Genomic DNA, 72,089 nt, shown 5'->3' with positions numbered 1-72,089 from the left:
GTCTGTTCATGCATCAAAGATGGTGGGTAGAAATGGAAAAATGAATGCCTCTGTGAATAAATGGATGAATGAATAAATGTTCTTTCTTCTCTTTGTAAATGGAGGTTTTGAAGCAGAAAGTGATGTAAGAGTAGATGAGGATCTCTGAAGCTGCTAATCTTCCGTCCAAGTTTTCTCCAGAAATGTTTATGCATCGATCTGCAGGCTCTGTTAATACTGAGGGTCTTTATTCAGCTGCGTGTGTAAATGAAAAAGCATCTGCAAATGTTTAAACACTGAACTCTGGCAAAACAAGTGTCACAGTCATAATTAACCCCCACAGCCATCAGGGACTGACGAGTCCTCGCCAGAGATGGATGACTTCTCCTCAGTATCCTCCTCAGAGTATTAAACATCACTTGTTTTCTTTGCAGGAACCTTTTTCACTAAGTTGTGAAAATTCAAGTTAAATCTGCGCTGCAGAAGGAATTATTCACATTCTTACAGCATCATTTAAAAACTCCCACTACCAGGTTTAAACTCTGAAGATGTTGCTAAACAGAAAATATTCTATTGCATATATTTGTGTTTAAAGCTGCGGAGGTGATTCCTTCAGAGATCCATTTAGATCTACAGGGATTCTGTCAGATCACAGTACAATCATCCAATGGACCCCATGTACTTGAACTCATCTACCATCAGTACCTACACCTTACAGCTTCACTGTTCCAGCCAAACATATAACCTCCACCTCTGTTCCATTTGCTCCCTACAATCTCAGTGTCATCTCTACATCATACTCCACAGGAGCTCCTCCTAGGGCTCATCTGCCAACTTGTCCATCACCACTGCAAACATGATGTGGTTCAGTTCTGATGCCTGAGGTAATGGGGTTGAGGTCAGGATCAGGGGTCAACTGAACTGAAGACCCTGAGACTGGTGGAGCCTGAGAAGCAACTAGATACTTTTTACTGTCATAGTGTAACCTGCTGTGCAGAGCTATGGAGACTGTTCTGGACTTGGAGTTGTTGGATTTTGATTCAAACATGTAATTGTTCATTAAGATCTCAGGACGTAAGCTCAACCTGTGCGAACTCTTCATGTTTACATGACAATGGTACAGTCCAGGGGAAATTGTCTTTATTTCCTGTCTTGTTCCTGAGTCTGACTTCCTGTTAGGCCCAACTCCTCTGAGTTTATTGTCTGAAGCTTTGCTGCACGTCTGGTGAAATGTGTGGCAACAGGGTTGTTTCTTACAACCGGGAGCAGCTGATTAATATCTCAAAAGCTCAAATAATACTTCAGCTACAACCCCAAATCCCTGATGAGTTGAAAAGGAGACGCCGTGGATGCAGAGCAGGAGCTAAGAGAAGAGAGAGAAGGATGAAGTTCAAACCATCTCTTCCGTCGATTTTGATGGGCAATGTGAGATCGTTGGGAAACAAGTTGGATGAACTCCAAGCCCTACAAAGGACCCAGCCAAAGTACCGGGCATGCAGTATCATGTGTTTTACTGAGACATGGCTGCAGGATCATATCCCCGACTCCAGCGTCTCTCTGCCGGGCTTTTTAACCATACGAGCAGACAGAGATTTAAAGAGGAGCGGCAAATGTAAAGGAGGTGGACTGGCAGTACTTGTGAACAACAGATGGTGTAATCCAGGACATGTTACTGTGAAGTGTCATCTCTGCAGTCCCGATATTGAACTGTTGGCAGTACGTTTTCGTCCATATTATTTACCCAGAGAGTTCACCAGTGTTATTTTGGCAACAGTTTACGTTCCACCTTCCGCTGTTGCTGACACTGCATGTGATGCCATCAGCTCAGTTGTTGCTGAGCTACAGACACAAAACCCCAATTCTTTTGTGGCAATTTCTGGTGATTTTAACCATGCTTCACTCTCTGCTACACTTCCAACGTTTCAACAATTTGTCCGCTGCTCTACCAGAGAAAACAAAACATTGGATTTGTTTTATGCAAATGTCAAGGACTCATACATCTCTACAGCAAGACCTCCTCTAGGCAAATCAGATCACAATCTTGTTTTTCTCTGCTCGAAATATAAGCCCCTTGTTCAGAGGCAACCTGTAATAAAGAGAACTGTGAGAAAATGGTCACAAGAAGCTGAAGAAGCTCTGCAAGGTTGCTTTGAGGCTACAGACTGGGACGCACTGTGCCAGCCACATGGAGAGGACATCAATGCCGTGACTGAGTGTGTAACCGACTATATAAACTTCTGTGTGGATAACATCATCCCCACCAGAACCGTGAGATGCTTCCCCAATAACTAACCTTGGATCACCAGTGACCTGAAGGACCTGCTTAACAAGAAAAAAAGATCCTTCAGAGAGGGAGACAGAGAATTATTGAGGAATATACAGAAGCAACTTAAAGTCAAGATAAGAGACAGCAAGGAGGTGTACAAGAAGAAGCTGGAGAGCAAGCTCCAGCAAAACAATATCAGAGATGTGTGGACAGGAATGAAGAAGATCACAGGCTTCAAGCAGAAGGATGATCAGACTGATCAGAGCCAATGAACTGAACACATTCTTTAATAGGTTCAGTTCAGAAACAAGCTTCGCATCCTCCTCTCCTGCTCACAGCCAAACAGACATTCCATCTTTCTTTGACCCACAGGACCCACAGCTGTCCAGTAACACCTCAAATGTTTTGTCTTCCACCTCAGCCCTAGACCCTTCTGCTTCTACATGTTTGCCTTCAACCATATCAGAAGATGTTGATGCTTCCTTTGCTTTCCCCTTCCACCTGTGTGTCTCAAGAAGTCAGGTGAAGAGACAACTGGAGAGACTGAATAGGAATAAGGCTGCAGGTCCAGATCATGTCAGCCCTAAAGAACCTCTGGAGATCATTGTGGAAAGACGGATTCTTCATAAAATGATAAACATTATGGAGAACCCTGATCATCCTCTTCATGAGACTGTCCTACAACAACAGAGTGTCTTCAGTCAGAGGCTTCTTTAGATCTGCTGTAAGACGGAGCGCTACAGGAGATCCTTCCTGCCCACAGCCATCAGCATCTACAACGGCTCTTTGAGGAAACCTTCATAATATGAGCTATAACAACATTTAATTTCCCTTTGGGATTAATAAAGTATTTTTGAATTGAATTGAATTGAATGAATGTGAGCACCTCTGCGGGATTGGTTTGTTTGTGACCAAACAAAAAAACCACCCTGATCATCCACACAAGCCTTGCTTTGTGAAATAGTCAGTCTGTGTTTGGTACCCCCAGAGCACCCTTCCCACCCACTGAACATTCTTCTTTCATAAAGACCAGTTGACGTAAAGGAAAAGGCATTTGCAGGGTTGCTGTGTGTACACATGGTTTCCACATCCGGCCCCAGGTTGGGCAGGTTGTATCATGAAGACACTCTAGGAGCTCCTGTTTACTTCCCATGGGAAAGAATGGATCATTTAGCTCCTTCCCTAACTTTGGAAAGTCCCCATGGAAGTGTGATGATGGAGCACACGACACACTTACAGCTTCTGTGCAAATTATCCTTTCCTATGTCCATTAAGTTAAATAGATTTTAGTCATTAAAATGCTGTTCTTAGGCTCTGGTACCGATGTGTTTAATGTAAACACTATTTGCATTAATGCTGCGAGACAGCAGCGACTTGTTATTCAGCCTCTGCTCCGGCCTGACAAGCTCCAGAGATTTGTTCTTCCCCAAAAAGACTTTCTGCTGTCAAACACACTCACAACAGGTGACTGAATGGTTTAATATTAGATGTTAATCATACTAATTTATTCAAAGTGGACTGAACAACAAAAATCAAACCAGTTGTAAGAAGCTGTTTTCCCTCTGCTGTCACTGGTTATTCTTATCTAAAAATACCACCAGTCTTCTGTGCCTGCAGCAGAGCATTTCAGAGCAGACTTTATTATTGTCTGTCTTCATTGTATCTGGGTCACAAGTTATTAGTTTCTACATGAAACCTCTTCTTTAAACTGCACCAGGCTACTCAGGCAGATGAGTCCAAGTCTGCTGTCCCAGACTCATTATTCTCCCTCTAATCTTCACATGATTCAAAATGCATTCAAGATTTTAAAACCAGCTTCTCAAACAGTGAAAGGGACCGAGACGACAATCAAAACACCAAATCAATTCAATCCACTTTTTTTTGCCTAGGGCACAAATTTGACAAGGAATCGAAATGGGAAAGACAAGAGAACATGCCCTTCAAGTAAAGACGCTGTGTTTTCCACGAGTCAGGTAAAGGCTATAAGGACACATCTCCAATCAGAGCGATAATTAAAAGGTTTAAAACAGCTGGAGCCTTGACTAACAAGGACCCAAGATTATGTTCTCATTGTTGGAGAAATACATCATGGGGCCACCAGGTCTCCACAACAAATATTAGACTCTACATGTCAAATGTTTGTTTGGAGTCAACAACATGGAAAAAGTATTTTCTGTCCTACGTCAAATAGAAATATATGAACTTTAACTTTAACTGTGTACTTTGTTCAGATGAGCCAAACACTCAAGGCAGGTCTGCCCTGAAACTAAGAATGAATATGAGGAAAACCATCTCATGTCCACTGTTAAGATATTTTTGTAGCACAAGTAGCCTTTATTTTTCAGACAGTTTATATGCCTGTGGGTAGAGAGAGAAAGAGGGAAAGACATGTGGCAAATGTTGCCTGGGCCGCGATGCAAACCCAGGACCGCTGCGTCGAGAGCTATAGCCTCTCCGTATGGGTCGCGGGCTTAGCCCCCTACACCACCTGCACCGCCACCATGTCCACTCCTGAGTATGGTGGAGAATATATGATGCTATGGGCCTGCTTCTGTCCCTTTGTCGTCCATGATACTGTCTCTGGTTCGCCATTGTTTCTCTCTTCCTGACCCTTGCATACTGAAAACAGACTGGGAACATCCCAGTGAGGCTGTGAAGATGATGTGTCTCACTATGTCTTGATTCAGTGAGGGTTATGTGGAAAGATAACTTTCACTGTCCTTACAACTGACCCTCCTTCGAAGTCCACTACAGTTCAGGAAACCCTTCTCAGGCTTTCAGAGCATATGGTCCTCCCCACCCATAAATACAATCAGACTGCAGCCAAAACTAACAGTAACTAACTCTATGTGGTCTCTTTCAGACTCTAACCTTGAAAACTGGCTCAGAGTTTATCTGTTCTTTCTTTCTAGATAAAACGACTAAAGGAGCTACATCCATTAACATTTACTTTTCTTTCCCATAGAAAGTACTCCTGGATCAGTGCTTCTTTGTTCTCTTTGTGTCTCTGCTCTGTTCTCTCAAACCCCCAGTCGGTCGTGGCAGATGGCCGCTCACACTGAGCCTGGTTCTGGTTCTGCTGGAGGTTTCTTCCTGTTAAAAGGGAGTTTTTCCTCTCCACTGTCGCTACATGCATGCTCAGTATGAGGGATTGCTGCAAAGTCAACACCAGTGACTGTCCACTGTCTCTACATGCTCATCCAGGAGGAGTGAATGCTGCAAGTCACTGACTGGATGCAATCTGCTGGGTTTCCTTAGACAGAAAAACTTTTTATCCAATTTGAATAAATAACTGAATCTGACTGAACTGTTCAATGGTTACGATTAATTGGAATGTATGAACCTGACTGTTGTGAAGAACCTTGAGACGACATGTGTTGTGAATTGGAGCTATATAAATAAACTGAATTGATTTGAATTGAATTGAATTGAATTGAAAAACAAACCTGCCTTCTTCATCAGGAATAAAGGACAATTGCAGACCTGTTGAAATAAAGTGATTTTTGGTCACTTCTTCACTCTGAGGAGGAACATCTGGATTTCCTCTACAACTCAGTTTCAGATAACCTGAAGGAGAAGAGCATGCATGGATGGATGGATGGATGGATGGATACCAAAATGTTCTATACTTTAAAAAAACAACCTTCTAAACACAAATGAGGTAAATTTATCTCTTCAGCCCTTTGAGAGGCAATTTTTATCAGAATTGATCCAGTTGGTTTTATTTAGACATTAAACTGCAGTGACCTTAGTTACTGACTGTATTTTCATAGTGATAAATTAAATTGCCACTACCAACACTTTAACTACAAAACAGCATTTTTCTTCTCTAATTACCATCAAAAGAGAAACTCAGAGTCCTTCTAAGCACAGCTTCAAAAGGCTAATAAAATTAGAGCAGAAAGGTTAACCTGCAGGAATGTGGGAAGGGATGGTAACCCTCTTGGGGACCACCACACCCTGTCCAGAATCCCACCTCATTAACTGCAGCACTTAACGATACCCAGCGAGTTAAGATCAATTGTGGCCCATGTCAGTGTTGTTTTCCCACAGAACTGTCCCTCTCTAGGGGAACAATGTGAGCCCTGAAGGAACAAAGCAGAACTCCTCTGTTTTCACATTCCTTCAGCCTGAGGGGAGATTTCAGATAGGACCCTTCTCTCTAGAATCAGAGGATCAATGACATGACTCCACATGTTGCTCAGCAGTACACTGAATACTTTAGTGGCTCAGTTATGTGGCCTAAGGAACGAGACAGGGAGACAGACAGAAACCTGCTGCAACAGTTTGATTGTGTGTACGCACTCATATATCCATTGAAAATATAACTACATAAACAAAGACTTAAAGAAAGCATTGTAAACAAGGTTGTAAACAAAAGACACACGAAGAAGAGAGGAGCTCTGCAACAGTGTCTGTAATTAGATTAGGGATCTAGGAACCTCCTGCATCTACAAATGGTTATTGATCATGCAACAGGTGCTGAAGAAAGTCTGAGTGCTCGTTGTGAAGGAATTCTCCTGCTTGCCTCAATGTGTTCATGCTGGACCAACGCCGTCTATCTTCATGCTTGTGTTTGCTTGTCTGCACCCAGATGTCCCCGCAGGACAAAACAGGACTATGTTATTCAATCCAACCGCAGAACAACATATGATAACAGCACACACCATCATTCATTTAACCAGAGCTCCATCTCTGACTTTACAGACCTCAGTTAGCAGGTTAAAGGTTAAAGGTCATGACAGGACCATTACAAAAAGAATGAACAAATATGGCTGTTTGGAAAGGTTGAAGGAGAAAGACTCTTCTCTCTAAAAGCAAGATGGCAGCAGGACAGGTTAACAAAGCTGCATCTGAATGAAGGACAAGACTTCTGAGACAATGTCCTCTGGACAAAGTAGAAATGTTTGACCATGATACAAAGCTCCATGTTTAAAGGGAACTAAAGACAACTAAAACACCTCACACTACCTGTCAAACACAGAATCATGGGCTCCATGCAATCATTGAGAAAAATAATCAAGTTTTTGCAATGGCCCAGTCAAAGTGCAGGACTGATCCTGAATTTACTGCGGTGGATGTTCAGACAGCTTTGCTGAAACCTAAATGAATAGGAACTACTTTAGAAAGAAAAGTGGACCAACCGTCTTCCATAATGATGAGAGAGAGATAGACTGATAAAATCAGGCAGAAAACCACTGCTGGGGAGGTTCTACAGGCTGCTAAGGAGGTTCTACAGGCTGCTAAGGAGGTTCTACAGGCTGCTAAGGAGGTTCTACAGGCTGCTAAGGAGGTTCTACAGGCTGCTGAAGGAGGTTCTACAGGCTGCTAAGGAGGTTCTACAGGCTGCTGAAGGAGGTTCTACAGGCTGCTGAAGGAGGTTCTACAGGCTGCTAAGGAGGTTCTACAGGCTGCTAAGAAGGTTCTACAGGCTGCTGAAGGAGGTTCTACAGGCTGCTAAGGAGGTTCTACAGGCTGCTGAAGGAGGTTCTACAGGTGGCTGAAGGAGGTTCTACAGGCTGCTAAGGAGGTTCTACAGGCTGCTAAGGAGGTTCTACAGGCTGCTAAGGAGGTTCTACAGGCTGCTGAAGGAGGTTCTACAGGCTGCTAAGGAGGTTCTACAGGCTGCTGAAGGAGGTTCTACAGGCTGCTGAAGGAGGTTCTACAGGCTGCTAAGGAGGTTCTACAGGCTGCTAAGAAGGTTCTACAGGCTGCTGAAGGAGGTTCTACAGGCTGCTAAGGAGGTTCTACAGGCTGCTGAAGGAGGTTCTACAGGCTGCTGAAGGAGGTTCTACAGGCTGCTAAGGAGGTTCTACAGGCTGCTAAGGAGGTTCTACAGGTGGCTGAAGGAGGTTCTACAGGCTGCTAAGGAGGTTCTACAGGCTGCTAAGAAGGTTCTACAGGCTGCTAAGGAGGTTCTACAGGCTGCTAAGGAGGTTCTACAGGCTGCTAAGGAGGTTCTACAGGCTGCTGAAGGAGGTTCTACAGGCTGCAAAGGAGGTTCTACAGGCTGCTGAAGGAGGTTCTACAGGCTGCTAAGGAGGTTCTACAGGCTGCTAAGAAGGTTCTACAGGCTGCTGAAGGAGGTTCTACAGGCTGCTAAGGAGGTTCTACAGGCTGCTAAGGAGGTTCTACAGGCTGCTGAAGGAGGTTCTACAGGCTGCAAAGGAGGTTCTACAGGCTGCTGAAGGAGGTTCTACAGGCTGCTAAGGAGGTTCTACAGGCTGCTAAGAAGGTTCTACAGGCTGCTAAGGAGGTTCTACAGGCTGCTAAGGAGGTTCTACAGGCTGCTGAAGGAGGTTCTACAGGCTGCAAAGGAGGTTCTACAGGCTGCTGAAGGAGGTTCTACAGGCTGCTAAGGAGGTTCTACAGGTGGCTGAAGGAGGTTCTACAGGCTGCTAAGAAGGTTCTACAGGCTGCTAAGGAGGTTCTACAGGCTGCTAAGGAGGTTCTACAGGCTGCTAAGGAGGTTCTACAGGCTGCTGAAGGAGGTTCTACAGGCTGCAAAGGAGGTTCTACAGGCTGCTGAAGGAGGTTCTACAGGCTGCTAAGGAGGTTCTACAGGCTGCTAAGAAGGTTCTACAGGCTGCTGAAGGAGGTTCTACAGGCTGCTAAGGAGGTTCTACAGGCTGCTAAGGAAGTTCTACAGGCTGCTAAGGAGGTTCTACAGGCTGCTAAGGAGGTTCTACAGGCTGCTAAGGAGGTTCTACAGGCTGCTGAAGGAGGTTCTACAGGCTGCTAAGGAGGTTCTACAGGCTGCTGAAGGAGGTTCTACAGGCTGCTAAGGAGGTTCTACAGGCTGCTGAAGGAGGTTCTACAGGCTGCTAAGGAGGTTCTACAGGCTGCTGAAGGAGGTTCTACAGGCTGCTGAAGGAGGTTCTACAGGCTGCTAAGGAGGTTCTACAGGCTGCTAAGAAGGTTCTACAGGCTGCTGAAGGAGGTTCTACAGGCTGCTAAGGAGGTTCTACAGGCGGCTGAAGGAGGTTCTACAGGCTGCTAAGGAGGTTCTACAGGCTGCTAAGGAGGTTCTACAGGCGGCTGAAGGAAGTTCTACAGGCTGCTAAGGAGGTTCTACAGGCTGCTAAGGAGGTTCTACAGGCGGCTGAAGGAGGTTCTACAGGCTGCTAAGGAGGTTCTACAGGCTGCTAAGGAGGTTCTACAAGCGGCTGAAGGAGGTTCTACAGGCTGCTAAGGAGGTTCTACAGGCTGCTAAGGAGGTTCTACAGGCGGCTGAAGGAGGTTCTACAGGCTGCTAAGGAGGTTCTACAGGCTGCTAAGGAGGTTCTACAGGCGGCTGAAGGAGGTTCTACAGGCTGCTAAGGAGGTTCTACAGGCTGCTAAGGAGGTTCTACAGGCGGCTGAAGGAGGTTCTACAGGCTGCTAAGGAGGTTCTACAGGCTGCTAAGGAGGTTCTACAGGTGGCAGAAGGAGGTTCTACAGGCTGCTAAGGAGGTTCTACAGGCTGCTGAAGGAGGTTCTACAGGCTGCTAAGGAGGTTCTACAGGCTGCTAAGGAGGTTCTACAGGCTGCTAAGGAGGTTCTACAGGCTGCTGAAGGATGTTCTACAGGCTGCTGAAGGAGGTTCTACAGGCTGCTGAAGGAGGTTCTCCAAGCTGCTGAAGGAGCTTCTACAAGCTGCTGAAGGATGTTCTATAGGCTGTTAAAGGAGGTTCTACAGGCTGCTGAAGAAGGTTCTCCAAGCTGCTGAAGGAGCTTCTACAGGCTGCTGAAGAAGGTTCTCCAAGCTGCTGAAGGAGCTTCTACAAGCTGCTGAAGGATGTTCTATAGGCTGTTAAAGGGGGTTCTACAGGCTGCTAAGGAGGTTCTACAGGCTGCTAAGGAGGTTCTACAGGCGGCTGAAGGAGGTTCTACAGGCTGCTAAGGAGGTTCTACAGGCTGCTAAGGAGGTTCTACAGGTGGCAGAAGGAGGTTCTACAGGCTGCTAAGGAGGTTCTACAGGCTGCTGAAGGAGGTTCTACAGGCTGCTAAGGAGGTTCTACAGGCTGCTAAGGAGGTTCTACAGGCTGCTAAGGAGGTTCTACAGGCGGCTGAAGGAGGTTCTACAGGCTGCTAAGGAGGTTCTACAGGCTGCTAAGGAGGTTCTACAGGTGGCAGAAGGAGGTTCTACAGGCTGCTAAGGAGGTTCTACAGGCTGCTGAAGGAGGTTCTACAGGTGGCTGAAGGAGGTTCTACAGGCTGCTAAGGAGGTTCTACAGGCTGCTAAGGAGGTTCTACAGGCTGCTAAGGAGGTTCTACAGGCTGCTGAAGGAGGTTCTACAGGCTGCTAAGGAGGTTCTACAGGCTGCTGAAGGAGGTTCTACAGGCTGCTGAAGGAGGTTCTACAGGCTGCTAAGGAGGTTCTACAGGCTGCTAAGAAGGTTCTACAGGCTGCTGAAGGAGGTTCTACAGGCTGCTAAGGAGGTTCTACAGGCTGCTGAAGGAGGTTCTACAGGTGGCTGAAGGAGGTTCTACAGGCTGCTAAGGAGGTTCTACAGGCTGCTAAGAAGGTTCTACAGGCTGCTGAAGAAGGTTCTCCAAGCTGCTGAAGGAGCTTCTACAGGCTGCTGAAGAAGGTTCTCCAAGCTGCTGAAGGAGCTTCTACAAGCTGCTGAAGGATGTTCTATAGGCTGTTAAAGGGGGTTCTACAGGCTGCTGAAGAAGGTTCTCCAAGCTGCTGAAGGAGCTTCTACAGGCTGCTGAAGAAGGTTCTATGTGCTGCTGAATGAGGTTCTACAAAATACAACCTGAATTCTAATGTTGTTAAAAATGCTAAAAATATCTTCCAATGTCCATCTGAAGTATTCGAGATTAAAATACAGTAGTAGTAAAATTATAACAGTTAATCTTTTCCAAATATGTTCCTTCAGATATTTTAATAATTTTTACACTCCTACCGTTCCATGGCGTTGGAGGAATAGTGACATCCACAGATTATTGTCATCAAACACTGCTGATCTCTGGGTCTTTGAATTCCTAATCAGACTGTAGGACCCCTGTTGGTTTTAGAAGACCACATCCAGATCCCTATCTTGTTTACAACATAATCCTCTAACTGGATGCTGTCCTACATGTGTGTCAGTTGGCCCGCTTCATGCCTCAGCAGCACATACACACCATCCAGTTCTTAGCAAAGACATGAAGCACAGCAGCAATCGGAGGAAGTAGTCAGACTAGTCTTTGTGTCCTTTCTGACTGGGAGATGTTTTCACTGATACCTTTAAGGAGCTGCTTGGTGAAAATGCATCAATGTGGCTTTCAGTTTGCAAACATCTTTAATTTCCTCTGTTTGTTCCATATAAACATCTTGTTGTTTTCTTTGGTTGGTCTGATCATGTTCTGAGATTGCTGAGTGGTTCCTTTTGTTATACTGAAAAGCTAAATCCCTGCCTAATATCTCCATTCTGGATTTACTGCTCCATCTATTTTTTGACCCTCGTCTGTGGTCCTGACATATAGACCAGGTCTGTCTGTAGGGTGGCCCAGCTCCACCACAGAGATAAGAAGAGGAGCTCCATCATTCAGGCAGTAGAGCTGTTCTAAACCATCAAAAGGAGTTCACAGAGGTGGTTCATCTGAGCAGGATGATCCTGGAAACCCAGGAAACTTGCTTGACGATGGATGGATGGATGGATGGATGGATGGATGGATGGATGGATGGATGGATGGATGGATGGATGGATGGATGGATGGATGGATGGATGGATAGATGGATGGATGGATGGATAGAGGATGGATGGATGGATGGATGGATGGATGGATGGATGGATGGATAGATGGATGGATGGATGGATGGATAGATGGATGGATGGATGGATGGATGGATGGATGGATGGATGGATGGATGGATAGATGGATGGATGGATGGATGGATGGATGGATGGATGGATGGATGGATGGATGGATGGATGGATGGATGGATGGATAGAGGATGGATGGATGGATGGATGGATGGATGGATGGATGGATAGATGGATGGATGGATGGATGGATGGATGGATGGATGGATGGATAGATGGATGGATGGATAGATGGATGGATGGATGGATGGATGGATGGATGGATGGATGGATGGATGGATGGATGGATGGATAGAGGATGGATGGATGGATGGATGGATAGATGGATGGATGGATGGATGGATGGATAGATGGATGGATGGATGGATGGATAGATGGATGGATGGATGGATAGATGGATGGATGGATGGATAGAGGATGGATGGATGGATGGATGGATGGATGGATGGATGGATGGATGGATGGATGGATGGATAGAGGATGGATGGATGGATGGATGGATAGATGGATGGATGGATGGATGGATGGATAGATGGATGGATGGATGGATGGATAGATGGATGGATGGATGGATAGAGGATGGATGGATGGATGGATGGATGGATTTTTCAGTCCTGTTTCTTTCAGAACAGAGAGCAGGAAGAGGTTCATTAATGATGAGAAATATTTATGCTTTCAGAACCTGTGATTAAAGGCTTTAGTGGGGCAGTCAGTAAAACTGTTTTATGCTCAGGAAACTGAACTAAGTGTTGAGATGATTTGGACTGAAGTTTTGTCTTCTCAGCATGTCAGTTGGCGTCTCCGCACCATTGGACCTGCAGGAGTAAGGATGACCTGAGTAACTTTGTCACATATCGTCAGTCAGTTGGGATGATGAAAAGATCATGAGGCCAGGTTTATAATGTCCTGCTATTTCTGCTGGTATTTTGGAATGCACACTGTTGCCCTGAGGCTCCTGTGAACATCTAAACATCAGAGTTATCTTCTGCCACAGCCTGAACACTCATCTTTGCCAGAAGTGCCCCCTGCCGCCTTTCCCCTCTGAATCTGAACTCATCGCTCATATCTTTTCCTTCTACTGGCTCTAAAATGCTCTTATCTCCAACTTAATTCCCCATATCTCACTTTAAAGAGCTACAGTGTTGCTTGATAATCCTCAGAGCTCTGTAATTTAGTCAGGACACTCTGCTCCTGGTCATAGTGGCAGCCTAATATTGAAAGCCATTTATTTGATCTTCTCTTCTAAAGGGATATGATGAGTGTATGGGTTTTATTTGGTCCTTTGGTGATTTTGCTGCAGCCGGACATGTTTGTTCAGATTACGGCAATCAGCATCTTCAAATACAGGGAATATTTCTGTTGAAACAACCAGCAGCTTCTCTGCAGGGTGGATTCAGGCAGCTACACAGAGACAGGAGGAGGTTAGGTTCGCTTAAATGCTTAAATATGGATATATATTCCTCATGCAGAGCAGTGATGCAATGTGAAGGATCTATGTTGCTGGCGTTTGTAAAGCTTCATGTGGATAACTCACATAAGAATTATGAACTGAGGGGTTACAGGTCACCACCTTCTACTAAGCCTTTCTGCTTTAGTGGCTGACCTGTACAAACTTTTCATATTTATTTCATTTACAGCTTTAATTAAGCCTTCTATCTTTGCAGTCTTTAGTCCTTTAAATTAAACGTTTTATTACTGGTATTATCTGGTTAGATTGAGTCCTTAAATGAAGCATCTGTTCTGTGGTCGTTGGGTTTGTGAGGTTTTTAGATACGTCTCAGTTTTCTTGGTTTGTTGCTTTTTCTCCTGTTTAATTTTGAAATGTGTATTCCAGGTAGTTCTGCTTCCTGCTATCACCTGACTCAGCTGCTTTGAGGTGCTCATTATCTCCTTACATCCTCAGCTGCAGTAAATCCCAGTCATTTTTTTCAATTTCCAGTTTTTGCCCAGAATATCACCCCACTCCACTCATGGACCTTGGTGAGTACCTTTGGCTCTTTTTGTCAGCTGTGCTTTACCTTTTCATGTACTCTTTGGTAGGTTCTCTCAACCACAGCTGAACAACCCACGAAGGGTTATCTTTATGGCCTCATCCTTACATCCCAATCAGAATTTCCCATAAATATTCATAAACTGTGCTGCAAAGAGGACTTTCACAGTTTGTGACAGAGCTTCTAACAACCAGCTGGGGATTATGAAAGACCTCACAGAGATTATAAATGAAGCAGCACCCAGGGTTTATCACCCACCTGAATGCATTTCTGTTTGGTGCTCCGACACATTCGCTGTGTGATGATGACGTCACAACTAACAGCAGGAAGATGAGACAATCTGCACATGTTGTTCCAAAGATGATCTGACATTTTCTTCATGTTGAGGCTCAGAGCTTCTACAGTTTTTGTCTGAATTAGCTGTGAACACAATGCTAACAATATTTTCCTTGGGCCATCAGCAGAAGAACTGCTGCTTAGCAGGTAGTGACTCCCGATAAGCCAAAATGGAGCTAAAAAACTGCCTGAGAAATCCTGAGAAAGCAGAGATGGATGAAGGTAGGATGACTGGTTGGAGACAAATGGAGATCTGTTGCCAGCTGACAGCAGGTTCCCTTTGTAAAGAGAAAACAAATCATTTCTTTAAAACAGCATCAGTTAATCATAAGGTGCAGAGCTGTGATAAAGTCCTCTCAGACCTGCTCTGGAAGTCGGACTTGCTGCAGCTACTAAAGCTGTAAATTTTGAGCTGTTAAAAGCTTTACCTTTTATTGCTCTACATAAAGATAATAACATTTAGCTAGTTTGTTATTAATTAGCATGTCGGGGTGCAACATTTTGGACTCTGTTGTGTTTTATTCTTTCAGTTATTTTGGTGTTAGTTTTGTTCTGTCTCCTACTGTTTGCAGTTCTCTCTCTCTCCCCTCGCTCATAGTTCCTTTAGTTGTTGTTTTCTTATTTATCATTTAGAATGGTTTTCTCTTTATTATGATTATTATTATTATAGTTCTCTAGTTTTAGTCTCTATTCTTCCAGTCCCTCCTGATGGGTTAGTTTTAGTTATTGTATACATTTTGGTTTGTATTTATTCTAGTCCTCACGTTCTCTGCTTCCTTTCCAGTTATTTCAGTCAGTGTTGGTTTAGGTTTGTTCACGTTTTTGGTCAGGGTTTCTTTATGGGTTCTTTTGTTCATTCTTAGGTTGCCAGTTTCTTAGTTCTTAGGTTGCTTCTTCTGTTCCTCCAGTTTCTCAGTTTCCTTTAGTTCATGGTTATTCCTGATTCTTATACTTCATTTGGTTATTTATCTTTGTTTTGCTTAGGTATTGTTTATTAGTCACTTCTCCCATCTTTAGTCTTTGTATTAGTTTCACCTGTTCCTTCAGCCTCCCTGCTTCCACGTCACACCTGTTCCTTGTTCTTTTGATTATCTGCCCTTTGTTACCCTCTGTATATTAGTTGGTCTAGTTGCATTGTTCTTTGCTGGTTCCTCCCGTTCACTACCCCTGATTAAGTTCTGTTGTGCTACGTTCCTGCAGAGAGAACTCATGTAAGTTTTGGACTCAACTCATGTTAGTACCTGCAGTGATTTTTGCTACGTTTCTGGAATCCTTTGAATAAAGATGAAGCTTTGCTATAACATGCTGCTGCCCAGCACTTCTCTGCACTTTGGTCCACTAAAGCCACAGAATGTGACATAGCAGTGGTTGTTGGTGCTGTCAAGTTTTACTTTTAGCAAAGTTGACTTTCTGTTAGATTCCTGATAAATAAAACTAGTTCACACTTTCAATGACGAATTAACAGAAATGGGTTGGGGACTCTGCTTGGATGTGAGTCAGGACCTGCAGTTCATCTATGCACCAATAAAACCTGCATGAGACCTTGCAAACATTAAACATGACCAACATTCCTAGCTGTGGTGCACACACACACACACGTTAACAAAGACAAAGCCAGTAAGGCTTTTCTATCTTTGTGCACTGAAAGGCAGAGCACACCAAGGGTCAACAGAGTCTGAAATCAATACAAATGAATGATTCAGCCTCAGAAAATATGAAGATGTATGTGATGGGGGGGCCGGGTGTCACGTTTAGCCTGGTGTGTTCCTCTGCCCCATTTCTTTCTGCCAGAGCTGAGATGAAATATTAAGGAGGAGAACGACACGTTAACCCACATACTGTACCCTCCACTGCCACTTCAATGCTCCGTTTTAACAGGCACAGCAGCAGGAAACACTAACACACACTTATGCCCAGGATGGTGGTCTGGAATGCTGTTGTCACACAGATTTTTATATTTTCAGTTCAGAGAAAACACTAAAGCAGGACAGAAGCAGAATGCAAAGAAGATTTTTCCAGCATTTCTGGATGAGAAAAACTGCAGTACACAACACACACACGGCTGCCTTTAATTCAGACACGATCAGATGGTCTGGTGCACGGCGCCCCAACGCATCTCTCATGGAAGCTATTTTACTTCATCGACCAGCCGTTCATCTTACGGGTAGATTGATGGAGTACAGTGTGAAGTTTTTCCATCACACGTTCATCAGATAATCTGACACGCTCTGAATACCTGCCTTTCAATAATCAATTTACCTGCTATCTGTTAAATGACTCTGTCACAGCCTTCCTCTGCAGCTCCCAGAGTTTCTTCTCAAACATCTGCTGCTCAATATTTACTTGGTTATTACACACCTAAAAGCATTTTTCTCCCGTGTGTTTTGTCCACTCCTTGGGGTAATTAGCATCTTTACAGTATAATAAGGTTGCATTAGCAACATGTCCTCAACAATGAGGGGAGTCCTCATTAGAGGGAGGTGGGAGAAGTGAGGCGTGGAGGTGGGCTCTGGTAGAGAGAGGAGTTGCCACTTTGCATTAGATACGGTTGCATGGACGAGGCTCGCCTGGTGCATTCCCTGCGTCCGTGCAGGGAGCGGCAGAGATTCGGGGTGGTTCTCCTTCAGTGCATGTGTGTTTGTCTGCATCTGTTACTTTAATGCAACACTGACCTCAGTCCCCGCTAGGCTTCTCTGCTACCTGCTTCAGTCAGAGCAACTTTATTTGCAACAAACTGTTTATAATATGAATGAATAATGCATCAGAAGACCAAAACTAATGACTTCATTGTTGTGAATGTAAACTGTGTCTGTCACTGCCATGTTATTCCTCTACAGTGGGAGTGGTGCTGCTATCAGGACGTTTTAAAACCCAGCTGCCTACCCTCCCACATCCACTTGCTTTAGAGTAATCGTTCATTGGTTCTTGGTTTCTTCTTCATCTATCATTAAACAGCCCCAGAATCACAGAAGATCTCAAACAATTTTCACCACTGATGTTTTGATCTGAGAAACTCCCAATTAACTCTGAGTTAAACAAATTCAGAGTTAAGAGGGACGCCTCCTCGTCTCACACAAACGATCTGACGACAGAACAAAGCCGAATCATTACAATGTTCCAGCAGACAACCAATGATTTAATACTGCTGCTGACATGGAGATGGGATCGGAAGCAGAACTGTTCTGATCACTTCAACTGTCTGCTAATGACTTGTCTGAGAGATTTATTAGAGTTTTCTTTCAGAACTAAAAAGATCTGGTCCAGAATCTGACATCCAAAGATATTCTCTGAGAAGTCTTAGTTTGGTGACATTTACCCAGGAAATGGGGAAAATGACTCGGAGCGGTTCATCTGAAATCTATTAAAGAATTCAGAACCTTTTCTAACCTTCCCTTTCAGGACACATCCATCAGCTACACACAGGTTTTTCCTGTTAAAATGCGAGGGTGCAGGAGCCTGCAGACGTATACAACAATGCATGCTCACATTTATGGTTCATTTCTAATCTTAGACGTGAGAGAGGAGGCTGAAAACACCTGGAGCAGCACACAGAGAACTCCTGCAGGTTCTAATCTTCTCACTGTGGAGCAACCGTGTTAGCTGTCCGACCGGCACCACTTCCCAACATGTAATCTAGTCATTTTCCCTGAAATGCTTGAACAGTCAGCAGGATCTTAAGATGTGTAACTGTTTCTCTGTAATTATCTGCTCTGGACTGGGTCAGATGGGTTCTATTAGAATTTGTACATTTCAGCTTGTTTCCATGAATATTACATAGAAAGCTTGCAGCATATTTTTCACATTTTTTTTCTTTTATTAGTGGCTGGGCAAACAGACGCCCAATCTGATCCTGATGAACGGATCATCATGATGTCTGGTTGCTTCAGCACCAGACATCACGATGATCCCGATGAACGGATCATCGTGATGCCTGGTTGCTTCAGCACCAGGCATCACGATGATCCCGATGAACGGATCATCGTGATGCCTGGTTGCTTCAGCACCAGGCATCACGATGATCCCGATGAACGGATCATCGTGATGCCTGGTTGCTTCAGCACCAGGCATCACGATGATCCCGATGAACGGATCATCGTGATGCCTGGTTGCTTCAGCACCAGGCATCACGATGATCCCGATGAACGGATCATCGTGATGCCTGGTTGCTTCAGCACCAGGCATCACGATGATCCCGATGAACGGATCATCGTGATGCCTGGTTGCTTCAGCACCAGGCATCACGATGATCCCGATGAACGGATCATCGTGATGCCTGGTTGCTTCAGCACCAGGCATCACGATGATCCCGATGAACGGATCATCGTGATGCCTGGTTGCTTCAGCACCAGGCATCACGATGATCCCGATGAACGGATCATCGTGATGCCTGGTTGCTTCAGCACCAGACATCACGATGATCCCGATGAACGGATCATCGTGATGCCTGGTTGCTTCAGCACCAGGCATCACGATGATCCCGATGAACGGATCATCGTGATGCCTGGTTGCTTCAGCACCAGGCATCACGATGATCCCGATGAACGGATCATCGTGATGCCTGGTTGCTTCAGCACCAGGCATCACGATGATCCCGATGAACGGATCATCGTGATGCCTGGTTGCTTCAGCACCAGGCATCACGATGATCCCGATGAACGGATCATCGTGATGCCTGGTTGCTTCAGCACCAGGCATCACGATGATCCCGATGAACGGATCATCGTGATGCCTGGTTGCTTCAGCACCAGGCATCACGATGATCCCGATGAACGGATCATCGTGATGTCTGGTTGCTTCAGCACCAGAGTCAGAGCTGATGTGAAGGAGATTTCGGTCCTTGAAGTGTTCCTGAGACAAATACTGCATCTCAGTTTTTTCCTCGTCATATGACATTTTAACATGTTTATAAATACTGATATGTGAAGAAACTCCAGCCTGCAAAGTCAATCTTCATTTACCAAAGAATGAATCAGAATCACAGAACAGCCCAAGCCCAGTCCTTCAGCTCTGCAGAGGCCTGGTAATGAGCCATTCATCTGATTCAGGTGTTCAGGAGACAGGATTCATCTAAAAGCTGCAGCACAGTAGTTCTACTGGACTGAACCCCCTGATCCATTAGCTTGTAGAAGTACCTTCACTGGTCGATTTGACTTGTCGATTTCCAGCCATTGTGTTGTAGATCTGCTGCTGTGTTTGTGATGATCATCTGCTTGAGGAGTCAGTTTGAGCCAAATGTCAGTTGTTAGACAAATTGACTCACATTTGACTTTTAAATAATTTGGTATTCAGAGTATTCTGAGTTCATGGTCCACTCAGTGACTGCAAGGTACAAACAAGCCCAAATAATCCGCCCTCCAATACCATGCTTGACAGATGGTATGAGGTGTTTGTGCTGATATGCAGTTTCTCCCTCCAAACATGCTGCTGTGGATCAAGGTCAAACATCTCTGTCTCCTCTGTCCACAGGACATTGGTCTAGAAGTCTTTATTCAGATGCAGCCTTGCAAACCTAAGTCAAGCAACCATCTTTCAGAGATAAAAGGCTTTCTCCTTCAATCATCCAAACAGCCATGCTTATTTTAAAACAGATGTGTTTTAGCTGTTTAGCTGACTTGGAGTCATTTTTAATTTGCTGTTCATCTCAGACTGTAAAGATTGTGGCGCTGTTCTCTGTAAAGTTGCTAAATGAAAAGTTTGTGGTTGCAGCGTTAAGTCACAGTTCAGTGTTCGGTTGTAAAAAACTGCTGCTGAAGCAGATCATAAAAACTGATTTTATGAATTAATTAGTAGAGGTTTTAAATCCAATTAAGTTTTATTTGGAGCACTGCTAAAACTTAGAGGCATGAAGTATAAAACTACTGCAGGTTCTCATGATGTAATCCATACAGTGAGGATGAGGCATTGGTATGCATTAAAAGGTTCTGGTAGGAAACCCATATTTCTAATAGGAATATGGAACCAGTGTGGATTCTGTACAAGAAGAATTCCCACAGAGGATCAATGTTGTGAGAAGGTGTGGTAAAGGAACTGCTCATTTTGGTTCTTGGACTAAAACAGGCCACTGTGAACCGGAACCGTCCTGAATGTCAAAGGAGAATCTGGGCACACTCGAACAGACGGAGGAGGGAGCGCCGGCCGGGCAGGCAGTTTGTGGGAGGAGTAATTCAGAAAAACACAGCTCTGCCCTCCATCATCTGCTCCTCCTCTTCCTCCTCCTCCGGGTGGAAACTGATCTCCAGGCTCAGGAGCGGACATTTGCGTGGAGCACCGCCGGGGATCGGGACTGTTGCTGCCGTGGAGGTTGCTGAGGTCCGGCATCGGCATTCCATCAGCTGATTTCACAAAACGTAATTTTCCTTCCTTTCCCCTTGATTCTGCCACAACCCGTTGGTTTCCCCTCCCTCCCTCTGGTTCCGGTGAAAGATTCTGCTGCTTTCTGATCCCGGTGCTGGTTCTGTGAGACCCTGTGGATTGATTGAGAAGCGCTACTGCTGCTAACTTTGGAGCAGCCTGTCAGGAGGAGGAGGAGGAGGAGGAGGAGGAGGGACCGAGGAGATCTGACACCGAGCACAGAGCTATATCTGTCCGCCGGACTGCTGCGGGCAGGGAGCCGCACACGGACGGCCACCGCAGGGAAGAGGAGGATTTATCCGAGAAAGGAATTTGACGGTCAGTGTCTTCCTCCCTTTTTCCCAGCTGTTATTTCTCCGTGCGGTGTTTGCGTGCAGTCACGGAGCCTGGAGAGCGGGCAGAGCGCCCGGTTGCTCCGCGGCTCCGTGGATGATTTCTCCGGGTGGATATTTTGGGGCTCTGGCTGTGAGATTATCCCGGCTGTCACGCGCTTCCACGCCGAACAGGTGCGTGATAAATGCGGGACGGACAGCGCTGGGCCTCTCGGGCTGTATTTCTGGAGTTATTTGGGGCTCCTGAAGGCAGCAGAGTTCCGTGACCTCATTGGTCCTCACAGCATTTCCCGTCGGTCACGAACCCCAGCATGAGCGTTAACGGGCCGCTAAGGGACCGGGTGTGCGCGCCGCCGCCCCCGATGCGCACCGGGAGGGGGGCGCCTCCTCGTCCGGATTCTTCTCACGTTGGCTTTGCCATGGAGACGTTTGACAGGAGCGGAGCGGAGCGGAGCGGGGACGGCTGCTGGGGCCGGGGAGGAGGTGTCCGGAAACATTTTTCTAACAATCAAATAATTTCCCTGCATGATAAAGAACTGGAACCTTCTTCTCATTCCCTGGCATTTGGAAGTCCAAACAGCGTATTGGTCGGGTAAATTGTCCTTGTTTTGCCCTGTTCTGACTCAGAAGGATCTGTATGTGTCCTTGGCCAGTTTATGAGCCTCTCAGGTGTCCGTCGTTTTAATAGAACCAGTTAGCTGCTGGGGTGTTTTTAGCTGCTGACCTTTGGGTTGGACCTCCTGACTGTCAGCTGAAACTCAGTCAGCTCTAACATTTTTTTTTTTTGGTCTCCTAAGTTTGAATAATTAAACAGGACTCTGTTATGAGGATGGAGGTTTCTAGGGGCCCCATAAGGGCCGTTTTTCTGTACATCACAGTGGGTTCTGTTCTGTTGACACTTTGGTGACGTAAATCACTAACCTGTGTGTGTGTGTGTGTGTTCTTCCAGTGATTCTGATCATCTGTGTTTCTGTTCTGATTTGTTCAGCTGCTCTGTTTGGGTTGGACGTGGAGTGTTGTTGTACCGGGACACCCGAACAGATCCAGGATTTCTCTTTGGGTGGATTAACTGTAACCAAAAACCCAACCACGGACACACGTTGCTGATTAACTACGGCCACAAATTATAGGATGTTCAGTGTTTGACACTGAGCACTAGTCTCTATATTAATGAACTAATTTCTCCTCTGACACCAATAGTATTAATAAAATAGCGATAATCTTAATAAATCTTGAGATTAAAATATTACAATAAGCATGATTTGAGAATGAAAAGTTAATTTCCTGTAATATTTTCTAATCTTGTTCCAGAAACCTTGTTGCTGCTGCATCCAGCTATTTTTTCAACTGAAAAACTTTTTGAACAAGTTCCCTATTCTTTGTCTGCATAGCGCCCCATCATGGTAGAGTTGGGTAGTGAAGCCATGATGTTTCCTCTCATTAATAATATTAATTAATTTAAAAGCTGACCGTGCATCACAGTCTGTTTGAAATTAGTTTGCAGAAATTATTCAGATACATTTAAACTCAGGACCTAAAAACTTTGACCCTGGTTCAGTTTGTACAGAACCAGAACTATGGACTTGTTGGTGCATTGAAAAAAACCTGAAAAATTTGGAGATCTGGGCATTTTTTTTCTTTATCTGTAAAGATTCATCAGATTCTGATACCAGAACCTGAGGGAAGTCCAGTTTTTGAAGTTTTCCAGTACCACCATTGCACGTCTGCACATGCAAGTTGGCATGTGCGAACATGAAGCTGCAGAAAGAGGGTAAGGATAATAAATCTGATTAGTTTTTCTGCAGTCTGAGGAAATAAACTGCTTGGTTCTACTGCAGCTCCTCATGTTCTCGGCCCGACTTTTCCTGCTCACTGCAGGGTTTCCTCACGTGCTCAGCTTTTACAGAAAGATCTCTGTGCAAACCTTTGAAGGTGAAGTGTGTGTGTGTGTGTGTGTGTGCGTGTATCAAACGGCCTCAGTGTTGAATAAAAAGCTGCACTTCAGCATGGATAGGAGAACCTGCAGGAGAACATCAGCTTCTTCATTTGGACTGTTTTTGCTTGCCCTAACTTTCCTCCATTAGCTGATACCAGACTTTTTCTTCGCTGAGCTGTTTTTCTCCTCCAACATCTCAGAACATCCCATCATATCCTTAAAACCAGAAAGTTCACAACTGCCAGCATGACTGTTAATATCAGTCTGTGAACCACAATTTAATTCTGGACCAAATCATTTTTTCTGTAAATCTGCTGGCGGTGTTGGTTCTAATCCTGTTTCCACCTGGAAAACAAACAGGATTTTCATTTAAAAGGCAGATTGGAGTCAGATCGTTTCCTCATCCCCACTTCTCCTCCTCTTTCTCTTCTGTCCAAGCTACTCCCCATTTCAGAAATCGGTGTGATCCAAAATTGGATTGAGTTGTGCTGGTACCAAAGCTTTGTGGATCCTCTGTGATAAGTCTGATCTCTGGTTCCCTGCTCCTCAGCCTACAGAAGAAGTGATGCCTTTAAAAGCAGGAAGAGAAAAGGAGCATGGTTTGGTTATCAGCCTGCTGAGTCATGAGAGGAGATCCAGATCCTCCCATCCGGACTCTGTTTCAGCCGAACTCCTGGAACAGGGGCCCCTGATTGGACAGCTGATAAAAACAAAATGGGCCCTGAATGTTTGAGACACCCGACAGGCTTTCAGTAAAACCTTTTTTTTCTGTTGGACTACTGCTCCCTCAGACATTGGCACTGTTTAGTTAAATAGGTGTTTATCTCAAGTCACTTCATCGTCATCATCAGGACTTTCAGCGATGTTATTGAATGTCATGTTTTCCTCATATCCTGCAAGCGGACCTAAAGCTGCCAGCAGAAACGTTATTTGAACCCGGAAATTCTGAATGATGTTCGGCTTGTCCTGATTGAAACCAAATGAAAATGTTTGATTAGGACAGAAAAACTACGATTTTCATCTATGATGCCTTTAATGAGCCATAAAAAGTCAGAATTGTCCAGTGTTTCACCTTGAGTCTGTCTTCTTTTCGGTATTTTTGTTCTCTCTCTTATGCTGTCCGGTCTCAGCCGGAGCAGATCCGATTGTGTGGGAGTGTCGTTGCCATGAGTTGTGAAGTGGGAAAAATGGGATGGCTGGGCAGTAATTAGTTCTGGGACATTAACTGCTTATCAGGGCTGCTTTTATTAGCCAGTCTGTTTTTGGCTGGTTGGCTTTTTGGACACAAAGCCAAACGGTTACCTGGTCAGCCATGAAGGAATTCCCTCTCCATGCCAGAGGCCTTTAATGGTGTGGGAAGACCTTGCTGGGACTGGGCAGCACCACATTCTGTCTAATCCCAACAAGATGGGAATTTCTCACCAGGATTTCATGTTGGTTTCTGACTTCAGAATAAAACCACCTTTTGTTGGCTGTTTAATCAGACATGAAGGATTTACTGAGAGCTCCATGAAAACAAATAACAGCACATTTGAGCTTTATTGGAAGCTTCTTGTCAACCCTGCTCTGCAGCAGGATGATTTATTCTGTTATCATGATTTCCAGCTGCTTTAGCTGATTAAAGACACTGAGAAACAGCAAAGAGTGAACTCTCTCCTAAACCAGTCTATTCATGGCGTCTGTTTGCTCTGGTGGTCTTGGAAACGGAGACACATGTGGAGGAGTGTTGCCCGGTCTGGTGTGAAGGAATTCAGCTTCACCATTAACCTCAAGCGCCGAGGGTGGGGGGGGGGTAACCCCGGAGACCTGCCTGCTATGCCAGGCTAGTTATGGTGGGTGTAGGGGGCTTGCTCAGGTGCAGCACATGAAGCTGAGGTATGACTGTTTGGTTGATGACTGATGAAAAACACACACTCATTTCTTCTTAATCTTTTCTCATAATTCTGGTTTGCTGTTCTCCCTGTAATCTTGGTAAATCTCTTCCAAAATGACACCCAGACAAGCAGCTCAGCTCAGAGTCGTATTATGTAATTAGATCTGAGGATGTCGTGCAGAATGATAGTTTCTATCAAGTATCTGCAGACTTATTTCAGGCCACTGAGCAAAGCAGACCTATGACCCAGATCTTCTGACCAGATCTTTGTTGTTGAGCAAGAGAACCTGCATTAGTCAGTTTGCAGCCATTTAAAAGTATCACTGTGTGCACATGTCTGTCCAGCCTCTGTGTGTGTTTTGTGTTGACTTGGGCAAACTGGGACCCATTGAAGCTTTGGTGGGAGACAAACAGCAGGCTGAGGAAATGAGAGCTGAGAGGAGCTGACATGTTAAATCTGACAGTCAAACAACAGCCGACCTTCTTCACACTAACCCCGGTGTGTGTATGTGTTTTGTGTTGACTTGGACAAATTGGACTCACACATGGGGCCATGAGTTGAAACAAACAGGAGGAAAGCCTCAGGTTGCACAAACGCTGCAGGTGTGAACGAGTCAGCAGCTTTTTAAAATAGCAGCATGGTCCAACAGATCCAGGAACAGTGATGTCCTCTGTTTGCTGCAACTGAAAGCAGGAAAAAACAAGAAGTCCCAGTGAAATAAGGAGAAGTTAATACTCCCAATGTTCTCATATCAACACTTAGAGCCTTGATGAGTGTTGTTACCACAGCAGAAGATCCAGAGTTATTTTCACTAACCTTAGCAGTGATAATCAGACAGATTAAAATTGAATTAGTTTATTCTGCAAGATTTTATTTATATGGTTTTATCTGCTCCTGCTCTAGATATCACAGAATTATCATCGCAATAAGAATATCATGAAGAATGTTTGGACTGCAGCAACAGTTGACACATTTTTAAGTATGATGCGTTCAGGGTGCCTGTATTATGTTTGGTGACACTTATTGTTTATTGCAGTATGAAAGGTTTTAAAGGTAAAGAGGACGTAAAGTCATTAAGAAACTACGACTAAGTTGCTATATACCAAAACAAAAAAATAATGAATGGGTTTTATTTTTCCAGCGGCTGGAGAAACGGCTTGTTATCTCTTTATCAGAATCGGCTTTATTGCCAAGTTGGTTCTTTATGAACCTGAAGCAGAAACTGTTTGATTACTGTCTATCAGTCATATCATTATCATGACATTTAATATTGCATATAATATGTTTTCCTAACAGTGGAGCCCTACCTACAAGCATACAAATGTATCTCACAAAAGTAAGTACATCCCTCATATTTCTGTTGATATGTTATATCTTTTCTTGGGACAGCAGTAGAAAAAGGACATTTTGATACAACGTAAAGTAGTCAGTGTCCAGCTTGTATAACAGTGTAAATCTGTTGTCCACTCTAAATTACTCAACACAGCCATTAATGTCTAAACAGCTAGAAGCAAAAGTGAGTTCACCCCTAAGTGTAAATGCCCACATTGTGCCTAAAGTGTCAATATTTTGTGTGGCCACCATGATTTTCCAGCACTGCCTGAGCTCTCCTGTGCATGAAGTTTACTAGAGCTTCACAGGTTGCCACTGGAATCCTCCTCCACTTCTCCATGATGGCATCAGAGTTGGTGGATGTTAGAGAGCTTGTGCTCCTGCACCCTATGTTTGAGGATGAGCCACTGATGCTCAGTAGGGTTTAGGTCTGGAGACATGCTTGGCCTGTTTCTTTAGCAAGGCAACGGTCATCTTGGAGGAGTGTTTGGGGTCGTTCTCATGGTGGAATCCTGCCCTGCAGCCCAGTCATCGTCTGTAAGCAGCATTGCTATATTAATTGTACCATCAGCTAATCTAAAGTCTGACTGGAACTAAATACTGGAGAATATTATCTGCGAGAAATTACTTCAGCTGGTCGTTAATAAAGAATTAAAATACCTTCGGCAACTTTGACAGTCTGGAGGATTAGATGGTAATTATATAAATCTGTAGGATCTCCACCTTTTAGAAGTGATTGAACTAAAGCTGGTTTCCATGAACTTAGAACGAGTCTTTTTGTTTAGGTTAAACTATGAAACTTTATTTCTTCATTAACCCTTCATCACAGCATGAGAGCTGCTCCATAAAATCCTAATGCTAACCCCCTCAACTACCTTCAGAAACACAGCTTAGAGGAAATAAACATTGGTTATTAATATCGGTCCAGTTTTACTTATTGTACGTCAATATGACGTTAAAGCTGACATATCGTGCATTACTAATTTCATATAAACCTAAATGGATTTAAATGTTTGGATTTTGTTATGTAAAAAGTAAAAGTAACACATTTTAATCTCTGTTGACCACACCCACGTTTATTAGCCAATCTGACGGGCTAATGTCACATTATTGCTTTTCATGGACATTTTTCACAATGTCTTCAGCTCTTTGTTGCTTTTTCTGCATGTTTGTGCTTTAAGGTTTTATCTGCCATTATGAGAAAATTGGCATCAGATGTGTTGAGTGATGCTCTTGATGCTGAATGCAGATTTTTTGTCAATCTTGCGATAGAGCAACAACTACAGTTTGCACCTATTCCAACTGCTGGACCCCTGGATTGTGCTCTAGGTTGATGAATTTCCAGAATCTCACTAATAACCCGGCATTAAAATGCATTTGATAATTTTCTCTCTTGGTCATAATTATTTCCAAATCACTTTTGTTGTTCCAATATCACTGAGGACCAAATGTTCTTTGGTAAAATAAACTGAGCTGCGACTGTAGATCCCAGTTCTCCAAGCATGCCAAAAATAAATCCTGAAACTTCTTGCTCTCCGTTAAAGTGCCCCTTCAGAGTGCTGTTAATGCTTCAGGAACTAAACACTCTGCATGAATGCTCCTCTCCAATCCTATATGCAGATTTTTGTAACGGATCAGGATGTCATGAGTCATGTATTCATCCCGTTACTCACCCTCCAACCCATCCATCCATACGTTCATCAAGTCATTTATTCACCCCTCCCTTGCATCCGTCAGTCAATCTTTCATGATGGGCATTCATTCAGTAGGATGCATCAATGATTCACAGCCTGGAGCTGGGAGACAGTGTGCACAGAGCAAGGATCTGGGGGTGATGGTGGAAATGGGAATGGGACGATTTGATTTATTGGGCAGGAGGCTGCAGAGATGCTCTGAGACTAGGAGAAAATGGGGTTCATAGAAAATGAGGGATGGATGGATGTTGTTGGACAGATGGGTGAGGAGAAGACTGCAGGATGAAGGGGTTTAATGCTGCTGACTGTCCTCGGTAGGCTCAGGGTGACCTCAGAGGAGAGGGTGTGGGTGCTGTTTACATATATGTGAGAATTACATTTTGATAAGGCAATAACTTGAAGGGCAAACAGATTGCACACCCAGATTCCCGCTGTTAGCAAAACAACGGCTTCAAAGAGCAGATCTCTGCAGCTGCAGCCGCTTGTTTCCACAGTTTAACACTCAGGAAATGAGTCCGTTGGTAAGAAAGCCTCCAACATCAGCTCTGCAGCAGAGAGTGAAAATGAGGCGCCGATGTCCATGAAGGAAAATATCTTTTTTAGGTCTGTTTCTAGCTGGAAGGAGGATTCCTCAATGAGTTTTTTTTAAATGGTTTTAATGTTTAAAGCCCCACCTGTAGTCAGAAGCTATGGATATTAAACAGAATGAGAGTGAGGGGGGGATTGGGAAGGCTGCAGCTTGGATGTACTCCTGTGGAGCGGAAGGTGTGTTGACCTGGACTAAGTCTCAAAGCGTTCTCTGCTGGGTTAAAGGTCAAATGTTCCTCTGAAATAAAACCTTTATCCATGTATCATTAATTCAGTCCTGGATAGATTTTGAATGCATTCATTTAATGAACTGTAACCTTGTGCAGGTAATGGTCACCCTGTGTGGATCCTACTGGTTCTGGCTTGGTGCATTAATCAGAATCAGATTTATTGCCAAGTTCATACATACAAACCAGGAATTTGACTCCGGTACTCTTTGCTCTCTGGGTTTTTAAATATATTTTAAATATATTTATGCATATATCTTTAAGTCCTTGAATTTACATATAATAAAATGGTGCATTTGCAACATCTGTGTGCTGTTGTTTTGTTCTCTATTGAATGTTCAACAGAGAAACAGCCTGGAGGAAGAAACTGTCTCTGAGGCGGCTGGTTTTAGTAAACAGTGCTCTGTAGCGCCACCTGAAGGTAAAACTCTGAACAGTTTATGTGCAGGGTGTGTGGGGTCTGCAGAGATTTTAGCAGCTCTTTTCTTGACCCTTGACCTGTATAAGTCCTGGATGGAGGGAAGGTCAGCTCTGATTATTCTCTCTGCAGTCCTGATTATTCGTTGCAGTCTGGACCTGTCCTGTTTTGTGGATGATCCAAACCACACTGAGATGGATGAAGACAGGACAGACTGAATGATAGCAGTGTAGAAGATGACCAGCAGCTCCTGAGGAAGGTTGAACTTCTTGAGTTGCCTCAGGAAGTACAGTCTCTGCTGGACCTTCTTCTGAACAGTGTCTATGTGTGAAGACCATCTCAGGTCCTCAGAGATGGTGGTTCCTAAGAACCTGAAATGGTCCACGGCCGATACAGTGTTGTTGAGGATGGTAAAGTGAATGCAGGAATTTTTCTTTGCACATAAACTGTTGATCTGTTGAGAATTATTGACCAGTGTGGATCCATCCATGCATTGAACCCGTCCACTGCCTGCTCATTGGTCAATGATTTTCTTTGAAACCATCTGATTGGCTGCTTTGTATTTTCTGTCCTATGGGCATTCTGTTTAACAGCTGATTCTCCCTGAAGACACTGATGGACACTTGTTGAGATGGGATGTCTTAATTCTGCAAGGTTACTGTCTATAGCTCTAATATAATAAAATAAGTTCAAGTGTGTCTGCAGGGATAAACTGAGGAAGGGCCAGCGATGTTTATAAATGAGCGTCTCCCACTCGTGTTACAGCATTTAGGAGATTAAATGTGTGTTTAAATGAAACTGGAACTTATAATAAAATAATTAGCAGGAAGCCTGACTAAAATCCAGCTTCCATCTCCCCATCGAGGTTGTTTTGGAAATGAACCTTAACCTTATTAAAAGGAGTTAATGACCTTGACCTTCTGAAGGTCTAAACTGAGTCAAAGTTACAGGACCAAACAGAACCTGCTATTCAATTTAATTCAATTCAATTCAGTTTAATTTATATAGCGCCAAATCACAACACATGTCGTCTCAAGGTTCTTCACAAAAGTCAGGTTCATATATTCTAATTAATCGTAACCATTGAACAGTGCAGTCAGATTCAGTTATTTATTCAAATTGGATAAAAAGTTTTTCTATCTAAGGAAACCCAGCAGATTGCATCCAGTCAGTGACTTGCAGCATTCACTCCTCCTGGATGAGCATGTAGAGACAGTGGACAGTCACTGGTGTTGACTTTGCAGCAATCCCTCATACTGAGCATGCATGTAGCGACAGTGGAGAGGAAAAACTCCCTTTTAACAGGAAGAAACCTCCAGCAGAACCAGAACCAGGCTCAAGTGTGAGCGGCCATCTGTCACGACCGACTGGGGGTTTGAGAGAACAGAGCAGAGACACAAAGAAGCACTGATCCAGGAGTACTTTCTATGGGAAGGAAAAGTCAATGTTAATGGATGTAGCTCCTTTAGTCGTTTCATCTAGAAAGAAAGAACAGATAAACTCTGATCCAGTTTTCAAGGTTAGAGTCTGAAAGAGAGCACATAGAGTTAGTTACAGTAGAAGCTCAGTCAGTAGCCATGTCTACGAGAGAGAAAGGGTTAAACACTAAAAGACAGGGCTATGTGGATCATCTGTAGAAGGTGAGCATTAAGTTGTTGCCAGCAGAAGCTCGGACGATTCCCCTCTCCAGAAAGGTGTCACAGGTAGACACAGAGTCAGGCCAGGTGTAGCTTCTAGGAAGAGAAAAGAGAGAACAAAGTTAAAAGCTGAAATAACAACAAATAATGCAAAATTGGAGAGTAGTGTGAGAATGTAGCGAAGAGGGTGAAAGTGGTCATTATGTCCTCCAGCAGCCTAAGCCTATAGCAGCATAACTACACAGATAGTTTCAGTTCAGATTATTTAGTTAAACGGCGCTTATTTACAACAATGTCGTCTCAAGGAACCCCACAAAGGGTCCCTCTGATGGTCATTGTTCTACTAAAAACCACAAGGATTGGGATACCTCTCTCTGTCAGACTGATTATAACCATTGGAAAAGAGAAGGAGTCATACAGGTAGCAGAAATGGAGGGTGTGTTTGCACCTCAACCTATATTATCTATACCTCTTCCTGTAAAATTGTATCTTATGTGTTCCTGTCTCTTCAGCCTTGTTTGAAACTTGTTTGGATTTACAATAGATAGGAGGAGTTTCAGGTCACATTCAGTGACGTCAATCTCAGAGGTGAAAACCACTTATCTGCAGATGAATATCAGCCAGTCGGTTTGGCCCGTTTAGCTCCAATAAATCCAGCAGACAGTCTGTTAGAGAATTTGACTTGGGGTGCCGAGTTTGGAGGTCACTTGGCTCAGTGTGGAAGGCTATCAGCCGTGGGACGCCATTATCATGGAGATAAAGGATGGAGCCTTGGCGCTGGGACATCTGCGGTGGCTGTGGAGGAGGAGTGCTGGATACTGACCGCCTGTCCGCAATGAATTATCAGCTCAGTGAAACTTTGACCAGCTGGCAGAGAGAGAATTACCTTGCGGCTCAAACCCTGACAGTTTGGTGTTTGATTCCCTGAATAAAGACACCACTCGAATGAGGAAAATTTCCTTCAGTTCATAGATTGAAGCACCCGACTGCAGGATCTAATATAATGTTCCATAAACTGCTCAGTGGCTTGGTTCTACTCTAATTAAAAGGCCGTTGACTAGGGTTTGGTTGAGGATCATGGACACATGTTTCTGTGTTTCTGTCTGAGGGCAGACGACCGATTACTATCCCCTTTTGGACCATCTGTGTGGAATAACAGGTATAATCCACAGAAACATGGCAGATCCCTGTTGAAGGTGTGTTTGCAGTTCCTGGGTGACTTTGCTTCCCTTCCTGTTCTGATATTTATAACTGTGCACATTGAGCCAGGTAGGACAGACTCTGAGATGATGAATTGATGCATCAGCAGGGAGGTTGGGATGAGATGCCTATCACAGCAGAGCCGACACACACGCACACATTTAGGACAGCATGCACACACAACTTTCCCTCACATTCATGACGTCCATGCAGCAGAGCTGGTTGCAGCTTCAGGTCTCTGTTAGCTGCCTTATCACAACTCCACTCAGCTGACCCAGATCGGACCTGTTTGTCTTGGCAGAGGTGTGTTTGCAGTGTGCAGTTAAAGGAAGCCCGTGGACCAACGGTAGTCGTACTCAGAGCACATTTCAGATGCATGTTTGGAGTTTGGAAGGAGGTTCAGTCACCTGGGAAGAGGGCAGAGCCTCATAAATCAGACATTTTTTCGGGTTCTCTGCTCTGTTACGGTGAAGATGTCAGCAGAGGTTTCTGCAGCCCTGTCACAGTGTGTTTCATAACAGATAGTGGTGAAGGAAAAAGAGGATTATCGTTTGTCTTTGATCTAAGATCCAGCTGTTACACATGAGGGTTTCCGGTGAACTGTTGGAGTCTCAGAGGTTCTGCAGATGAATCTGTGCCACTGAGTCAAAGCTCTAAATCTAAAATGGGACGCCCGGTTGTAAACACCCACCCTTACACCTCCTTTCTCTAACTGACTCATTGTGTAAAAATAAATCCTGACGGAGTGATCGAACAGTAACTGAGTCTATGATGCCAAAAAAAAAGCAGCGTTATGAAAGGAAACACTTTTAAAGCAACGTGTTTGACCTCTGAGGGTATTTCTGTCCGACATGAATCACTGGTTGTCCATTGCTGCCATCAGAGCAGGAGTCCAAACTCCAAGCTGCAAATGACATCGTGCTACAGTCCAGCACGATTTTAGCAACAAAAGTCACTGATAGACATTGTTCTGCAGAAAGTTATTCTAGAAGTGCTCAATATAACTCATCATAATATGTACACCAGTATTTACAACAGCACAGGACTGCTAGGATGCAATATTTGGTAGGCTGTTGTATTTTAGGTTCCTTATGTTCTGCTCTTCAAGCCAATAATAAATCCTCATTTGTCGCCTTATTAGGTTCACCTTGCAGGTACTGGGTTGGACCATCTTTTGCCAGAAGAACTGCTTTAATTTGTTGTCCAGACATTCAGTGGCATAGATTCAACAAGGTGTTGAATCTATGCCACTGAATGTCTGGATTTAATCCAAATGTCGCAGCTTAAATCCAGACTCATCGGACCAGGCAACAGTGTTCCGAGCTGTTATTTTCCAGTTCTGGTGAGTCCGTGTGAACTGGAGCCTCAGTTTCCTGTTGTTGGCTGACAAGAGAGGTACCTAGTGTGGTCTTCTGCTGAGTGTGCATAATAATTCTTCGAGGGGAGGGTCAGTCAATAAGCTTTGAAGTAAAAAGGTATAAGATGTTCTAACATTTATGATAAGGCAGACCGCTCGGTGAAGCCAGCCATAGCTTTGCTGCTGACAGAGTCTTCTCCCAAAGGCCTTTGGGAAATCCTTCTTTCTCTGTATCATTCTTTTTGTATTCAATATGCATTGGGAATTATTGGACTTATCATTTATCAAATTAAACTTGTGTTAATCTTAATTTCCTGCTCTTCATCTGTTCTTTCTCATGACATCCGGACTGGGGTGTTGAGGCTGTATTATGATATCTGGTGGAATTATTTTACCTCAACAATTCATAATTAGTCTGACCTCATGTTGGATAACATACTCCCTGTAAAGTTGTCAGAGTATCAAAGCTCTTTTTCTTTGGTCAGATTGATCCAGACTGTTGAAGTCTAAAAGATTGAATCCAAATCCGTTTCACCTGGACCTGAAATTCTTAGACATCAAAAATATCTACATCATGTTGAACTCTGAAGCCTCTTGGTGTGTTCAAGTCAATTTGGACCTAAATGCTTCTAGAAATCTTATGCATTGTGCCCTTATTTATTTAAAACAGTTGAGTTGATTTGAATTTCACTGAAGTGATTGGTTGATGGAAAATTCTGTATGGTCATAATGACCAATGTAAATAATGCATGAAGATGTCATGTCTTTGCCATGGTATAACGGTTCGTTCAATGGGTGATCAGTCTGAAGCTGGTAGAACTTGTTGCTGCTCTTATTTGAAGCAGAAGCTAGAAAATGTAAGCCATCTGTCCTCTGGGTTAGCAGAATTACAGGTCCTTCTCAAAATATTAGCATATTGTGATAAAGTTCATTATTTTCCATAATGTCATGATGAAAATTTTACATTCATATATTTTAGATTCATTGCACACTAACTGAAATATTTCAGGTCTTTTATTGTCTTAATACGGATGATTTTGGCATACAGCTCATGAAAACCCAAAATTCCTATCTCACAAAAGTAGCATATTTCATCCGACCAATAAAAGAAAAGTGTTTTTAATACAAAAAACGTCAACCTTCAAATAATCATGTACAGTTATGCACTCAATACTTGGTCGGGAATCCTTTGGCAGAAATGACTGCTTCAATGCGGCGTGGCATGGAGGCAATCAGCCTGTGGCACTGCTGAGGTCTTATGGAGGCCCAGGATGCTTCGATAGCGGCCTTTAGCTCATCCAGAGTGTTGGGTCTTGAGTCTCTCAACGTTCTCTTCACAATATCCCACAGATTCTCTATGGGGTTCAGGTCAGGAGAGTTGGCAGGCCAATTGAGCACAGTGATACCATGGTCAGTAAACCATTTACCAGTGGTTTTGGCACTGTGAGCAGGTGCCAGGTCGTGCTGAAAAATGAAATCTTCATCTCCATAAAGCTTTTCAGCAGATGGAAGCATGAAGTGCTCCAAAATCTCCTGATAGCTAGCTGCATTGACCCTGCCCTTGATAAAACACAGTGGACCAACACCAGCAGCTGACACGGCAACCAGACCATCACTGACTGTGGATACTTGACACTGGACTTCTGGCATTTTGGCATTTCCTTCTCCCCAGTCTTCCTCCAGACTCTGGCACCTTGATTTCCGAATGACATGCAGAATTTGCTTTCATCCGAAAAAAGTACTTTGGACCACTGAGCAACAGTCCAGTGCTGCTTCTCTGTAGCCCAGGTCTGGGGAATGCGGCACCTGTAGCCCATTTCCTGCACACGCCTGTGCATGGTGGCTCTGGATGTTTCTACTCCAGACTCAGTCCACTGCTTCCGCAGGTCCCCCAAGGTCTGGAATCGGCCCTTCTCCACAATCTTCCTCAGGGTCCGGTCACCTCTTCTCGTTGTGCAGCGTTTTCTGCCACACTTTTTCCTTCCCACAGACTTCCCACTGAGGTGCCTTGATACAGCACTCTGGGAACAGCCTATTCGTTCAGAAATGTCTTTCTGTGTCTTACCCTCTTGCTTGAGGGTGTCAATAGTGGCCTTCTGGACAGCAGTCAGGTCGGCAGTCTTACCCATGATTGGGGTTTTGAGTGATGAACCAGGCTGGGAGTTTTAAAGGCCTCAGGAATCTTTTGCAGGTGTTTAGAGTTAACTCGTTGATTCAGATGATTAGGTTCATAGCTCGTTTAGAGACCCTTTTAATGATATGCTAATTTTGTGAGATAGGAATTTTGGGTTTTCATGAGCTGTATGCCAAAATCATCCGTATTAAGACAATAAAAGATCTGAAATATTTCAGTTAGTGTGCAATGAATCTAAAATATATGAATGTTAAATTTTCATCATGACATTATGGAAAATAATGAACTTTATCACAATATGCTAATATTTTGAGAAGGACCTGTACAGCGCTGATCCGATGGATTTTTTCAGGTTTCCAAAAGGTCTGTATAAAAACAGCTTTTATCTACAACACTGAAGTCTACCAACCTTCAAATGGTCCAGCATCTCAGTTTATTTCCATCTTTCATACACAAGACAAGCCAAAGAGCTTTAAGGGACTTTAGAGGAAAGGCATAAAATAACGAAGCATAAATGTAAAACATTTAAAGGTTCACCACGTCCTGCTCCAGATTTGCAAAATATTATTCTAAGATTAAAAGAAGGAACAGTTTGGAGCTTTTAAAGACCCATTTCTTTCCAGCTTCCACCTTCAGGAGAACTTCAATTAGTTTTTGGGGAGGACACAACTGTACCACCTTCGATGATCCCAGTTTATTTTCCAACTGGAAACTGAGATGAAACCCAGTGGAAGCCTGCAGATCTGAACAGCTTCAAGTTAAACTGAGAAGGTGCGTGTGTTGTTTCCCAGCTCTCCCTTTCAGTCAGCAGCAGCTGGAAGCAGCTGTCGCTCACATGCATCCAGATACACGTGACCTGCTGCTGCCAACTGTCAGCGTCTGTCACATCTGAGCTGGTGGTCCATTTTGACCACACACACATACACACACACACACACTGCGAGCTGCTAATAATACTACAGTAGGCGCATAAGACATAGTTGACCGAGGAAACCTTTAAAGCTTCTCTGAGGCTGTTTTCAGCCTTTTATTTAAGAAACTTTAATTATTTTAAAGTTCTTTTAGCAGCTGAATCAGTTTAAATGTGAAGAAATATTTTAATTCACCTTGGCTGCTCTCAGTCTTCACAGGTAATCCTGTTCATAGAAAAAATTCAAAAGGTTTGATTACAGCTCAGTTTATACCTGTATATACATTAGACTGGGTTAGTACTATGACTGAGCTTCTTGTTTGTCTTTCAGGCAAACATTTGAATTATTAATGTTCCTGGAAGTTTATAAATATTCATAATTTCTTTACAGTTAAATGTGGCAGACTCTCTAATCCCATCAGAAACACATTTCTTTGTTTTCATTCACATTTCCAGGCTTGACTCAGACTGAATTAGTTACTCAAACACATCAGTTACAGTGAAGAAAAATAAAAACTAAAATTGTGTTTTATCTTGTTAGCTCATCATGGATAGTCCATAAATGTGTCCAGGAAAGCTTTGGGAGAAATTATTTGGAGAAAATCATCAATGAAGAGAAGGAAGCTGCTGAGATGTTCCAATGATATGAGGCTAAAATCCTTCAGTTTTCTCAGGATTACAGTAAACTTAACATCTTTTATGCACTTAGGCATGAGAAAAAGGTGCAGCCGTTTCAGTTCTAGAGTTTTAATGTAAAAATAATCTGCTTCTAAAAGTATTCTAATCTAATCCCAGATTGCTCAGTCATGTTTTTTTTAAAGATGAAGCTGTGATTAAAAATTATCCCAAAAATCCTCATTTCTGTACATCATAGAAACAACTCTGGAATTTAAAGTGGGTGTACTTTCTATTTGGACTGCATCATTCTAGCTATGTTAACTGTCCAGACAGTAAAACGTGTTGCTGCTTTCAGGAGAAGGTTTTGCATTAAACAACAACTGGAACATGTTATATTCCTGGCAGAGTGAGCCTGAATGCATGCTACCTGAATAATTAGCTAACTCCTACTGCAGGACTGGCTGTTCTTCCAGATATTCTTATTCCAGACAGTGATATTACCATAATATTTGCCAGATGTTGTTCAGCCTTAATTGTAGTGCTCCTTTTTGTTCTGTTCTCTGTTTGAGACCCCTTTTATCTAACAGCTTGCAGCAGCAGGTTGGGGAGGGGGAGCATAATATTAAACCTAGAGAAACTCATCACTTCACCGCTCCCTCTGGGATCTGATCAAACTGAATTTAAATGTGACTGAAAACGTGAGTGGTTTTAAAACCGTGGTGTACTTTCACACCAGAAAGTGTCCAGGTTGATCAGGAGCAGCAGCTTCTTCATCCTGCTCAGAATGTGACTGAGTTCCCGTCTGGATGGAGAAAGAAAAAGATTTCTCGTGGCCAGTTTAGTTTTATAGGACCCTTCATATCCAATGAAGTTCAACATTTGATTCAAAGTCTTTCCCTAAAAAAGACATTACACTAATGGAAAAGAATTGCAGAGAATTTTCAGAATTACATAAAAGAAGCCTTGTTGACATCTAGATATGAATAAATAAAAGGCTAAATATTGATTTAAACTAATAAAATAAACTCTGGACTTTTGTTCCAAGGCTTCCCGATGTTCAGGAAGTTGTTTTCAGGTCGGAACAAAGCTGCTAATCTGGGGTGTCACTGAGGATTAATGGGATCAGTTGAGCTCTGCATCAGATTTAGTTTTACATTTTTTAAGCTGCTTGACTGAATGTTTCATCCAGAATGAGCAGTTTCATGACGGCAGGAAACTTTACAGGACTTCTCAGCAGTCACCATGTGAGAGGACATGTCTGCAGACTCTCATTCACACACTACTAAACAGAGTTTAAGCACATTTTAAAGGTGCAGTAAACCATCAGATGAACAACAGGGAAACGGGAGAAGATCTTCTTGAGTTTCCTCTTGTGTGCGGTTCTTCTGTCACCTGATCTCTGCAGCGTCGCCGATTTAACCGACACCGAGAGAAGAGAGGGAGAACCTGAGAAATGTAATCAGTGGTCCTTTAACAGTAATTATGTTCTCCACTGTCTCTGCTGCTGCTCTGCAGGATGCTTTCAGGTTTCATTTCTGCAGAAGTTGCACAGTTATAATGAGCCGACTGAGAAGATTAAAAACATTTTCCCTCATGGGCTGTTGGCATTCTCTCTCGCTCTCTCTCTCCACAAACCTCTGATCACAGTGGATGCATGTTTGGTTGTGTTTCCAAAAGAACCACAATTCCCATGATTCTACCATGCTGCTTTTATTCTTACTGCTGTTTGTTTGTTCTAGGCCTCACCTCAAATTAAATCGTCATTTAGGAGAAGCTCGCTGGGGGGGCACAAACCTAAATCTTTCTCAACAATGTTATCAAACTGCAGGATGTTGGAACGCCTCTTTCATCTTGGTGAAGGTCACATTTGTCTCTGATGTCCCAGTTGGAATAACACATCCCAGGAAGGGTTTTTATGTGTGGGTGGTGGTGGATCTAGTTTTCCACAGAAGGATTATTCCAAGATAAAGATCTTGTTTGTGGAGATAATAAATGGTGTCCTAGACACTGCAGGTTGTCTCCTTGTGTAACTCCAGAGTACTAATCTCTTCTACTTTGTATTTTTGGAATGCTGGGAGGTCTGGAAAACCTGCTCCACCTACACCATGTTGGCTCTCTGCTTTCCTGTTTTTCCCATCAACTTCAATCATTGATTCGACTGTAGCCTCCTCAGGAATGGGACACACTTCATGTTATTTCTTTTTAATAACAAGAAGCGTGCTTTCAGCCTTCTGGCATGAAGGAACATCTGCACATCCTAATGTTCAGGATCGGTTTAAAGATGAATCAGGCTGACCTTCAAGCCCCCTCTGAGGTAATGTTCCTGCTCCCCTGATGTTCCCTGAACTTTTGTTTTCTGAGACAGGTTCACATCTGCCTCCTGCTGTCCATCACACCCCGACTTCCAGCAGCTGCTTGATCCGAGCTGCTGTGACTGAGGAGCGGCCGGAAACGTCCGCCCACAGATGTTATTCCTGTCAGCTGGATCACCAGCTGCTGTTCGCAGATTTTCTCAGAAGTTTCTATTTATTGTTCAGATAATGGACAAGTGACTGCCACCACTCAGCACTGAGCACCAGATATGGAAAGATTTCATTCAAACCTTGAAAGTTCCTCCTTGACACTGAGATAGATGGAACCTTCTGGAAGTCAAATGTTCTGTTTTTTTGTCCCCCAACACATGATGAAAAACGTGTTTCCTAAAACTGACGATGTGTTTGGATTTGTTGCTTCTGCTGTTTAAACTGGTTTTACCTCGATTCCATGAGAACGCCAATAAATACCAGTATTTAAAAAACATAATGAAGCATAATTGGTGTGTTCTGTTTAGCAGCATGTATGAGATGAGCTGAAGTGGCCTGTTTATGGGTTCGTTTTAATAAAAGCTTAAATGTTCTTAATGCAGTGAAACATTTATGGACAAAAATAATTTTTGGAAAAAATAATTTTTAAAACTTTATTATCACCATAAATACAACAAAATACTGCTCATCCCCATTACTCATATAATGCATGCCATCCCCCTCACTTCAACATTTTTGCCACCCTCCACTGTGCATGTTTGCTCGTTTTGTTAAAGTCTGATAAATGCCGTGTCCCATGTTTGACCTACTTCGGTTTACTGTTGAATGTGCTTCAGGACTGCGACATAGAAACGGCTATGACTCATTTGTGCTTTAATTTGTCTGAACCCTGGTTTAAATGGACCTGATACAGTGAGTTATGTTCATCCAATAGTCCTCACTTTGGGTTTAGGAAGCAAACGGTTGGCTCATATAAAAAAGCCCCAGTTGGATCTCCTCCTCCTCTCTGAACATGCTTTATAAGTCACTGGAAGAGTTTCACTGTTGGCATGACGCTCGATCTCCCTACCACCTTATGTTCACACATATGGCCCCTTCGCTCGCCTTAGCTGCAGCTAGCAAAGTATCAGCCTCAGACTGGACGGTGAATTTGCACTGTGATTGATTGCTTTTCTGGCTCTGGATCATTCTGCAGCTTGGCGTCTCGTTCCAACTGCAGCCCAGCTAATTACAGGAGTAATTAAGAGCGGGAGTGCAGATTAATCTGAATTCATTTGAAAGATTTTTGGAGGTAGCACAGATTGTTCACTCACAGAGGTCACAGCTTTGAAATTTCATCCATAAGCATCCAGTAATGGGGTCAGAATAACCACAAAGACGCCGACTCCTTCTCTGGGACCGACTCCCACAGATGCTGTAAAACAACAATGAGGATTTCTTTCCTCCAACTGAAGGAATAATCTGTTTACACTAAAACTGTCTGCTTGAGAGAGCCACTAAACACCTCAAATGTGTCTAATCTCTGTGCTAAACATCTAAATCTTATTGTAAAGGTAAACACACTGTAATCCTGGTTTCCCTAGACGACTCCAGAGGAAATGCATCAGCTAACCGCCTCTGTGCTTTGGAATGTGTAAAGAAGAGCAGAGTTGTTCCGGATGGGGGGTGGTAGAACAGTGTGTGGCATCTGGCTATCCCAGGAAGGTTACATCTTTAGATACCCTCTCCGGCTCCACTCCCTCCGTCTGTGAGGCTGTGCCAATAATAGAGCTGTCTGCTGTGACTTTAAGGCGCTGTGACTTGTTGGTGGTCAGCAGGGTGAGGTCTGACCCGGCAGAACTTTACAACTCTGATGTTGGCAAGATGTGCGTCTGTCTGATTTGCTTCCATGCAGGAATGCTGTCACTATAATTGGCCCCTGAGTGGTGTCTCACTGCTTTTCATTGGCTGCTGAGGGAAATTCCAGCAGCAGATTTTTGTTACAGGTTCAGACAGAAACTTTCACATCTACCGGGTCCTGTTTATGTATCTGAGTGAGACTGAAAGCAGACAGTTTTTGATGTGACTATTAAAGTATTCCTCAGACATCTCCAGACAGACTCACACAACTTTGAATTTGACCTTTCATGTCAGAGATGACTACGCGAAGGTGTGTTCACTTCTAGCTGTTTAACTTTGTTGATGCATATTGATGAAGATCAGAACCAGTACCTTCTACTGGGACTTTAGATGTGGTTCACCTCAAGGTTAAGTTCTGACATGCTGAGATATTTAGGGTTGTGTAAAATCTTTAAATCCGTAAAACGTCCTTTTTAATAATGAAAACAAACTTGTTTGAAAATGTCCCTTTTTAGAGCGGATAACACTAGACAAGATCCACATAAAATACCCGGAACATGGATGAGATTTTCAAAAGGCCTTCTGGGAAATAAAATTAATGCAGTGGGCTCCTCATTATGTATGGTGATTTGAGCTGAAACATGGTAGCTGCGTATTCATGATATGGGACTTTTTGCCCTGTGGCGCAGCTTGGTTGTCAAGTGTTTGAAGCAGGAGATCAGGTGAGACAGCCAGGGCTGTATACATTTCATTTCATTCACTGTGAAAACAACAAAGCATAAAAACAAACAGCCATATGAGCCGACAACAGGAAAATTACAATCCTAGCTAAAATGCTACCATGCTACTTGGTATTTAAAGCCTGCCTGAAAGAAACAAGTCTCAAGCTCAGATTTAAACATGCCTGAGTCAGTGGTGGAGCGAAGGTCTAAAGGAAGTGTGTGTCACACACATCAATACCTGCCATTAACACACTCTAGACGGGTAGCAGTGAGGTGTGACGAGATGGAACAGGTCACTGGACTTCAGCCAGTGGTAGTTTCTTCACTGACAGACGGGACTGAATACAGGGCAAAAGTGATAGAGCCTCTGATGTGTTTTACTTCATATAACTGAAGAAGTCCGACACACATCTTATGCAAATTGCTCTATATCTACCCCACTGAGTTCCACTCCTCTCCTGCTTTAGTTCTGCAACACCGGCTTTATTTTTGTTCACATGCACATAGTGAGTCACTGGCTTGGTTGGTGAACAGCCAGAGAGAGCTTGTAGTGGGACTCGGCTTCGTGGGTTCATGTTGGAACGGTTTTGTAAAACAGGCTTCAGATTTAAAGCTGTAGGATCCTCTGACCCTAGCCCAGGGTCAGGGTCGGACTCAAGGTGAAGAGAAGACAGAAATGTTCTCAGCACTTCTTATAAAGGCTGGGGCATTTTGTGACGGAGCAGTTTCATCAGATGTTTCTCTTTGTGCTTTTATGCTGCAGGTAGTTTTAGATTACAACCAGATTTTAACAGTAAAGGTTTTGCAGTAGATCAAACAACACTTCTGCAAAGGTCCGGATTAAAAGGGAAAATTGGTGCCGCTTTATTAGAGGACTGTTACGGAGAGATTCTTATCAAGACTGAAACAACATTTCAACAGATACCCTGCTCTGATCTGCTGCTGAATGCCTTTCTTTAGCTTCCAAGCACAACACGTTTCAAAGTAGTGGTAGTAGTTGTACATCATTTTGGACTTTTCACAGATTATTCTCCAAGATTTAGTACAGTTTTTCTACCTGACTGTATTCAGACAAATGTTTTGTTCTTAGACCACTTAACTCCAATCTATGATTTATTTAAGCCATAAAAGGTTCCTTAGCCACCATTGTAGTTTGTTGTAAACTTTGCTCATGGGCTCATCTGGATTACTGTACACCACTAACTACCAGATCCATTACAGTTGGAGCTGCAAACCCACACTTAGGAGAGGAGCACCTCCCAAAGAGCTGGGACCTTTTGGGAGTTAAAATATCACCTCAAATGTTTAAGAGTTGGGTGCTTCTACATAAGAGCTGTGGAGACCTTACATTGTTATTTTGTTTATAACGGCATAAATGATGGTTGTTATGTCCTATAGCAGTAATTATTTGTTTGATTTTATGGTTGCATGCATAAAGGCAGTCTGGGTTTGTCTTTGATCTGGCGCCATCCAGCAGCTGCCCTGTTCTTCACACCAAATAGCAAATGCATCTGCAGCTTTCTATCTTTAGATTCACTATGCAGTTTTCACATACGGTTCTGTAACTGACGCCACCGTCCCACTGGCTCAGAGACCCTGAGTGACCATGTCACCATTCAGTTTTAAAATCAGAGAGCAGAGGTGACTCCAGTACACTAAAGTACAAAAACCCATCCAATATTTCTGCCTCATCACCATCCGTTACATTAACTCCTTAAAGAATAAGACAGCGTAACCCAGACTCAGATTAACTGGCAGGTGTTGGCATGTATTTGTCTGAAGCTGGGAGCAGGTTCTGAGGAGCTGGCAGGAGCAGCAGTGTTTGTTCTGCAGCAGAACCTTTAATTCACAGGTGTAAACACCTCCTGACAGCTGCAGTCATCTATAGAAAGACTTGGTGTTGAAAAATCAGTTCTTATTGAAACCTGTGTTTTAATCTGTGATTTTAATACCTGATAGCTTCTGTGCTTACCCCTGAGCATATTGTTATAGGACCTGCTCTTCTACCGTATGTACCTAAATGGGTCTGTTATTTTATCTTGTAGAATACACTCATACCTGTTAACAACTGCATTTATTTAGTACCAGTTATTTTTCAGTTATATAGCACCAATTTATTACAGATTTAGGGCTGCCACTAAAAATCGAAAACAAATAGATTTAAATAATCTAAATAATTCTTTTACCTCCTCTCTGGTTCAGCCCTGCTGCTCACACATGGACCACTCCAGAACCGTCACATTTGGCAGTAATGAAATGCTTGCTACTAATCGTAGCAGCACATGTTCGTTCATGTCAGGTTTTATCCTCAGACGGTGCTAATTTTATCCCAAGGTGCCTGTTAGCATCTGTTAGCGGAGTTTTAGCACATGTTGGCACCAGTAAGGCCTATTTTATTCTACTGGTGCCTCTTAGCATTTCTTTGCATCCTTTAGAAGCTTTACACTATTTTTTTAATATTAAGTTGCTATCTGGTTAACATTTTCTTTATTTTGTGACATTTATTGTGACAAAGACAAAAGTGACAATACATTCTGTATCAAAGCCCTTTTGGAAACTGTCAGTTACTTCAGATTCTTGTAACTCCACAGAAACACATGCCTCTAAATTTGATTAAAATGGCTGCATCAGTAAAACAGGGACATTAAATTTTAATACAACTGGTGCAATAATAATGGGACCAATAGCTGGAATAAAACACTGGTCAGTGTTTACTGACATCAGAGTTTACCTCCACAATAAATCACAATTCTGACCTGCATATGTTGGACCGGAAGAATAATTGCTAATTGCTAGCTTTTTGGTGCTCATTAGCACCTGCTACATGCTCATCCCTATTAGCATGTTCTGTGTTATCCCTCTGTTGAAACAAGCTACAGGCCAACTCGGGTCGTCAAAGACCGGTGCCCTGCAGGTTTCATGGGGCGTCTTTGCTCCAGCACACCTGATTTTAATGGCTGAATCACCTGCTCAGCGTGCCGCCTACCTCTGCGGGTGCCTGTTGATGAACTATTAATTTGACTGAGCTGTGCTACATAATCGAAACATCTAAAACATGCTGGAAAACGGGCCTTTGATAACATTGGACTCCACCAAACTAGAACATGAACAAGAGTTTCACTTCATTTAACTGCTGTTTGTAACATGAGCTGATCTGGATCCAGCTGACATCCACTGACTAATGCTTTAACTCACCAAGTCATCACAGTGATGGCCCTGGAGCTGATCTAACACTGAGCATTAATTTTAGTGAAACTGATGGTTTTGAGCAAAATTTGAGACCTTTTCATCCTTTACCTCCTCTCGAAGAGTTATTTTTGAATGAAGGGGCTGTACCGTAGAAACTGAGGTAATAATTTGTCTCAGAGCTTCTCCTTTAACCTCTCTTTCTGCACATTGGCTCTCTTTCTTGAAGCTGCCTCTGCAGCTCGATGACCCCTTTCATAGTGACACTCCCCAAACCTTTTGTCACACAATCAATAGGAGGCCGATGCTTCTGATGGGTGAATGGGCGCCAGGAGAAAAATAAAACTGCCTTGAAGGCTTCATGGATCTGACAGAGAGGGTGGATCTGTAATCTCTGGGGGGATGACAGGAAGAAGTGAGAGAACTACAAGAGAAGCTGTGCAGGATTGAGTAAAAATATGGAATTTAATGACAGGTTGGAAAACAGAGCAGATGTGAAGTTTGTCTTAAACTTCAATTCAATTCAAAGATACTTTATTGATCCCCGAGGGGAAGTTAGAAACTAGATCAGAGTGAATTAAAATCTGACTTTCACTGAAAGAAAAAGTGTTCAGCAGCAGCTTCTGCAGGATTAAAAGCAACGTTTGGTCCAGAAGTCTGCAGCCGCTTTCTTTATTTGGTTTAAAGCTACCTGGGAGGCCGTGTGTTGTCGCTTGGAGACTCCAGCAGAGATTCAACTTCCTCTGACGGGACAAAGTGGATAAACAGCGGGATTCTGCCCATTTTCCATCTGTTCTTTTCTCTGCTTTCTTTCACTCTGTTTCTGAGGCCTTTTGTTCCAACACACATTCACTCAGGAGGCGATCTGAGTTCAGGCCTGCAACACACACCTCCACACACAGTTTGAACTTTCTCACAATGGAGAAGGCATGCATTCATTAGGAATCCCCCAGAAAGCTCGGTCTGGTTAGACATTGGTGGTTAAGTCACCTTCCCTTCCGCCATCTTTCATCTTTCTCTCTCACTTTTATTCCCCAAACTGGAGCCATTGATGACCTGAGAACAAAACTAACTGACTCCCTCAGCACTGATATTAGGATTGATTTTTACCAACAATAAGGTTTACGTGGCTTTAATCAGTCTTAAGGGATTGGCTTTTGATTAAGTGTGAGGTGCTTTATCTGAAGAATGTTCCTTCTTCTCACCTCTGTCTTTCTCTCCATTTGTCCTAACAGATCTCCAAGGAGTTCAGTCAAATGGGTCTCCCTAAGCTCTGAGGGACGCTCAGGGAAAGAGGAAGACCAGAGTCAAGCTGAGAAGGACTAAAACGGGCGGAGGAGATGGGGCAGAAGTAGACGGCGGACGAGGAGAGAGACGGAGGTTTAAAAAGAGGGATTTGGTCAATCTGTTGCGGGTGCATGCTCCCCTCTGAGACCCTCCCCATCTTCTTGAACATCCTTCATTTTGCTGGTTTCTGCATCACTGACAGGCAGACAAAAGGCCAAGAATGTGCAATAAAGGGGGTGTGGGCTGGCCCAGGACAAGCAGGGGCCTCACCGGGACTCTGCCCAGGACTAGAATCTGGCTGCTGGGTTTGATTTTTGCTGCGATGGGTTGGATGCCCCTGCCAGGCCGCGCCGAGGTGGAGATCGACATGCTGGGAGGAATGGTGTTGCTGGATGCAGGTGGAGAGGGCGAGGAGCTAGGCGGAGGTGGGAGCGAGTTGGAAGCCTCCATGCACTCGTCGCTGCTTCATGACTTCCAGGAAGTGACGGAGAGCCTCCGAGTCATGGATGCTGGGGACATGCCGGGGGCTCGGCAGGAAACTGCAACGCCCACAGCTTTCCCAGACTCCTCAGCGGTGGTGGGCCGGATTTTCCAGATCAAGGTGTCAAACAAGATGGAGGATGTTTACCTGGGAGATATTGTCAAGGTGAGTCTCCACCACGGTTTCTGTTTAAATCATTTTAGAATAAAGAGTCTAAATGAAACTTTACACCAAAACATAAGACAAGGAAATTATCTACAGCTTTCTGGTTCTTTATGTTGAATGAATCTTATTGGTTCTGGGTGGTGACGTGTAACTCAAAGACATACAATAATAATGCTGCTTTCCTTTAACCACGGAGGTTGGAACTGGGAAGCCGGAGTTTTCGTCATCTCCAAGTTAAAACGTTCCAGTTTCCTGCCTGTTTTTTGTTCGTACTGCTAGAATCAGTCTGCAGTTTGGTGAAACTTCTTCAGCCTCAGAAAACATGTTGACTCCATGTGAACTTGGAGAACAATCAGGGAGAAACCATTTGTCTGACAGATGTGTCGGGAAATAATAGGAGCGTCCAAACCTGCCTCCAGGAAACACCTAATTGTGGCCGTTCCAAAGAATAGTTCGTCTTTAATTATGGCACATTTTCCACAGTAGCATATTTTCTCTAATAAATGCTTCGAGGAGGAGACGTTAGGAGCTTTCCTCTGTCTCAGTCTCCTCCTCTTTCTTTTCCTGTCCTTCTTTACCTACAGTTGGAGCACATTTCATCCATCTGTCTCACACCACTCTAATTGTTCTAACTCCTGGCGTTAGTTCCTCCGCTGTCCAGCTGCTCATCTGTTTCTTTTTTAAATGCCCCCCCCATCATCTTCCCTGTATCGCTCCTTTTATCTCTCCCAGTGTCTCCAGTTCCCATCCATCTCCCACTCTGTCACATCCCATCAGATCATATCAGGGTTTGAACAGCAGCGTGTACTTTTAACTGCTCTAATGAAGCTCAACACACACACACACACTGTGAAAAGCTGTTTGCCCCAGCAGCACACAAACATTACATCAGGCAGAAGCTGCAGGAGGGTCTGAAGGTTTCTCTGCTCCTCTTTCTTCTTTCTTCGTTTGCTCTGTTATCCTGCCATTCATCCTTCGTTCCGGGAAGGCTTGGGAAGGAGTGAAGAAGAAGAAAGAGGTGGGGTGCGATGCAGGAGATTTAAGAGCCCAGGACGGTGTGTGTGTGTGTTGTATTTTTCTTTTCACATCCTCCTCCTCCTGCTTCTTTATGACAAATCTGCACCCCTTCCTATGAATCTCCTTCCTTCCTCATTTGACCCCCCACCCTCCTCTGGTATTTTGGAAGGTCGGCGGGTCTGAATGTTTCAGAGCAAAAGGCCAAATCAATTTCTCCACTCACCGCTGCTCTCTCACCACCCGTCCTTTCTTATGAAAATCTGCCTCAGCTATAACTAGAGCATGCAGTCAGTCTGTGTTCTGCTGCAGGGAGTCTGTTGGATCGTCCTCTGCTGGAAGTGTGACGTTTCAGGCCAACAGATGAGATGAGAGCTCTCCACAGACTCATTACCAGTTTAATTAGCTGATTGGCTGATGGGCTGACTGGCAGTCACTCTTATTAATTCTTTACCTCCTTTTGGTTTTCCGCTTTCGTTCATCAATATTCTGATTGTGTAAAAATGACCTCCCCCTCCCTGTGTGTTAAAGCTTCATTCTCAGAACTTGTTTGTTCTTCAGATGTTGGTGATTGGAGTCTGTGGTTCATCTTAAACCACTTCCAGATTCTGGTGCTTCTCTGACCTCTGAAAAACAAACTGGTTTCTGTTGAGTTTAATGTAACGAAGGTGCTGAGTGCAGCCGAGCTCAACATTAAATCTGATTCAGGCTGACCATCAGGTAGCATGAAACTGTCCAGGCTGTGAAAGTACAAAAATCCTCAAGCCTTCCTCAACACTTTCTTTCATGGTCAGATTTCCATGCTGCATCCATTAAGGACAGTTTAATATGGGCTGGTGTGACATGATGACTGTGGTACAACCTTCAGCACTGTGATGACCTGATCCTGACCCTAGCAGAATCTGTTTGTATTTAGTTATATATAGTAAATACTGCATAAAAATTCTCTTCTTGAGGCGACTGTGGCTCAGTGAGAAGAGCGGACGTCTTGCACTTATCTGCGTATCGGTGTATGAATGTGTGCACGTTAGTGAGTGCGTCTGAGTGAATGTGGCTCTAGTGTAAAGCGCTTTGTCAGTATGACTGGAAAGCCGCTATATAAGTTCATTTTACCTCGATAATAACTGCTTTAATAAGACTTTTGAAACCTCTAGTTTTAATAATGTGAGTTCCCTGAGACACACGAGGAAAGTGAGAAAAAGAATAAAAAATACAATCAGCAACGGTTGTTCATGAATTATAAAACAGTGGATCATATTTGACTCCATATTGATGTTTTATATTTCATAGTTGTTCATTTTAGTATTAGAATGAAAGTTAAACTCAGTGTTGGTTAAAACAAAATAAAGCTTACATTCCAAAATAACCTTTTCTGCTCATTTGTTCCAAAGATGGTAGTACGACAGACGCAAAAAGTTATGCGTTTCTCTATTTTAATTTATTTTTTAAATTCGTGGCACATGTGGCCTTTGTAAGGTGACGGACTGAAAATGGGGTGGACAGAGGAAGACATGCAGCGAAGGTCAACAGGCCAGGACTCGAACCCGTGACGGCTCAGTCAAGGACTGTAGCCTCGGTACAAGAGTCGTTTGCTTTACCCCTGCGACACCGCCACTGCGGTATATTTTACTGTCAAATATAATAACTCATCAGATAAGTTTGTTTTAATATGTCACATTTTAAAAAGTGGTGGGTGGTGCTCCCCTAGTATCAAGCTACAACCCCTCCTTCAGCCGTCATACAGACTGACTGACAGCTGTCAGAAACAGGTGGGGAGGGGGCAGCACTAACTTTGCTTTGTGCCTTCTTGTCATTAAACAAAGCTGTTCAGGAGCAGTAGGAGGCTGACGTTGAAGGTGTTAAAATTGTAATGTTTTTAAATCCATGTTACGCCTTGAAACTGGAAACCAGCACATCTGGAACAGAGGTTGTCAACCCTGGTCCTATGGACCCTCTGTCCTACGTGGATTAGGGGGTTTATCTGCTGAGCACCTGACTCAGGCCCTGTTTACACCACAACTATGCATTGAAAACAGGAATTTTCAGTTTCTGTTAACATGTCTACATGACAACGTTTTAATTACAACCTCCGTTCACACGGCAGCAGTGGAGATGTGAAGACTGTGTAATTCCCCCGCCATGCCAGTAGTGCGCAGTATGTTCTTTGAAACTCAACATGAACAAACGCTACCTGCTTGCAAAAGGGATGAAATGAGAACTTTGTTGGAGAATCGACGTTAGATTAAGGGAGTCAGAAGCAGTAAGTACTCTGAAATCCACCATTGTTATTGTTGATCTCTTCTTCTGTGGTTTTAAGCTGGTCGGCATCTGTTATGCTGTGCGCGTTCATTTCTACAGATTTTAGTCATACTGCGCCTTGGCCTGGGCTTGCCCGTAAAAAAAATCCAATTTTTCCCATCTACACGACAATGGAGAACAGGCGTTTTCAAACCATCACACTCTGGAAGCCGTTCTTAAATTGTATCATAGAAACACACCTAACTTCTGTGTTTTCACCAGAAAACACCATGTGAACCAGTGCCTTAAATGAATGAGGCTTAAATGAACCAGGCTTCTGCAGCACCTAATGGCAGCTGAGGAGAGGTAAAACTATCATTTCAACAAGATGTACTGGATCAGAGAAACATCTAAAAGATGAAGGACATGGGGCCTTGAGGACCATGGTTGAGAACCACTGGTCCTAAAGTTGATCATTTCCACATCTGCTCAGTTCAGTTGAGTCTTCATCTCATGTTGTTTTCTGATTTCAACATTAACAGTTTTGTCACTTGAAACATTTAACTTTCTCCTTTCAGCAAAACATCAATTTTTTTTCTCTCTGATGTGAAATTCCAGTTTCTTCCTCCTCTCTCAGCCTTGGGAGCCCTTCACTCCGTCTCTCCAGGCTGTCCTCTTTAATCATCAAGTGTTCTCCTTGGACTCTCTGCTCCTCTGCATTTTGAACTGCCGTGTTTTTCCAAAGTGGCTCAGGAGCCGGTAGCTGGCAGGACGGGAGTGGAAAACTGGTATAAAGGGAGCAGGAGGAGGGAGGAGGCAGCCCAAAGATAAAAACCCAGCAGAACATATGAGTCAGCCGAGCTGGGCGCAGCAGCACGCCGCGATGAGGTTACTGGCACCATAGCACTAGTGGCCATGTTGCTATGTAATTAAATGTACAGCAGACAAAGCTTCATGGATTCATATGTTCCAGAATATATCGTTCCACTGATCCACTCATGATTCAGCTGAATGTGTAGATTCAGCTGATGGTTCTGTTACTGGTCTCTGATGGCTCTATGGGTGTATTACAGGGCTTCATTCCTGCCCAACCTTTGGCACACATGATCTTTGCAACAATCTTTGGTCGAACTCCCTGGTGTTTGCCTGGTGTTTCCCTCTGGAGCCACAGCTTTTAAATGGGCTGGGATCCTACTGCATGCTTGGTTCTTATCCAAAGGGGAGGTGGTGCTGTGGACAAGAGACCCATGTTTGGTGCTTGAAGGTTCCAGAAGTTATTTATAGAAGCTGGACACTGATTGTGCAGAGAGATCAGCAGCGTTCAGCAAATAATCCACTGACAGTCAGAGAGAATAATCCCATCAATCAGAACATGAGAAAATAATAATAATGAAAATGAGTCCAACCCAGTGGACGGATGGTGTTCTGTCTCACTTTATCAGTCTCCACTTCTCTTCCCAACATTGCTTCAGTACACTGTTTCTGCTTAGATCTCTGAAGCTCCTACCTCAGCATTTCAGTCAGAGTGAGATCTGGACTTTGACTAGGCCATTGCAGCACCTTCATTCATTTCTTTTTCAGCCATTTTGATGAAGATTAGCTGCTGTGTGTGAGATTGTTCTGTTGATGGCCCAGTTTGGCCCAAGCTTCAGCTGATAAGCCATGTTTCTATCTGTCTGGTCATGAACTTTGAGGTCATCATGCTAACGGAGGTCTATAAAGTCTGAGATGGAGCTCTTTGGTTATATATGAAATATTACGGTGTGAGTAAGCTGCTGTGCTCAGATTGGTGTCTGAGAGGCGCTGAGTGAGGCCTGCGAAGCGCCGCTGAAGAAGAAGATGAGAGTCTAAGAACGTCTTTTATCAACATCTCAGTTAAAATTATGGAACAGAATTTGGGATGACATGAGTTTAATTTTGTGTTGGGATTTTTCTCTCTGATTCTGTGTTACAGTGGATTTAACAGTGTTCTGATTTGACCCAAATCTCCATCTTTACCGTCTTTACGGCCTTGTTAACATCGCAACAATCCATTTTAATGGATTGTTATTTGTTGATTGTCATTTCAAAAGTGCTTTCTTTATTTACTAAGGTTGTATTTGTCTATTATTAAAATTAGTTTCCTGACCTGAAACACAGTTGGTTGCACTGTTGCCCTGCAGCAAGAAGGCTCTGGGTTCCAAACCCAGCTTGGGGTCTTTCTACATGGAGTTTGCATGTTCTCCTTCGTGCATGGGTGAGTCTCTCTGGGCTCTCTGGCTTCCTCTCACTGTCCAAGAACATGACTGTGAGGTTCTCTCCTGATATTGCTCTTTGTAGTGAGTGTGTCAACCTGCAGCTCCTCACACAGACCCACACCTGGACTATCCTAGGAAACGTGACGGGTAATCACACAGCTGTGCCGAGGAGAGGAAGCTCAAAGAGAAGCAGACAGACTGACATGTAGAGACGGCTGGACGGAGAGAACAAAGAGAGAAGTGAAGCACGAAGAATGAGGAAGAAAATGAGAACGATATCTCCTGAAGAGATATTACGAGGAGGCGTCGAGTCTGCTGGCGGAGGAAGAAAGCAGCTCATTGTAGGAGGAGCGGGAGAAGAACATGAAGAAAGGAGGCCATTGTCGTCAGGGCCGGCTCAGCAGATAAGACTCATATTTAGGAGGAAGGACAAGGAGGATGAAGAGGTGCTGCAAGAGCCAAACAGAGATGGAATGAAGAGAGGGAATTAGGAAAGAGGAACGAAATACAAGTTGGCGAAATTAAAAGAAAAGTCCAGTGGAAAATGTGAGGAAAGGGGAGGTATGGATGGATAGCTGGAGGAGTTGAAGAATAACAGGGCGGAATGGTATTAGTGGCCAGAAGCCTGGCAGATGTTTACAAGAGGAAATCCGTCTCTTTGCCTGTTTTCTGCTGTTAAAAATGAATTTGTGGCTGGAATCCACAGCAGGCACATTCCCACTGTGGGAGTCTAGGAATAGGAATAAGAGGTGTGGGTCTGCAAAACCTGCAACTCGAATAAGAAAATGGACTCATTAGTTACATTTTACCAGGTTAGCATTAGAAAACAGTTTATTCAGTGTTTTCTGTGGCTTTATTTCAGATTCAGAACCTTGGAGCAGGACAATCCTGGTCACACAGAAATTCCACCTGCATCCGTGCAGCTTTTAAAACTTAGTGTCATTTACACATAAAACGGGAAAGATGTCAAAAGTCTTGGTTTGCTGAGATCCTGAGAGTCAGAAAACCAGAAATCGACACTACTCCAGTTTGGGTCCAAACAGAAGAAAATGGTGCAGCCTGAGCTATGAGTGGTTCGGTTGATATGTCATGGAGCTAGATGGGAAAGTAGATTCCCAGAGCTGAAGCAGGTTCCAGGAAAAATGGACCGTTACTATTTAATGGTTCTATTTAAGGAGCCATGAAACATGTGGAACACATTACGGTTCCGGATCAGAACTTTGATGTCTTTATATAACCATCTGCACATGTGTGTTATTTTAAACATCTACACAAACACACAGATGCAGCCGTATTACACTGCCATTAAAGTATGATGATGGAGCCATAAATCAGACCCAGAGCCTGCAGCACACTCAGAACTCAGAGCTCGTCCCGTTTCACAGGCAGCAGGTCAGGAGCCAACAGAAGCTGGTCGGCGCTGGTTCCAGCTGCGCTGCAGAGAATCCAAACAGCCAGTGTTTGTATTTGCAGGCAAACATGAAGTCCACCTCTGTGAGGAGAGAACCTGTGAAACTAGAATAACAGGGAGGTGGGGCATGTGTGAGGACAGGGAAAGCTTTGAGATGTTGTGACGTCTTCCTCTTTGTTGGCCCCTGCACCCTGATGAAGACCCCACTACAATGTAAAAAGCTGGTCTTTACATGGTCTTGCTGAGGTCTTGAGAAGCTCTACACAACCTGTAATTAAGCATGACAGCATGCACCAGACCTCTGTAGGACCGATGTGGTAAATTATTAACGTGGTGCCATCAAAACCATGAAGTAGAAGACACCAGCATTTCTTTGATGGGAACTTGAAGGAGGAACAACCTCCTCCTGATGCTATCACCATGATGGGGTTCATGGTGATAGCGTTTGGATAGAAGGTTGAGCCAGGTGACAGCTCAGGGCGTGGTGTGAACATGCTGCTGATGTGAAGAGCATCCAGGTGCAGCAGGGCCCCTCAGGGCCTTTGGGCATAAACTAGGAACATAACGTCAAGATTTCCTTTAGAGTTCTGGTGTTCTGAAGTTTGCTTCAGTCCAGCCGTGTTCTAACAGATCAGGGGTGTCCATCTCTAGTCTTTATGGGCTGCCGTCCTGCATCTTTTAAAGTTTTCCCTGTTTCAACAAAACTGAGTAAAATGCTTTCTCAGGTTGTGTAGAGGAGCTGATTATTAACCCTTCGTTTAAATCAGGTGTGTTGAGCATCTCCTTTGTGCTCCACTTTACTCACCATTTACCTCAGCTTGTCTTTAATGCATTTTCTAATTTATCAGAACAATTTAAGGCAAAAAGTCATGATTTAGAGCTTATTGCCACAGATTGTTCAATTTGTAGAATGAAGACAAATTTTCTTTATTTTGCCCATAATAATTATAACAAATAATAATAAAACCCAAATGGAATTACTTTATTGAAACTAAATCCAGACAACAAAACGGGTTAATCCAAATTAAAACTCATTTAAAAGAAACAAACGGAATTCAACATCAACTTTCTGCACCAATATATCTTGAATTAAATAATCAGTTTGTAATAAAACCTTCAGATTTCTGCTTCAGTTCCACAGAAAACCTCAAAACATCCACCTGACCCTTAAAATTCAGGTTCTTAATAATACTGACTACAAAGCAAATAAATGTCAGCTTGCTTTCTAATAATCATGTTTTACTTTTTGGGTCAATGTTAAGCCAAAACCCACCACACCTGAGGAAACATCTAAAGCATCCAGGATACCTGCTCCTGAGGCCTGGAGTTGAACATTAGAGTCTTTAGGTCAGTGGGAAGGACATCCATGCATCTGTCTCCAACCTTCATCTCATTAGACTAAACTCAAAGCAGAATGCATCAAACAAGTTGTTGGTGATTCATATCCAGACTGATGAACAATCAGGGTTTTCAGTTTGGGATGCATTTAATAAACAGGAAATGATAACAGATTTTTCAGAATTTAACAAGCGGACGTTTCGTCAGAACTAATCAGGGGCTGATTGAAAACATGACTGATTTCAGTCACTGGCTCAATGATTGGTGCCTGACTAGTTAAAAATCAAAAGGATCCTGCAGCAAAATAGAAAAAATGTCAGTTCTGAAATGCAATGAAGTACGTAGTGGTGAAAATGGCTCATCAAAGCCATTATTATTATCCTCTGACTTTAATGTTTTATACCTTCACATAAACCTCTCAGGTTAAACTTTACGATTATGAACTCTTCAGCCGCTGCACAAGCTCTCCATCCGAACCCTGACCCATCAGCACCGCAGGCAACGGCCGGCCCTGCTGTAAAGTCTCCCAGCTGCAGCCGCTGAGGACCAAGCAGAGGAGCTGAGCAGGCAGCGGGAGTCAGAGCAGCCATGCAGAGCAAAATCAGCCTGATGCCACTGATGTGTGATAACGTCTCCCAGTGTTTCACGCCTGTCGCTCATGGAGACTTCAAATGCATCTTGAGCACAGTTTGTTGCAAGTCGGTGGATGTCAGCACAGCTTACAGTGCTGATAGTCATGGTGGCTCTGCAGCTGACGTGTCAGAGGAGGAGATGATGAAAGAAGCTCCAGCTCTGATGAGATTATCACTCGTTTCCTTTTAATTAAGTCTTTTGAGTTAGGGCAAACAGATGCGGCTCGCTGCAGCACTCTGGCTTTCGTTTTTTCTTCTTACTCAACGTTAACATCTATTATGGTGAAAACATGTTTCTCCTTACGGCGTGGAGCTGGAGTGGTTTTGGAGGTGATTTCGCTGCAGTAAAGTTCCTGAACAAGGCGTTTAACTGCAACTCTGAGGTTATCACTCTGCTCTAAATAAATTAACTCAGCTTGTTGCTTCTCTCTGGATTGTCTCTGTCCTTAGCTGTCCTTGCCGCCACCTTAATAGCTTTCCAAAAAGCAGTTTAGTCCTGTTTCTTCCAGCTGCCCGGTTCCTGATAAATCCTGCAGAAAGCAGGGTTTTCCTCGCCTGCTTGAGCCAGCTCAGGCTCTGTCCTCCACTCTGCGGTTTGGGAGTCTGTGAGAGAGAGCAGGATAACCTTTGGGGCTGAGCATCAACCTCTGTTGCTCTGAAGCTATGTGCAGGGAAATGAAAGTAGACACTTTTTATAACATTCAGGCGATTTGATTAATTTTCTTGTTGTTTTTAGGGAAGAAGGAAAACTGAAGGTGTGTGCTGGGTTACTGAGGAGCATTAAAGAGATTGTTGCATGACTCCAGTTGAGCTTTTAGCTGTGGTTTCACACCTTTTTTCCCAGCTCTGTAACTCCACCACATTTTTAGCATGTTTGTTATTTCCACAAAGACGGATGTACAGTGCCTTGCGAATATATATTCACAGCCCTTCCTTGGCTTTTTAGCTCTTTTATTCCATTCCAACTTGTAACTTGAATGTTTATTTTAGGTGGCTGATCTGCAAAAATAGTCCAAGTTGGTAAAGTGAAATGAGAAAAATTTTTAAACAGAAGAAATGCAATAGCTGAAAATTGGGATGTGCATATGTTTCCACCCACTTTGCTATGGCAGCATCATGCTGTGCAGATATTTTTCAGCAGTAGATACTAGGAAGCTGATTCAAGTCAAGAAAATAATTGACGGTGATAAATACAGGGATATAAATACAGTCAGCTTGTGATCTGAGACTGGGTCAGAGGTTCTCCTTCCAGCTGGACAATGACCCGAAGCGTACTGTTAAAGCGAGGTTCAAAGGGAAACCTTGAAATGATCTAGTCAAAGTCCAGACCTCAGTCTAATAGAGAATCTATGGTTAGACTTGAAGATCATCCAACATGAAGGAGCTGGAGCAGTTTTTCCTTCAGGAATGGGCAGAAATCCCAGTGGGAAGACGAGGCGAGCTCATAGAGGCTGATCCAGAGACTAACAGCTGGAATTGCTCTACAGTACTGACTTTAGGGGGTGAACAGTTATGCACCCTGACGTTTTCTGTTTTTTATCCTATTTGTTCTTTGCTTCACAATTAAAGAACATGTTCAGAGTTGTAGGAATGTCCAGTTAATGAGACGCTGCAAACTCCCAAATAATCCATTTTAATTCTAGGTTGTCAGGCGACAAAGCATCAAAAATGCCAAGAGGGTGAATAGTTTTGCAAGTGACTGTAGTAAGATAAATAAGAGTACCAACCTGAATAATTTTCTTACCAAATGTCTACAATAACTGCTGTGCTCACTGTTAACAACCAAATGATGCAGCAAACTCTGCATCTTTTCAACCATCTTGATGTAACTGAGACAGAGAAACACCGCTGGTCAGTTCTTGCATGCAGAATGCATTTTTGGTGGTGTTTTCAGGCCTGGCCAGAGTTGGTTCAGAGAACATCATTTAGTGGAGGCAAATGATGGACAGTGATGGAGGACTGAAAAAACAGGACAGACTCTTTCTTAGAAACATTTCTTTCTCTTGTTTTTTCTTCATGATTCTGATAAGTGAATCAGAGCCAATCACAGGAGAAGATCTGATCATTCTCTGCCTTTGATTAGCTCTGATCTTGTCATTATTTCATTAGTTTGAGCAGAAAAGAAAGTCCCTCCTTCAGTTCTGGGCCTACTTGTATTAGGATTTATAGTTGAAGTTTATTGATTTATACAGCAGCTGCTGCAACGGCCGAAGTGCTTTACATAGAATAGAATAACGACAAAAGCACCAAAATAAAAGCAAGTAGACATGCATCAAATTAATAAAAGAAACAATTAAAACCTAAAGCAAAACATACATCATCAGTACAGCTGCATGTTAAGGTGGAACGGTTTGTTCCACACTGTAGGAGCTACACTTACAGAGGTCCGAACACCTCAGTGGACCTTCCTGGTACAGCTACATCAGATCTAAGAGATCTGGAGGGGTGCATGAGGCTGCAGGATCTGATGGGTCACCAGGAGCCGGTCCATTCAGTGCATTATAGTTCAATAATACAACTTTAAAATCCGATCTAGGAGTTATCAACACAGGAAGCTTAAGCAGTTAATAGTTAGAAACTATTGTTATCATTTGAGAAATGCTTCCTAACTAGGAAACAAGTCTGGTGCCGTGAAACAGAAAATTGGCATTTAATGATGATCTAAGATTCTGTTGCAGAGCTGTCCTCCCTGCTTTTCGTGATCCTGCTGTAGAGGATGGAGGTCGCTATGTCCTGAGTGCTCCATAGCATGAAAGACCTGATTCTTAGCCACAGTTCACAGTAAAAGCTTCCTGCTGCACTGTGATGTCCTTTCACCTTTTCAGAGTTAAAGGGGAACTTGCTAGATAGCCCTCCAGGTAACAGCAGCGGAAAAGATCTGCTCTTTCCCATCTACTTCTGAATGGCTCCATGTTTGTTGTTTCAGAATATTTTAACTTGGTTTTACACGGCCTGCCTATGGTGTGGCTCCTGTTCAACTCCTTTGCCTTTTGGTGCAGTAGATGCAGCCTGAATTTCCTGCACAACCCTATCCATGTGTCCCTTTCATGTGTTCCCTGTAAGTTGTCCTGGTGTTCCATCTTTCGTGTTCAGCTTTCTTAGACCCTTCTCTGGTAGAACAGAGGCTGATCTGCATAATGGAGGACCTGGTCTGTACCAGATCCTGAAATTACTAAAATATCAGTTCAGTTGGACAGTAACACAAAAGAGCTTCCACACCATCATCGTTTATTATAATTACCTTTATTTGTCATTGCGATTGTACATTCCGCTGAAATATGTCCTCTGTATTTAACCTGTAGTTTATGTAGCAGTGGGCTGCACTGGGCAGTGCCAGTCTGGGTTTCAAATCAGGAAACTGTGATCTCTCCAGGACCTACATTTCCTGCTCTCTAACCACTCGGCCAGCATTCCTCCTTTTGTGAGACAAATATGAAGCCAAAATAGAGAAGTTTGTGAAAATCTGAGTCTGGCCCTTGATCCAGAAGCTTGTAGAACCTTCTTCAGCTGCAATAACTCAGCAATGGTTTTCTGCCTGACTTTCAGTCTCTCTCACTGTTTAGGAGGAACTTTGAGCCGCTCTTCTTTCCAGCGTTGCTTCAGGTCATTGTGGTTTACAGGCATTTTTTTCTGTACATCTCTCTGAAGAGCCCACCAGTGCATTTTAATCAGACTGATGTCTGGAGTTTGACTGGACCATTGCAACACCTGATTCTCATTCTGTTGTAGATTAGCTGCTGTGTTTGGGATCATTCTTCTTTTGCTGAGCCAGTTTGGACCAAGCTTCAGCTGTTGGACAGATGGATTTACATTTGACTCCAGAATACTTTGTGCATGTTGCACTCAATGACTGCACGGTGTCTTGGTTCTGTGGCTGCAAAACAAGCCCAGATCATCAATCCTCCAGCTGACTCCAACCTGACAGCTCCTATTAGGTGTTCGGAGGTGCTGATCTGCTGTGTTTGATTTTCTCCAAACATGGTCCTGTAGATCTTTAGTCTCATCTGTCTGAGGGACATTGTCCCAGACATCTTGTCTTTCATTCCGATGCAGCTTTGTCTGGAATCCAGTTATACTTTTTGACATGACTGTAGTTGCTACGATGAAATCTTCTCACTAGCCCTGGTTCTCTCTTACAACTGTTTATGTGGTTTAAATAAAACAGGATGTTTTTTTGTCACCTTTCATCTCCCAGTGGTGAACTTTTTGCACTTGGCTTCAAACGGAAACGTTGAAACAGAGGAGCAGAGCCTGGGAGCAGCAGACTGTTGCCTCTCGTTTGGTCTCTGACCCCTGAAGAGACAAGCAGCTTCACCTTCTGTTACCTTGAAAAAACAGAGGACCTGCTGTCTCCAGGACAAACAGTCAAAGCTGAGGACATCTGACTGTAACCAAACCCTCAGCTCCATCTCTTTATGTTTTCCTTTGTGTTTGCTTCTCCTGAGCTGGTTAGAGCAGTAATGATGCATCCTGGGAGCAGTGTCCCTGCATAATTTATTAAGCAGGATTTATTAGCTGCAGAATTAATTTGTTGGAGGAGTGGGTGCCTTCACTCTTGTTTTCTGTGGTGGCATTGTCACTTCCCTGTGATCCATTTCTCTCCATCAGCCCCCTACCCATCTCATAATTGGCCAACTTATTTTAATTTTAGCCTGGTTTAAATCACAATTTAGAGCTTCACTTGTGTTTGCATGTGAGGAGGAAGAGGAGGGTGGGGGTGAACTGGATTTATTGTGTAGTTACAGCAGGTACCTGAAACAGAGGATTCACAGGTGAGATGGTTGACTGATTGGAGCCTCTCACAGCGCTTAAGAAAAACATTACCATGGTCTTTTAGAGGAGACATTGTAAGAAATGCAGCGATGAACAGTCAGAATCAATTTAACAGTCATGTAAAACTCATCCAAGAAGTTTTCTTCAGTGAAGCCGAAGTGCACCTCTTACATTTTATAATTATTCCCAAATATTGCATGTTGTAACATTAGTAAATTCCTTCTCTCTCATTTATTTTCCAGGTGTCAGAGATGGGAAAGGATTCCCTGCCCGCCTGGTTGCACTGGGATGTCGGCAGCAGAATCCTGCGGGGACTTCCACTGGACCAGGATAAAGGAGTCCACTACATCTCTGTAACCATCTCCAACCACACAAAGCCCTCCTCCTCTTCTTCAGAGGTGTTTTCCATTGAGGTGCACCCTGAAGACCACTTTGATGCAGACCCATCCCAGTTGCTGTCCAACCAGGCAGCCATTGAAGATCACGTCCAGCCATTCATGTGCAGCAACGAGGAGCCCATCACTGTGCTGACGGTGATTCTGGATGCTGATTTAACAAAGATGAGCTCAGAGCAGAGGGTGGAGCTTCTGGACAACATGAGGAGCTTCTCAGGAGTGGAGCTCCATTACATGAAGATGCTCCCTGTGGTCAACAACAAGCTGTTTGACATGTCTGCATTTATGGCTGGACCAGGCAACGCCAAAAAGGTTAGTGGATGAACATTTTTTGGCCTTAACATTTTGAGTTTTTTCCATGTTTCTATAGTAAACTAGCCAGTTAACATAAATTTGACAAGCTTTTAATAATAATATCTTTTGGTCTCTAAATATATTGTATGTTTTTATTGTTGGTTGTCCTTCTTAAGCTTAAGGGTTTTCTTGAAATCCTACTATAACCTTTTGGACCAAATCCTTAATGATGGTGACCCATTTTACGTTTTCTAATTGCTGAGAACTGATCTTAGTTTGTTGGCCCCTGATTCTCCACCTGCTGAACTGATCACGGGGTTTTGGTGGGGTTCCGATCTGACCACAGATCCAAAATTGATATGTTTTGATCCTTAAGCCACTTTAACACTTTGGTCCTGTTTACATGACAATTATCCATTGAAATCAGGGATTTCTTTCCCCTTTCTGTTAACACCTTTTCAGGGCAACGTTTTAATTACAATCTTCATTGACACTGCAACAGCATAGACCACAAATGGTATAATTCCCCTGTCACGCCAGTAGTAGGCGGTTTGTTCTTTGAAACTCGACATGTGCAAACAGTTCCTGCTTACAAAACATAGGAGAAAATGAGCAATTTGTTGGACAAATCATCGTTAGAGTCCGAGTCAGCAGCACTCTGCAAACCGCTGTTGTTATTGTTGATCTCTTCTTCTGTGAGTTTTAAACTGGTCGGCAGCCATTATGCTGTGCGAGTGCACATTAATTTCTACTGATTTCAGTCATACTGCGCATGAGCCAGGGCTTTCCCATAAGAAAGATCCCATTTTTCCTGTGTATGGGACAACGGGATATTTTCAAACCATTACAGTCTGCAAGCAGTTCTCAAATTGAGCTGTTGTCAGAGAGACCTGAGCCGTTGTCGTTAAAACGAACAGTAGAAACACAACTACTCCTTTTTTGTTTTCATCAGAACATTTTGTCATATAAACTGGGCCTTTAGCCTTCTGACACAGTTCTCCATCATGCTGGGAAATCCACAGATCCTCTCCAAACTGTTCCTGGGTTCTTGGAAGAAGTTACTCTTGGAGGAGCCCCTTCATACAGTGTTCTTGGGCAGAATTGGAAGGAGACCCACTTATTTATTCTACTTGCAAGTCTTGCTCTTCTGTTTTGTGTCCTGATTTGATTTGTGGAGCCTGGAGGAATTTGAGCACTATTACATTTCTCTGAATGGTTCTGGTAGTGTGTGTATGAAGGTTTTGAAGAAGTACTGCAAAACAAATCCACCTACGGGTATAAATCATGGAACCTGGAACCCTGAACTCCCCTGGAGGAGCGACTCCACACAAGGATCAGGATACTCCACTGTTGGCATCACACATGACTCATGGTAGCTCTCGGTGGTTGTTCCCAACAACCACACTCATCAGACCTTTGTCCATGAGCTCTCTGCCAGTCTTCTTCTGTCCACCCTGGTGCTTCTGGAGAAGTTCAGGCTTTAATTTAAAGTTTTCTCTGACATAAGTGGCTTCTTTGCTGCCCTCCTTGTCCAGGGTTCTTCATCTCTCTGTACAGTGAGATAAAGTCACACCCATCTGCTACCAAGGCTGGGTAAGCTTTGCCCTTGTGGTAAAATGTTCAATTTCTGGACTTCTCTGCAGATACACCCTTCAGTTTGAAGATCTTTATAATCCAGAAAACTGCTCCTTCAGCACATCAGCTCATCTTTCATAGCCATCAGTCAGCTGCTTAGATTACACTGATGGAGTGTTTTCAACAGTCTCACCAGTGCCATATAGTAGTACTGACATAAAGTCAGTTGATCATTTTGTACCAGAAAAAAAAACAGCTTTTTTACTTTCTGAAAATGAACATTTTTGTAAATATTAATAAGCACCTGTTCTCTCCATGCAATAATGTCAAGATGATTTGTCACCACATAAACTCAAGTTGCTGTTTTGAGTGTACCATCAGAAAAGAAGTGCGTAAAACCCACCCAGTTTAACGGAGTTGCCTTTCAGGTCATAAAAAGCCTGCACTCCTCAGCAAGTCTTAAACTTAACATATTTTATAGAGTTGTTGCTTTTTAAGGAGCCGTCTAACCTACTGAAGGAAAGCAGGTCCTCATGGTTCATTCCTTTGTTGCATTTAGACTGCAAACAAAGTTTTTAAAATTATTTTTGGGGTGATGTTCATGTGTTTAACTAATAGTTGTACCATTACATCATTTAAAATAATCATTACACATCTGCATTACAGATGGTTCCATCGTAATGAAAAAGTTACTTTAAAGTAGGAGCTGAGAAAATGTCCCGAAACAAACTAACTACATCTTTGAATGTGAGTCCGCTACAAGCCCTGCAGCAATTTAAATAAAAAAAACTTTCTCCCTATCAGCTATTGGAGCCATGAAAGGTTTTTGCGCTCCTAATGCAACTACATTTAATCCAAATACATGAATTCTAATAATGCAGTATGTTCAGCTTGTGTTTTGCCACAGTGAATAAACAAACATACAGAAAGCCAATCATATCATTAATGGTGTTTGTTTTCTCAGGTGGTGGAGAACGGGGTTCTTCTATCATGGAAGCTTGGCTGCTCATTGGAACAGACCACTGTTCCAGATATCAATAGTGTCCAGGGTCCAGCTAAAGAAGGTACAATGTCTGCCAAGCTGGGATACCCTGTGGTGGGATGGCACATTGCTAACAAGAAGCCACATGTCCCAAAACGTGTGAGAAGGCAGCTAAACAACACTCCAACGCCTATTCTGGCTGTACTTCCTCCAACGACAGCAGTGGAACCTCCAGTGAGGATTGTCCCAACCCTCTCCTCTCCTTCTATTGCTGCGCCAACACAGAGTTCTGCCCCTCCTGTGCGAGGCCCGGTCCCCCTTCCAGGAAAGCCTACAATCAAAATCCGTGACCCCATTGCCCACACCCCAACCCTGGGGCCACCTCAACCAACAAAGGTAGTTGAGACTACCAGCACTGTTTCCATTCAGCCAACCATGACCAGGCCCACCTATGTAGAAGCCACCGCCATACCACCCATGCCGCCTAAAAAGTCCACCAAGAAACCACCTAGAAGGCCCAAAACCACTCCAATGACCTCTACATCCAAAACACCAACAGTCAGTACGCCATCACCTGGTGTACATGATCTATCCAATGAAAAACCAGTGCTGAGAAATCCCATCGATCAGGTCAATGCACTGGTGGGCACCTATTTCGAGGTTAAAATCCCTTCTGACACATTCTTTGATAAAGAGGATGGAACAACAGACAAGCTGCGTCTTACTCTGAGACATAACCACAACGAAGTGGTTGGAGAGGAATCCTGGATCCAATTCAATACCACCAGCCAGCTCCTGTATGGCCTGCCTGATGTTCAGCACATTGGGAAACACGAGTATTTCATGCAGGCAACCGACAAAGGTGGACTTAATGCCATCGATGCTTTTGAAGTTAGAGTAAAGCGCTGGCCGCTCAATGACAAAACACCTGTCATATTCACAGCCCGCTTCAATGGAGACCCGCGTTTAATTACTAATGACATCCACAAGAAGATCCTTCTGGTGAAGAAACTGGCGTATGTACTGGGGGACCGCAACAGCAGCACAGTGAGTTTAAGGAATATCAGCAAAGGGTCGATTGTGGTAGAATGGACAAATACCAGCCTCCCCCAGCACCCATGTCCAAAAGAACAGCTCCGAAATATGAGCAGGACGCTCGGAGATGCGGATGGAAGACCCTCACAGAAATTCACAAGTAATATGGGGCCCGAATTCATTCCCGAACGTGTAAAGGTTAGGGGCAAAGCAAGCTGCCGAACATACTCCTTCATCCCACCAGCAGAGATTGATATCCCAGAACCTTCGATGGTTACTCCAGGTCTTGGATCAAGCCGGCACAGCACAGATGATGTCTACCTTCACACAGTCATTCCTGCTGTGGTGGTGGCAGCCATCTTGCTTATCGCAGGGATCATTGCGATGATCTGCTACCGGAAGAAACGGCGAGGAAAGCTCACCATTGAGGATCAGGCCACCTTCATCAAGAAGGGAGTGCCTATCATCTTCGCAGATGAGCTTGATGACTCCAAGCCTCCTCCCTCGTCCAGTATGCCCTTGATTCTCCAAGAAGAGAAGCCACCTCTGCCTCCCCCTGAATACCCTAACATGGCCAGTCCAGAGACCACTCCCCTTAACCAGGAGCTGCTGGGGGAGTACACAGCTCTGCAAGACGAGGACCCGAACGCACCTCCCTACCAGCCGCCACCTCCCTTCACCGCTCCCATGGAGGGCAAGGGCTCTCGTCCAAAGAACATGACTCCATACAGATCTCCACCCCCCTATGTGCCCCCCTAAGACTTGTTGCCCCTCCACTGAGAGGGTGGAGGGAAGATCCAGGAGCTGAGCTGGTTTCTGCTGTTTCTGTCTGGACTTTTACAGGAAGAGATGTCAAGATGTGCTGAAGTTCCAAAACAACAGTGGACTATGGTTTAGGTGGGGGTTTGGGATGTTGGAATTGCTTTGAGGGACTACTGTGTCTATGGTAGCCCATGTTCTGCAATGGCTGAACACGTCTCATCACTGGGCTTTGGTTCAACCCAGCTGCTCAGAAGAAACACCTGGGAGAGCTGCTCTCCCATCTCAGCATTGGATTTTTTCTTAGATTTGAATACTGGGTTGTACTTTATTTTTTTATTTTTTCCAATAACTCATTTTCTTTTTCACTGGACTGTAGTGTTGCCTAACAACCTTTGTTGTGTCCTGATTTTAAACAACAAGAAAAGATATTAAACTGTCACTAGACCGTTGCTGGCAGACATGTCTTCTAAAAACGGTGTCAGGTTCTCCTCCAAATCTGAGGATCTCGGATCTCCCCCGCAGACGATGCAAAAGAAGCGCAGGCCGAGCTGTGCACGGCTGATCGAGTGTGTGTGTTGATTTTAATTCATAACGGTTTGCCTTTTAACATTATTTATCTCTTTTTATCCTTATTCACAATGTCTAGTAAAGCTGAGAATAACAAGGTAGCCTAAAAAGATGTAGAGATGAGTAATAATTTGTTCTATTGGTTTTTATATTCACTGTATATGTGGAAGACATCATTTTATTTTGGAATAAAGAATTGGGAAAGACAGAAATATCTTCCTAAATACTTGGAGAAAAATCTTTTGTTCCTGTTTTTCTACAAGATGAATCGGCTTCAACCTTTTCTCCAATCAACTGATTTAGACACAACAAATAAAAACTGGTCTAGGTGGGTTCAGCGGCAGAACTTCTGACCCCTTACATCTAAACCTTAAAATTAAACCCAGTTTGATGACATTGCAACACCCATGGTAATAAAGCCACAATAACCATGGAATACTATGGAATGCCGTGTTAATCACCGTTGATCCCAAATGGGCTAGACACCAGGCGGTGTATAAAAATATACATTTGTGAGAGAAAGTCATCCTCTTGTAGTTTTCTAAATTATAAAGAAAGGTTTCCTAACTAATAATTAAATAAATAACCAGGTATCTAATCTAACTGTTGGAGTGGTCCAAACAGGAGACGAGAGTTAGAACTGTCCTACTGGATTGTAGTGGCCTTTCAGTCACTAAACATGTTTAGAATAATAGAAAATAGGTTATGTTTTTTTTACCATTAACTAGTATCCACCATGTCCTTCCTTAGCATGGATTAGGCTAGAATATACTAGCTTTGCAGTTGGGAACTATTGATTCTGGAATCTTTAAACTCTTTAGAAACTGAGATATTTCCATCTTTGGTCTCTAATTGAATTCATTTCCACTGACAGAAAAACAGACAACGGATTTTAAATCCATTTTTATCTGGTGCCAGCAGCATGCTACCTAATAATACACTTCATGGGAAAAAAATATTTAAGGAAAAAGAAAGAATAATACAATTTCAATAAAATTTGGTCCACTTAAAGTAGATGATTGGATAAGGTGTTGACGTTGACACAGTAACAGCTAGTAACTGGAGCATCCAGCAGTGATTCAGTTGAGTGAAGGTTAGCAGACACAGAAGATGCCTCCTAGCCACTGATGAGCTTTGACAAGATCACATTATGCAGTTCCCCCTAAAAGGTTGGGTATACCTGTTATAACAAAGTCCAAGTTGACCCGTGTGGTTGTCCTGTTCCGATATGTTTCAGCACTGGACCACTGTCTTACATGAGGCACGATAAAACCCACGCTGTGACCCTTATGAGACTCCATCAGGTGCTGGTGATGCTGTACATTGCTTCTACAAGGCATGCTCTGTGCCTGCCTGACTCAGACGCTCTGGTAACTGCCTCACAGCCCTGCTGCTCCACTCATGATGCCACATCCGATGTTCCCTGGTGTTCATTATAGCTGAGCCTGTTACTTTGGTTACAGTCCTATCACTGGTCTGCATGTGGACCCAGTCATCAAACTGGATGATCCCTGCTGGGTTCTTAACAGTGACTGTGTCAATATTGGTTGAAATGGTATTCCATAGAATTCCAGTATAACGGGACAAACCTGAAAATGTTCTTTAAACCAGGGATAGTTATTTTTTCTATCTGCCACTGGGACCCTCCCAGAATTTAACCTAATTTTTCTGGATTTTCCAGATACACCGGAGATGATTGTGGCTGAGATTCAGGAAAGGGAGAACACTGAGTTTCCAACCAGTTGCTCCCAGAAAAAAAGTCTAAACTTTTTTTTTTTACTTTTTGATACAGCCTCAAATTGTTTATTAAAATGCTTTCAATTGATGATTAGTTTCCTGTGATTTTTAAAGTTTTAGCTTTAGTTCATTCATGTCTGTTATTTACACGTTATTTCTTGTCATGGGTCACATTTATCATCGGATTTTTTTTGGTGTGTTTGCGTCTCTAATGTATCTTCTAAACACAAAGATGGAAGGACCCATGTGTTATGTTTTAGTTATCCATCCTTCTGTCTGAGTTTGAACTGAAAGTGACCCTTTGCAATAACGGTGTATGGCGCAGTCTGTGAAATGACTGCTCCATGCAGCCTCACGCGAGTGACTCATGATGTTGGTTTTCGCAGGATGCCAAGGCTTTTTTTTGCTTATCAAGTGTGCATTGTAATAATAAAACCAACCGGTACCTTAATCAAACTAATGCCTGACTTGTCTTTATTGTTTCTGAGTCACTTCGTCCTTGCAGGATGTGTTGGGAGTTTCCTGACCATGCCAATGTCTTGTCCAGTCAAATTGCTCAACCAAACCTGACTGATGTCTGTGCAAAAGTGTTTCAATCACTTTCGCTTCCCAACCGCTCCCACTTGTCCTTGAATTGATGGACTAGGCTGTCTGATGTCCACAGGAGGTTTTACCTGCTCGGACAGCTTCATGCTGTCTGGGATTGTGTTCAAAACTATGACTGGTTAAACAATGATCTTTGACTATCCAATGAAATCAGTCTCTTCACGTACTGAATACAAATGATTTGCACAGATATTGATCAGATTTATTGGATGTAAACAGTTTACCATCTCCTTTGCCCCTCGGTTATAATTCTTGACAGAGTTTAATGTGTAGGAGCGTGAAGAGATGATAAATGTGTTCCTGAGACGTCTCCAGATACTGAGTTGGAGAAACGGACCTCAGGGCTGGTCAAGATTAAAGAAGGACTGATCCGTGTTTGATTGAGGTGACTCTCAGTTGTCAAAATTAATCAGTAATATATTTCACTGTCATAATTTTGGATCAATAAGCATGTCTTTGGCTGCAATTATAGGTAAACTGATCAATTAGCTCCAGAGATGACTTGTTCCAGCAACATTTGATCCCAAATCCCCACGCAGCCTAAAGCTAGAATTGTTGCTGAGCTTCAAAAAGCAGCTCTCTGTACGACCCGCAATGACAGATTTAGGTCTTTTATAAAACGTGTGAATTTTACCAGAAAAATAAAAGAAAACCTTTTATTTCTAAAGCACTTTTTGGAATATGCTGTATTACTATCTGCCTTGAATGGCTTGTGGGGTCGATTGTGCATGTAATTAAAGCCTTTTTAGGCTCTGCATGAATTTATTGTATTTAAATTTATTAGAATTAAAACACAAAGGTTTTTTGTTTTGATCCCAGTCTCAGTGTTAAACTGTGATTTTAGCAACAACTACATACTTGAAGTGCTTAGTGAAGGTATCAACAAGGAGGATTGACTCTAATAACTACGTTTGCTAGTAATCAGATTACCAGTAAGTTTTCCTCTGACCTGGAGGCATCTTTCCGGCAGAAGATCCTAGAAGCGTTCTGAAATATTCGGAGTTGTTCAATAAATAAATGAACAGAATTGTATTTTAATGAGGATAGTTTGATGTAGTTTTCATACATAGAATTAAACTGATACGGGTTTATAACTAGTTGGGCTTTCATATCACAATATTCAAATGGCCAACCGGGTCAAATTACTTTATACTATAAAATAAACTTTATGTTATCATTGACAACACATCTGGAGTATATACATACTGAAACAATACATGCTCCTAAAAATGAGGAACAAGTACCTTCCATTTCAAATCTGACCTCCATCAAGATGCAAAGAATAAATGGATATGGCTTTGTTCTCATTTCAGCCAAAATTTAAACTTTGCTGTGATCACCTTCAAGGTAGAGTTGATTTAGAGTTTGGTTGGATGCCTTCTACAGTTGACAGCAAAAGCTGAAAAGACAGATTGCCCAACTGCAGTTCTTGAATTTGATAATTATGATCCTGGTTACTCTTATTATTGGATGCAAGTAAAATAGATTCTGGGACTAAACTATGTGAACATCCATCTTTGTGTTTTTTAACCAGAGACAAAATAAACTCTCAAAGCTAAGGAAATTATATCTGCTTTAGTTTCCAAGAGTTGCCAAGGAATTTGCTTTTTATTTATGATTTTCCAAACTTTTATACAGTAGGAAATATGCTAGAACAACATAGTTTTAATCACAGATGGGCATCAACCAGGCAGTACATGAGCAGCCTTGCTAGATGACCTGGCAGGTAGAAATATTACTGCATCATCTGCATAAAGCTGCAACTGGCTGCTGGGCAACTCAAAGGCAAGTGATTTAGAAAAAGTATTGAACCTTGAAGTATTGCCATTTTGTTCTTCAAAAAGGATGACTTTTCTTTACTGACATGAACTTATTGTTCTCTAGTTTGGTTGGATGGCTCAAACAAGTCAGTTGTGTTTTGAAAAACTATATGTAGACAGTTTAGACAGGAGAAAGCTGGTTCTGGATGACGAGTTGATATTTTTAAGATGATTAATCAATTGTGTTGCTGCCATCATGTCTCATTCCTTTCGAAAACCTGGGAATAAAGAAACAGATGATAGAAAGTTCTTTGTAATTTTCTGTTTCGAAGACAGGTATAAATATGGATTTGTCCAGCTAGGAAGGTAACTGGTCCTAACAGAAATATTAATGACATCAGTCAATGGTTTAGATTATATTGAACTGTGGGAGTCAACACATCAGAATCAACTTTATTGGCCAAGTTTGTGAGTCCAAACAAAGAATTTGACTTAGCAATTCAATTCAGTTTATTTATATAGCACCAATTCACAACACATGTCGTCTCAAGGTTCTTCACAACAGTCAGGTTCATATATTCCAATTAATCGTAACCATTGAACAGTTCAGTCAGATTCAGTTATTTATTCAAATTGGATAAAAAGTTTTTCTATCTAAGGAAACCCAGCAGATTGCATCCAGTCAGTGACTTGCAGCATTCACTTCTCCTGGATGAGCATGTAGAGACAGTGGACAGTCACTGGTGTTGACTTTGCAGCAATCCCTCATACTGAGCATGCATGTAGCGACAGTGGAGAGGAAAAACTCCCTTTTAACAGGAAGAAACCTCCAGCAGAACCAGAACCAGGCTCAGTGTGAGCGGCCATCTGCCACGACCGACTGGGGGTTTGAGAGAACAGAGCAGAGACACAAAGAGAACAAAGAAGCACTGATCCAGGAGTACTTTCTATGGGAAGGAAAAGTAAATGTTAATGGATGTAGCTCCTTTAGTCGTTTCACCTAGAAAGAAAGAACAGATAAACTCTGAGCCAGTTTTCAAAGTTAGAGTCTGAAAGAGAGCACATATAATTAGTTACAGTAAATTGCACAGTTTACTGTTTACTCAGTCAACTGCTATATCTAGGAGAGAGAAAGGGTTAAACACTGAAAGACAGGGCCAAGTGGAAGGTGAGCATTAAGTTGTTGCCAGCAGAAGCTTGCTGTAGCAGAAGCTACAGAGTCAGGCCAGGTGTAGCTTCTAGGAAGAGAAAAGAGATAGAACATAAAGTTAAAGTTAAACTGAAATAACAGCAAATAATGTAAAATTGGAGAGTAGTGTGAGAATGTAGCGAAGAGGGTGAAAGTGATCATTATGTCCTCCAGCAGCCTAAGCCTACAGCAGCATAACTACACAGATAGTTTCAGTTTCAGTTTAGTTATTTATATAGCGCTTATTTACAACAATGTCATCTCAAGGCACCCCACAATGGGTCCGGAAAGGAGCGGGGCCGCCGGGGAAGCCAGACCCAACCACCGAGTGCCAGACCCCGGCCACCCCAGAATGGGCTGCATGTAGGGGCACTAAGTAAAATAATAAACTGATAAAGTTTGTCCATCTAGAGCCCACTGAGGGCCATTGTTATACTAAAAGCCACAAGGATTGGGATACCTCTCTCTGTCAGACGGATTATAACCATTGGAAAAGAGAAGGGGTCATACAGGTAGCAGAAATGGAGGGTGTGTTTGCACCTCAACCATAAACCTGACTCCCCCTCACTCCATCCAACAGGGAG

At 43.3% G+C, this 72,089-nt stretch overlaps 1 protein-coding gene across 4 annotated transcripts; it reads left to right on the top strand.

Moving 5' to 3' along the window:
- The first annotated feature begins 13,922 nt into the window (after positions 1-13,922).
- Positions 13,923-68,406, top strand: dag1 (dystroglycan 1). Of its 4 annotated transcripts, none has more exons than XM_047347062.1 (4): positions 13,923-14,022; positions 46,263-46,960; positions 60,846-61,310; positions 63,832-68,406. In XM_047347062.1, the coding sequence occupies exons 2-4, from the start codon at positions 46,535-46,537 to the stop codon at positions 65,641-65,643; spliced, it is 2,703 nt and encodes a 900-aa protein (XP_047203018.1). In that variant the 5' UTR covers positions 13,923-14,022; positions 46,263-46,534; the 3' UTR covers positions 65,644-68,406. The 4 variants fall into 4 exon arrangements, with proteins under 4 accessions (XP_047203018.1, XP_047203017.1, XP_047203016.1 ...); XM_047347061.1 differs by lacking the exon at positions 13,923-14,022 and adding an exon at positions 20,039-20,716; XM_047347060.1 differs by lacking the exon at positions 13,923-14,022 and adding an exon at positions 20,039-21,038.
- Positions 68,407-72,089: the final 3,683 nt, after the last annotated feature.

The sequence above is a fragment of the Girardinichthys multiradiatus genome, chromosome 20 (genome assembly GCF_021462225.1).
Source record: "Girardinichthys multiradiatus isolate DD_20200921_A chromosome 20, DD_fGirMul_XY1, whole genome shotgun sequence".
NCBI classification, from domain to species: Eukaryota; Metazoa; Chordata; class Actinopteri; order Cyprinodontiformes; family Goodeidae; genus Girardinichthys; species Girardinichthys multiradiatus.
This window is presented reverse-complemented; position numbering and strand designations above follow the sequence as displayed.

What these genes read in the sequence shown, in the direction of transcription:
- dag1 (XM_047347062.1), top strand. Translation starts at nt 46,535, where the DNA reads ATGTGCAATAAAGGGGGTGTGGGCTGGCCCAGGACAAGCAGGGGCCTC. An exon ending in ACCTGGGAGATATTGTCAAG is followed by an intron (nt 46,961 to 60,845) that starts GTGAGTCTCCAC and finishes TTTATTTTCCAG; the next exon opens with GTGTCAGAGATGGGAAAGGA. An exon ending in GACCAGGCAACGCCAAAAAG is followed by an intron (nt 61,311 to 63,831) that starts GTTAGTGGATGA and finishes TTGTTTTCTCAG; the next exon opens with GTGGTGGAGAACGGGGTTCT.